We start from the raw sequence: 72,089 nt of genomic DNA, 5'->3' as shown, positions 1-72,089 counted from the left end.
AGCAAGTTATGATAATGGTTATGGTATGGGAAGTGGAGTATGTTTATGGTTTTGTAATTTTTGAATCATGCTTTAATTATGGCTATAAAATCTTTATGCCCTTGTGCCTATGGTTTGGGAGTCGACATTATGGTTATGCTTTTCAGAACTTGTCATGACTAAACTTTTGATTTTGTGATTTTGTTCTTTTTACAGTTTTGCTAATCTGTATACACTCGCTCTTTAGTGTCAACTTGTACTTGGAGTGAGGTTGCTTGTGCACTCTTTCTTTGGGTAGAGAGGGATGTTTTATGTTGCTACACTACATGCAGCATCACTTCCCAGCCCTCTTTGGCCAAATTGTTTTTTGCACGTTTGGTCGTCGGAACAGAATTTAGTACACGTGCCGTTATGGGCCTCAAAAAAAACATTGGTATAGCAAAAACATTTTCCGCGCATATAACCGCGTTTATTCCAATGTATCTTACATCGTGTATTCCGACGGAACCTACCGGTGCATATATCGACGCCAACATATCGACGTGTATTCCGATGGTTCTTCCAAGGTCTTTTACTTTTAAACGAAGCTTTGTCTCATCGATATCTGTGCGGCTAATTTTTGCGTAACATGTTGTAGTGTCTCTTCCTCACACCTCTTACAACCAGAGGCCCTGCGCTTTCGCGGCTCACCTTTCGAACACAAATTCCCCGATATTTTTGATGAACTCGACGCAAAATTGAGCTGAGGTGGCAAGAATTTGTGGAAGAAGATGTCGACACCGGAAGAGGCAACCATGTAGCAAATGATTTTGTAGTGTATATGCAACAACAACAGGCTACCCAACAATAGTATAATATGTAGGAGCAGATTTATAAAGCTTGGTAGACAGCTACAAATAAATTATAGCAATTTGAAGGCCCAGATATTATAAAATTTTGCAATATCTACAAGCAATCAATGGAAGATAATGGAATCGATGATCAGAATGCAGTGGAAGGGTTTCATTTAATTACGGTGCCAGAGCTAAGGGGACGAATTAAAGAGATTCAGGCGGCTCAAGCCCGAATTGGCATGAATTCAAGAAGGCGTTGCAGGAGGAATATTTTCTTGAGGATTCACAAAGGGTAACCAGATAGAGTTTCATGAAGTGGGTGCATAAGAAAAAAAAAATTATATGCACAAGAATTGCTACGAGAGTTTGAAAAGAAATTCAACCAATTGTCCTCGATAGAGTGACGTTTGATGAACTATCAGAAGGTTGAATTGTTTATTTAGGCTGTTGATCCACAACTTTGGAATATTTTGGTGCAATTGCTGGAGGATTCAACAGATGAATTGGGCTTAATGTCTGATTGGAAGATATCACTGAAGGGTAAAGATGATCGTGAAATGACAGATGAGAGTTGATAAGAAAATTGTTTGACGAATTAGTGAAATGTATTTAAGAGTTATATTTGAATTTTAAAGCTATAAAATTTGAAGGGTTAGCTGCAAAGGGGTCTACTTCTAAGCCTAGGCAGCAACCTCCATGCGGAGGCTGGAATCAACGCATGTGGTGCGATAGTGAAGACCATAGGTATGTTAAGGAATGTGAAGAGTTTGATGAAGCTTACAAAAGAAATGTGGTTTTTTGGAAGGACAAGAAGATTCACCTTAGGGAAACAAGTGAGATGTTGCGCTTGAACTTTGATAGGGACAGCATGAAAAAGCTATTTGAAGAAATACAACATAATGTTGCTCTTGTGGAAGCAACTACATATGGGTGGTAGGTTTGCAAAAAGGGTGATGATGATGGTGTAGGTACAGAGGGACAATTGTGGCCTTACGCTTTGAAGACAATAGAAGCAGGTAAGGTAGTTGATGGGAAGCTATGACAGGTAGGGAATTCTATTCAAGAAACCACAGGGTAGACTAATCTAGTGGATTCCCTCTTAGTATACGCATTCATTGCTAAGTCTCAAGCTAATGAGTCTATGGTGGAAGAAAAGTAGAAAAGGGATGAAGAGGTTGCAGAGACATCAAAAAGGGTAACGAGATGTGGAAACAAGAAGAAGAAGTTCCTACTCCTAATCCCTCTCCTAAAGGGGTTATGGAGGGGGAAACCAAGGATAAAAATCAAGGTAATCCCAGGGGACCCTCGTATAAGCTTAAATCTGATATTGAATTAGCTACAGATCTAAAGAAAGGTTTTAAAGAGCACATTGTGAATAGAAAAGTGAAGCTCACATTGGGTGATATTCTGGGAATTGCCAAACACGAGTTCCACGAGGAGATCATTGAATTTATTAGAAGGAAGCAGCAGATACCAAATGAGCAAGAGCCAAAATCAGTTAAGAGCCAGGCAGTTCGGCACATTGAAGCAATTTTAGATGATTATGAAGAATATTTGGCAGATCTGAAGAAGAAGAGTTGAGGTTTGTGGTGGTTTCAAACCCAATAATATCTGAGGTAAGACATGTTCAATTTAATGATGAGGAAGACAATGAAAGTATACCCAGGAGTCACTTTTCAAGGACTCAGTGGGCAAGGGCAATAATCGAAACTATTGTGAAGCTTGGCGACATTGAAGAGCCGGTCTTAGCACTAATAGATCATGGATCAGAGATAAATTTGATGGAAAAAGATTACACAAAAAGAGGAAATGGCCTAATGATGTAGACCACGGCTGGCGGATGAAGGAGTACAAGCGGAAGTGCGACGCGAGAGAGAGAGAGAGTGCGAGAAGAAGAGCACGACGATATGGTGAACTCGCTCTACTGTAATGTGTAGAGCATAGTGAGTTCTTATTAGGTTTTCACAAAAGAATATGTGTACATACCTGGCGGCCCGCCCACTTACCTGGGCGACCACATTGGGCTTTATACCCCAACAACCTCCCACTTAAAGTCCAATGTGGTACTTTAAGTGTGAGAGAAGCTACTATACGAGCTAAAACACAAGAGATGTAGAGAAGTGATGTACTACCCTACACCTAATTGCTTGAGAAAATGCTCAAAGCTCTCTGAGGGAAGTCCTTTTGTAAGTAGATCAGCAGGAATTTCTGTGGTGTGAACTTTGACAAGCTGAAGTTGCTTATCCTCGAGCATTTCTCTGATGAAATGATACTTCACATCCACATGCTTTGTCTTTGAGTGATAAACTGGATTGCAAGCCAATTGTATAGCACTTTGACTATCACAATATAACACAGGCATCTCTTCTTTGATTCCCAAATCTGTTACTAGTCGATTAAGCCAAATTGATTCTTTGCATGCCTCTGATGCTGCAACATATTCAGCCTCTGTAGTAGACTGAGTAACACAATCTTGTAATCTAGAGCGCCATGATACTGCTCCACCAGCCAATGTAAAGACATACCCTGACGTAGACCTTCGGTTGTCTAAGTCACCTGCATAATCTGAGTCTGTAAAACCCTATACACTTAGCTCCTGACTCCCATAGCATATACACATACTATTTGTAGCTTTCAGGTATCTCAATATTCCTTTCACTGCCTCCCAATGTTTCTTGCCTGGGTTTGACATGTATCGACTTACTACTCACACTGCAAATGCAATGTCTGGGCGAGTAGCAATCATTGCATACATCAAACTACCCACTGCAGACGCATATGGAATCTTATCCATTTCAGCCTGTTCTTCCTCAGACACAGGACAATCTTGTTTGCTAAGTTTCACGTATGGTGTCAATGGAACACTCACTGCCTTTCCCTTCTCCATATTGAAACGTTGCAAAACCTTGTCAATATACTTTGTTTGAGATAACCAAATCAACTTCTTTGATCTGTCTCTCTCAATTCGCATACCAAGTATATGACTTGCCTCACCCATGTCTTTCATGTCAAACGATTTTGCCATCTTTGACTTCAAAGCTGAAATTTCTTCCAAGTGCTTGCCAGCAATCAACATGTCATCCACATACAAAATAAGGATCAGCCAACTACCATCCTTAGCCTTCTCTGTATATAGACAGTGATCCAACTCACTACGCTTGTAGCCTTGAGAAAGCATAAACTTGTGGAATTTATGGTACCATGCCCTCAGTGATTGTTTTAAGCCATAAAGACTCTTTAACAACTGGCATACCCAATCTTCCTTGCCTTTCTCAACAAACCCTTCTGGCTGCTGCATGTAAATTTCCACATCTAAATCACCATGCAAGAACACTGTCTTGACATCCATTTGGTGCAACACCAAATCTAATATGGCAACCAATGCAAGAAAGCATCTCAATGTAGTCATCTTGACCACCGGAGAGAAGACTTCATCAAATTCAATGCCTTGTTCCTGCTTAAAGCCCTTGGCAACAAGCCTTGCTTTGTACTTTGGCTGACTATCATGAGCGGTGATCTTATACCTGTAAACCCATTTACAAGGTAGAGCCTTTTGGCCCTGTGGTAATTTAACCAGCTTCCATGTCTTGTTTTTATGCAGAGGTGTCATCTCTGACTGCATGGCCAATTGCCAATTCCCGGAGTCCTTCATTTGCACTGCTTCCTTGTAACATGAAGGCTCATTGCAATCAGTCAACATGACATAGTTCATAGATGGAACAAACCTATCAGGAGGTCGCGTGACACGTCCAGATCTACGCACAATAGGTGGCTCAGGCTCAGCCACACCCTGTGGTTCCACTCTATCCTGTCCTTGCTCCTCTTGAGCCCTGACATTTTGTCTTGCACGTGCAGGTCCATCTTCTTGGAAGACAACTCTTCTAATCTCCTCAACCCTCTCTGGTTAAGAATGATATTTGGATTCATTAAAGTGAACATCATTGCTGTGGACAACCTTTCTGGATTCGGGATCCCAAAGTCTGTACCCCATCTCACCAGAATTACCATAGCCTAGAAAGATGCACTTTCTACTCTTTGGCTCAAGTTTGTTCCTAAATTCCTTTGGAACGTGAGTATATGCCTCACAGCCAAAGACTTTGAGATGCTTGTATGAGGGAATTTTGCCTGACCATACCATCTGTGGCACTGAATCCTTCTGCAAAACCTTGCTAGGAGATCTATTTACAAGATGAACAACTGTTGATAAAGCTTCAGCCCAAAACCCATTTGGCAGCTGTGCATTAGACAACATACTTCTGACCTTCTCTTGTATGGTCCTATTCATCCTCTCAGAAACACCATTTTGAGGAGGATTGTAAGGAGCAGTAAGTTCACGTTTTAAAGGCCTTTTTTGAAACATACTCTCCACCATTGTCAGTGCGTAAGCATTTAAGCTTCTTGCCACTCTGATTCTCCACAAGTGTCACAAACGTTTTGAAAACACTAAACGCTTCATCCTTGTGCTTGAGAAAGTAAACCCATACTTTCCTTGAGTAATCATCTATAAATGTCATAAAGTAAGAAGCTCCCCCTAGAGATAGGTTAGGCATAGGTCCACACAAATCACTATGAACAAGTGCCAACTGTGTATCTCTTCTACTGCTTCTATGCTTATGTGGCTGCTGTGTTTGCTTACCATACAGACAATGTTCACAAAATTCAAAATCATTAAATGAAAATCCAGGCAAATAACCAGAACGAGACAAGATTTCCATTCCCTTCTTGGACATATGTCCTAACCGGCTATGCCACAAAGAAACGTTCGGCTGCTCGGTTACATTGATTACATTTTTAGAGACATTTGATACATAAATCATGTAAAGTCCTCCAGACTTTACTCCATGTGCTACTGTCATAGAACCCTTGGATATCTTCCACATGTTCTGTCCAAAAGTGGTGACGTAGCCAGCATCATAAGTAAACCTGTGCTGATCAAGCTCTTTGTAATTGTGAGAACATGTCTCACATTCTTCAGCGTGAAAGAAGAGCCATTCTGAAACTTCAATTGAACATCTCCAACACCTAAGATCTCACATGTCTGCCCATTGCCTAGCCGAACATGATCTTTAGTGGTCACATAAGAGGTAAACCACTCCTTGTTTGGAGACACATGAAGTGATGCCCCTGAGTCTATAATCCAGTCACTCAGTGCATTTCCATCAAATGATGTAAGAAGAGCTGAGTCCATTGTATTCTTCAAGAAGTAGATGTCTCCTGACACTAGACTGTCATCCTCTGCAATGGTGTTTGTCACATTTATTTCTTGAATCTTCACTGAGGACTTGTTCTTCTCACCATGGTCTTCAGCTTTCTCTTTGCCTTTTTCTGCTTTCCATTCTCTGCAATCTCTTTTCATGTGACCCTTCTTGCCACAATGGTAGCATTCTATGTCACTCTTGCCTTTAGCACTGCGGGACTTGCTACGAGACTGATTCCTCTTTCCACCTTTGTACTTCTCTTTGGTCCTTCCCCTAACAACTAAGGCTGTTCCTTTGCCTTTGTCCATTGTCTTTCTATTGGTGTCTTCAGTAAGCAGACTTCTTTCTACACCTGCTATGTTCAAACCATCTGGAGGTGCAGAATTACTCAAAGTTGTGCGAAAAGTGTCCCAACTTTCCGACAATGTGATCAACAGGAACATAGCTCTAACAGGTTCATCAAACTTGACACCTTGAGCTGACAACTGACTATAGATTGTGTTGAATTCATTCAGATGATTGGACATAGGTGTCCCTTCTTTCATCTTCAAGTCAACAAGCTTCTTAAGCCAGTATACCTGTGAAGCTGCACTCTGCTTCTCATAAAGATCACTCAGCTTTAACCATGCTTGATAAGACGACATCTCGTCTGCTACATTGAAGTAAACGCTTTCTGCCAAAGTCAGCATAATGGTAGAAAGTGTCAATTCATCCATTTCGCTCCATTCATCTTCGTCCATATCTTCTGGTTTTATCCCCTTGAGCTTTATAGGTTTTATCTGCTTCTTTTGTACCAACACGTGCCAAATCTGCTTCTTCCACAATGGGAAATTGGTTCCATCCAGCTTCTTGATATTGTAAAGAGCAGTGTCCTGTGATCCAGCCATAGCTACGCTTCATAGTAGTTTACTTTCCTGGGAAAAATTCGGCAGAGTTTCCCCTGTAAACTGACCTCTGAACCAATATCAACCTGTCAAATGAACGAAGAAAGCTTCAGATTCTGCAGAAATTTTGGCAGAGTCTCCTTTGTAAAATGGCTCTGGTGTACTAAAAACAGACCAAAAAACAGCTCAAAAAACACTGTCTCTCTTACACTGTAAGCTGCGGGTAAACCTGTCCTGCACCTGTACTGTCTCTGACTGTCCTGTCACTGTCCTGTAAGCATAGACTGCGACAATGCCTCAACGGCAGTAAAGCAAAGATGCAATCCCAAATGTCTAACTCACAGTCAATACATCCCAGCTGCCTATCTAAGGGTGCTCGAGGGATCGCTCCAAGACCTGTATCATCGAAAGGATCTCAACATTCGAGAATCCCCCAGCTCAATAAAACCTCACTCGACCCTCAACAAAGGCTACAGTAAATCTGACAGTACATAGACTTCCCACAAAGTCATACATCCACAAATTTCCCACTGTATGCTGTAACCGCTGCGGTGGTTGTTAGTCAGCAAACCCTCAAGAAACATACATCATCTCTGACAATACATCCCATGTGGAAGTACCTGCAATGTCAGGATGAAATCTAGAATATCAAGAAGCAAACACAAGCTACTTGATGAACTAGTGGATGTCGCCTATAGTCTGTGTGTAGATGCGCCCGTGTCGTATGTGACACGCCTGCAAGAACTGTGAGCCATCCTTCGATGTGTAGACAACCACAAATCAACACTCTGGGAGTGTCGATATCCTCAGAACCTGTAGCCGTAGGCCGAAAACCCCAAATTTGCAGAGTCGGATCTCCACCCGCTGAGACCACGTAGTCGAAAATGGCCTGCGCAGACCTTTGTCGAAGCCGAACGGTGGCCGAGATGACCTCAGAATGAAATTCTGACAACACCTAGCCCTATGGGCTATCCCACGAGATTTGGGGCCGTGTCTTCGCCTGTCGAATTTCACTCCAATCTGAGTTGGTGACTCTAGCCTCCTGCAGTGCTGCCCCGAGCCTCGATCTGAGCTCTGATACCAGTTGAAGGAGTACGAGAGGAAGTGCGACGCGAGAGAGAGTGCGAGAAGAAGAGCACGACGATATGGTGAACTCACTCTACTGTAATGTGTAGAGCATAGTGAGTTCTTATTAGGTTTTTACAAAAGAATATGTGTACATACCTGGCAGCCCGCCCACTTACCTGGGCGACCACATTGGGCTTTATACCCCAACAGCGGATTCGAGCTACCAACATGCTTCGAAGCGACCTCTATGGTTCATGTGCAAATGTTAAGGTAACTATAGGGGATGTCTGTGATGAACAAAAATTTCTTGATACAGGAGCATTCCTCTCATCCATTGATTTTTGGACAACCCTACATTATGGCTGTGTGGATGGAAACCAAGGTGTTGGGTGATGGCTTAGCCTATGCCAGGGTTCGGAGCCAAGATGGTAAGAAAGTAGTTCAATTCTTGATTGTACGTGTTGATCATGCCAGGAACAAAGATAGTTTACGTGATCATCCACTGCCAAAGATACACAATAAGTTTAAAGAACACATGTTTACACGGTATTTTCTTGGAGTGCCACTATAAAGTGGGACTATGGTGGTACAAGTGAGGAGAAGTTCTCACAAAGAGAACCTTTCTCTTCAAGGTTTTTGGGGTTAACATTTGAAGGTTCAGTATCTTACAAAAAATTTAATGATTTTCCAAAGTGGGAAAAACAATATGTTTCAAGTATCCAAAGTGAATTGCAGGGATGTGATGTGCTTGAATCAGATGATGTGATTTTAGGGATCTTTGAAGAGGTATCTTATGTAGCTACTATGTCAAAGCTTGAGGAGATCAGGCACATAGGTTACAAAGCGTAACTAAAGTGGTCAAGGTCCACTCAATGGCCATGTATGAAGAGTTGGGTATATATGAAGCACTTATGCATAATGAGGATGATTCAAATAAAGAAATTGAAGCACAAGTAGAGACAAAGTATAAGATTGCTTGCAAAGAAAGTGAGAGCAATGGCTACACCTCTACCAAAAGGAAGGAATGGGTGATCAAAGAAGTTTTTCAAAAGCCTATGATCAAGAATCCAAAGAACATTGGGCATAAATTTACTAAGAAGACATTGCAGCAGCTAAAGGTTGGAGAAGATGGTTTTCTCAACAAAGAAGAAATCAAGTGTTTTCAAGGTATGCTCGAAAAACACGGTAAGCTTTCTCTTTTGAGCCAAGTGAGATTGGGTGTGTGGATCCAAGTGTTGTTTTACCTATAGTTATATTAACTATTCCTCACATGCCATGGAGCTTACGTCCTATTCTAGTTCCTAAAGCTCACTTGCCAAAGCTTATTGATTTTCTTAACGAGAAGATGCAAATGGGGATTTTGGAGCCATCATGTGCATTATATTCTAATTGATGGTTTACTGTTCTAAATAAAAATAGTACTTTAAGGTTCATACTGGACATGCAATCGGTTAAGAAGGTAACAATTCGAAATTTGTGGGTAGTGGCCCAATTGTGGATGAATTTGTTGAGGCCTTTGGAGGTAGATCTATTTACTCCATGGGTGATCTTTATTCCGCATAAGATCAATTCCAGTTAGCTTTGGAGTGCAGAGATCTTACCACAATGCATACTCCTCTTGGTTTGGTAAGGATGTGCACTCTGCCACAGGGTGCTACTAATTTTGTAGCTCATATACTGAACAACATGAATAAAGTATCAAGGGACTTTATCCCGCATGTTACTATGCCTTTCATTGATGAGTGATCTATCGATTAAAGGATGTGAAGAAGGATCCAAAGATGAGGTAAAAGATCAAAGACGGTGTCGGTGGTTTGTTGCTCAACATATTACTGACTGTGATGCTATTTTATCCACGCTTGAAGAAGTTAACTTAACACTTGCAAGTCAAAAATCAACTTTTGGTGCTAAAAAGGTTCTAATTGTGGGGAATATGTGCAGTCCTGAGGGTAGAAGGCCAAGTCTAACGAAAGTTGAAGCTATCCAAAAGATGAAGGAAACATGCTCTTCGATTACTGAAGTTTGTCTATTTTTGGGTGCGTGTGTGTTCTATCTTATTTGGCTGCCACACTTTGCTCATGTTGTAGAGGTTTTGTATCAATTCATGCTAAGGAAAGGTAAAAAGTTTGTTTGGGAAGAAGTTCCCACACAAAGGCTATCAAGAAATTAAAGAAGATGCTTCTCGAGACTCCGCCCTTAACACTAGTTCTGTAAACGGACACTCAAATGTCCTGAGACACTAAAGTGTCCTGTTTTTCTAGCAACTTGTCATAATTATTTGGTGAATCTAGAAAAATAATTTGTAGGTCACATTCATATCTTAGGTTAGCTATAAGGTGAAAAACATAGCCAAATTTTACTTTTACCAAAATTAATACCAAATTAAGATAATAATGATAAGTTTTAAGATGAAAAAATCATATAAATTTTGTGCAGTTTTAACAAAAGACTCATAAATTGAATATAACTTCTTGTCAAAATATGATTTTGCATAGGTTTCAAGGTGTATGGATAGTAAAAAACTTATTATAGCAAGAAATTGAGCTTCATAACCTAGGTATAAAACTAGATTTTTGTTATAATCAAAAGACCAAAATCTTGAAAATGATGACAAAGAGGAAAATTTTGGTCTTTCAAGGCCTCTTTCATTAACATGATGAGATTATGGGACAATACCTAAGGTGTATAATGTATCTATAGGTCAATACCCATCAACTAAGCATTTTTCAAGGGTTCAAAATCATAGGTATCTCGTAATTTAAGCTCATTCAAAAAAATTTGTAGTGCGTAATTTCTTGCAAAAAACATATTGCTATAAAAAACTAATGAAAAAGTGTATATAAATCTCCCAATTGTGTCTAGATGAGGTATTTGTATACAAATAAGTGAGATGAACAAAAAAATCCAAAAATGGACTTTATTTTAAGGCTTATCTTTGATAAATAAAAAATCATAATTACAATATGCACAATTTTTTGGATATGCCATAAATCATCAAATGTGGCTTGCATAACCATTAAAAATTATCACCTTATGTAATGGAGTCATAGATCTAGTATATATGCATCATAAGACATTGTAAATTTAGATGAACTAAATGGTTTTTTTGTGAGCGTTGCATATTTGACCCACAGGACTTTCTATATTTAATTCTAGCCACAAAGGAATTTTTCTCACATGACAATTGCAAAAATATCAAACACATATATAAGTAGTTACCATGGATTATTGCATGCACCCTCCTCTTTTTTTTCTTAGGCTAGAATACAAGTTTTAATGAAACATTGAATGTTGTTTTGCATAGGTTCTTTTCATGAGTGTAGCTACTATTGAGGTTATGATCAAAAGTGAGGGATCATAATTTCTATGTGTACTTTGAATAGCATTTTATGTTGGGGTATAGGCGCCTGTGCCTTGCCCGGCCACCAAGGAGTCTGGGCGCTCACTGACTTGTATACCTTATACATAGCATAAGTGTATAGAGAGTTTCTCACTCTTCGAGTCTCCCCACCCATATCTGTGTGTCATGTGTCTCCTTCTCTCTCTCACTCTCCGTTTGTGGTGCTCCCCGATCCCCTTCAATTGGTATCAGAGCGACATGTGTGAGAGCGTAGATGGACGGCTTCGCGATGAGCTCGTCGGCTATGGCGGAGAGGTCACAGATTTGAGCAAAGAAATAGAGGAGGTTTGTGGACAGCCATATAGAGACTAGCAGGAGAGATCTCAAGAGCTTCCTAGTGCTCACAGATCAGTCCAAAGTTCCTCTACAGATTAGCCCACTGTATACATCTTTTTATCTCTTCTCGGCAAGCTTTGCAACGGCTACATTGGCAACAGATTGGAGCTTGGAGCTTCCATAGACATGGAAGCATTGTGACATTGATGCATTCAGCTCACGCATTGAGGTGGGAAGTGAGTTTGAGCCTTTCTATGAGCTCAAAGAAGCACAGAAGAAAGTCGTTTAGTTTTTGACAGTTTGACAACAATCTAATGTTTTGCTCATAACTTGAGCTACAAAGCTTCGATTCCAAAACTTTTTGGTTCAAAATGGAGCTGGCTTCAAGCTCTACGACTTTGTAGAAGGAATCATTTTCTGATTCGGAGTGCGGGTGGTTCTGAAATTAAAAACACAGAGACTGTTTTTCAAGACAATTTTGGGCTCTGTTGTTTTCTTTGCTGCAGACAACTTACCCGTGCACACTGCAAGTAGTAGGCACATATGAGGTGTTACAAGATCGGGTTTGACTCCCAGGTACAGGTTGAGTCTGGTACTCCCACATGTGTTGCCAGTTGCAGTTGAGTGGTTCTTCTGCAGTGTTGTGGCTTGCATACATGGTCTTTGAGCGGGTAATTCTCTATGTATGCTTATGTGGTGAGCAGTAGATCTTGCGAGCAAGTGCAGAGGTTGGTTGTGGATGATATGTATGTTCACGTGTGGTACTCTTTGTGAGCATTTATTGGACACAGGTTTGCAGAGCTTATGCATGTATATTGAGTGTAGTTTGATGCACATTGATTGCTCATTGTATTGAGCTTGCAGGACAATGGTTATTTTGTGTTGATAGCCATTGTGCGTCGAAACTCTGGCGAAATTTTCCCAGGAGTTTTATGCGCATCATTTATGCGACCTAGGTAGAGATTGCGGGTTGCACTCAGCATTTGCGTGCGGTGTTCTCTGTAGGTGGGAGATTTGTGCGTGTGTATGCATCGATACCGCACAGTGTGGGCTTGGTGATTAGCTCACAGTTTGACAGGCGCAGTTATCAGTTATCTTGGCACACTCGTAGGAGTGAATATTGTGATGTATGGTTGTGTTGCTACGAGCTAGGTAGCCGGATTCGAGCACTAATGGATTGAGGTTTTTCAACAGGTTTACAGGCAGGTTTGAGGGTTTATTTGGGCGCTGAATTTTTAGCCATTGTTTCCTCTTTGCAGGTGTCCATGTATGGCTCAGTTGTAGGCTGATTTGGGACACGTTTGTGGCTTGTTTATGCAGCTATTTAAGAGCTGAATTTTGGGGTTGTTTTGGGGCTGATTAGCAGCCATATTTTACAGCCATACAGGATCTTGGTTTACTCTACAGGATCCTCGTACACTTGGCATTTGGGATTTGCATCATTGCCATTTGTGGAGCACAGTGTGGTTACACTACTGCGAGAGATTTTATGCGTGGATTCACATGAACATTGTAGGTGCTGGTGAGCTCTTTTTTTTAGAGAATTTTCTCATTGCAGGTTGCTTCTTTTGGATTAGTTGAGTGCATTTTATTGCTACCGTACCTAGAGTAGAGTTATAGCTCTTGGTTATTTTTGACATTCACTTATAGTAGTCAATATGTGTGAGACTTTCGAGTCTAGGACAATGACTCATGAGAGACGGCGTTCTCGTTCGTGTTGACACTTGAGATGCTGGCATTGTGGTCACACAGGGCACATTAGATGGCGATGCTTTCATCGTATGAGACAACACAGGAGACAGGCTACTCTCAAGGATGTAGTAGATGCTATAGGCTCCGTTGACTTGACAGTTGCAGGATCAGATACAGAGTCTGAGTACTCTAGTGACAGTGAGGTCACACTTGCTTTCTGTATTACTCCTGATTTTTTGACGTCTGAGGATAGTGCACTTCTTTTGCAGTGGGTGCTAGAGAGGGACGCTACTTTTCATGTCACTCCGTATCGTGACAGGTTCAGTAGCTATTCTAGCAGAGTGCATGGTAGTGTGCGATTGGTAGATGGGTCACTGCATGAGATTGCTGGTTCAGGAGATGTGAGACTGTCATTACCGAGCGGTGCATCGTATGTGCTCAGAGATGTGCGTCATGTGCCAGATTTCACGATGACTTTGATCTCCATTGGTCATCTCAGGGATAGTGGATGTCGGGTATCGCTGCTTGAGCGATCTTTTGCGTTGCATTTGGGTTCACTAGTGATTGTGAGAGGTGCTAGAGCTGGCACATGGTACCCATTTCACGTAGTACTGGTGCGAGATGGTCGAGTCTCAATCTTGTTACAGCCATACAAAGAGAGAGAGACCCGGATAGTCTCTTTTTCTCATGGGTTGCAGGGTGCTTTGCATGGAGTGCAGAGTAGTGAGCTCGTTGTGCACACAGTTGGGGCACGACTTGAGCAGTCACACAGAGAGGTGACAGAGTCAGACATGCATGCTTTGCTAGTGACTGAGCAAAGTAGAGAGTGAGTTGTGCGAGATACTCCTATGCACGATAGACAGGTAGAGCGGTCTTGCTCTAGTGAGTCACGACAGGAGGACGTTGTGCAAGAGTCTATGCACAAGGAGTTAGAGCATAAGAGCTCTAGTGAGTCACAATAGATTGACTGGTCATGTTTGCAGTGGATGATTGCAGAGGAGGCTGAGATGTCAGCGATTATGCAGTCATTCCTTTCTATGCTCGACAGTGCGCATGGGGATATAGTTGTGCACGATATGTCTTCCAGCAGACACCTAGAGCAGCTGGTTTGCTCTGAGGTTGCACGAGAGTTTGATGCGTCTTTTGCGGACAGTCAGGAGATGCATGTGGTTGACATGCCTTGTCAGTCAGAGATGCCTATTTCCAGGGATATATATGTTGATGCATGCTCCGTAGAGCTAGCAGGGCCCGCTAGCATTGCATCGGCATTCGGTGGTCTCATGTATGAGATGTTGATCTTGAGACCGGATATCGCAGCTGCAGTGGGAGCATTTGCAGTTGGGGTTGTCAGTCGTTTGTTGACAGATGATGGCATAGTGCACGAGGGAGATATGCAGGTATTGTGTACATACTTACGTGTGCGGTACGTCTAGTGGTGTATGGAATTACCCAGGAGCAGGACAGCCGGATGCACACGATCACAGCCAGCCAGTGGGCATCGGTTGAGAGCGGTTTTCTCTCGCCTTTCCTAGTCTTTAGACTAGGTTCTCTTGCTTAAAGGTACATTCGCCTTTAAGTGGGAGGTTGTTGGGGTATAGGCGCCTGTGCCTTGCCTGGCCGCCAAGGAGTCTGGGCGCCCATTAACTTGTATACCTTATACATAGCATAAGTGTATAGAGGGCTACTCACCCTTTGAGTCTTCCCACCCATATCTGTGTGTCGTGTGTCTCCTTCTCTCTCTCACTCTCTGTCCGTGGTGCTCCCCGATCCCCTTCATTTTATAAGTATGAAAAATCATTTCTTGAGACCTATTCTAGATTTCATGTATCATTTTATTTAAATTCGTGAAAAAAGGACACTAAAGTGTCCTTTTTGGTACCAAATTAGTGTTAATGAAAGTTGACTACAAATGCAGAAGGCCAATTATTTTAATAGTTGACACTAGCCCGACAGGTATTGGATGGGCTATAGGTCAAGATGATGCATAAGAACACATGTACACAGTTCGGTTTGGAGCCAAGGTGCTCAATGCTCGTCAACAAGGCTATCCACAGGTTAAGACAGAAATTTGGGGCGTTGCTACTGCTCTAAGTTTTGATAACGAATATTTTATTGGAGCTTCAGTCGTGGTAGAGATAATTTGCTTGCCATTGATAGGGATGATTGCAAACTACTCTACTCCGGACATAGCCATGCTACTGTGGATAGCCTATATTAAGTCTCTCAACCTTGAATTTGTCATATTGCAAGTAGAGATAATCTTGTTGCAGATATGTTATCAAGATCTAGGTTTGAAGATGAAGAAGAGATGCTGACCACAAGTGATGATGTTGGCTTGAAGTTCTACATGTATTCTTATCTACATGCAAATTGTGGTAATATTGCTCATGTTTTTGAAGTATTTTTTGAGGAGTTCTATGATGGAGAGTGGCTTATGGTTGGACGCTACCTTAGCACTCTCACTAGACAACAAGGATGGAGTGACCAAGATTACAAGAGGATCAGGAACAATGTCTACAGCTATTTTCTGTAGGATGGACATTTATGGAAGCAACCAAAGCGCATAGGAGGGGTACCGCAACGGGTTGTTTGTGATAAAGCAACTCAACAGTAGATTATCAAAGAATTTCCTGAAAGTTTATGGGTTGGACGCAGAGGAATGTGGGAAACTTTTGTCAAGATTAAAAACCGATACGGAAATTTGACAGGTGGATACAAAGTTCAAAAAGTGGGTAAAATGGGCAAAAAACAGTTCAAGGTGAAAACTCTAAAACAGACCTAAGAATTGACTTTCGGTTTACCTAAAACAATCCAAAACCCACAAAAATCATAGAGCACACATCAATGGACCAAGGGAAAGCTGTGTGCCAAGTTCCAGTGCAATGTAACACATCGATACATGGATCACAATCCATGTTTTCTGTCAGAGACTGATGGGTAGAAGCATGTTAATGTGTCACTAAATATGTTGTTCCGGACAGTCTAGTTACTTATGCTTGTTAGCATATTCTGAAAACGGATGGGCAAATCCTTTGAATTTCAAATGTTCCATAAAAAGATTATTTTCCCTCCTCATGTGCTTCTGTTTTTAGTTACTGAAGACTACGTGGGGAGTCTCTCTCTTTCTCTCTCTCTCTCTCTCTCTCTTTGTCAGACTAGCAGGCGGTTTGTTGAGTCTCTCTCTCTCTCTCTTTTTGTGTGTGTGTGTGTGTGTGTATGTCAGACTAGCAGGGAGTTTGCTGAGTCTCTCTCTCTCTCTCTCTCTCTCTCTCTCTCTCTCTCTCTCTCTCTCTCTCTCTCTCTCTCTCTCTCTCTCTCTCTCTCTCTCTCTCTCTCTCGTTCATTCCTTGCACCGCGCATCCTGCCTAAGAGATGATTTGTCAAAGATGAGATCTTTCTCTTGTGCCGACACAGACCTACAAATATGGAGAAACAGCAGCCAACATTATTGCCACTAGCTCCAATGTTGGAAATGGAGCCGTATTGTAATGTGATGGTAAGCAAATCTTATGTCTATCCCACCCACTCCAAATGAAGTCATTGGTTTTTTTGGTCACATCTATAGTTTTGTGAGGACATTTGTTCATAGTATGTGTGTATTACAGCATCAAGGGTTGGAAGTTATACATTTAAGTGATTTTAAGTAAGTAACATATTATGCACGTCTACAGTTGTTTGTTAGGAAAAAGCAGAAGAGAGCCACTACAAGCAATGAATTACAACTCCCAAGATCCACCTCCTTTTGTAATCAGGGAATATGAGAGAGTAAGAAAGAGGAAACAACGGGAGCAGAAAAAAATGAAATTTGAGGGACAACATCATGCCCTCAATGATGAGGAGAAAACGAAAATCTCCTCTAAGATTGTGAGAACTTTCAAGAGTAGGACTGAAGGTTTTAGTACAAAAGCAAAGTGGGAAATCTAGAATCTTGTTGCTCACATCCAAATTTTCGAGCGATCCATGATGAGTTTTTCGAGGAGGAGGCTGCTGTACAGACCGCAATTGTCTCCAATGTCCGTAGCACACTGACTACCCTCAAGCAACTAGGTTCCAATGAGGAGTTTTTTTTAAAGAATATAGTATTGTAGATGATAAAGGAAAACATGCCTATTGCAAAAATTACCAGGGTCCTAAATGTCAATCATCGCACCTTGCACAAGGCAAGATCACAACATGCTAAGCTTGATGTTGCTGGCCGATTGTTTTGCATTGGTTGCATGTCACAAGAAACACCATTGTAGCCCTATCACAGATGAAATAAAGGAATTGGTCTACACATTTCGGAAAGTGAAGACTCGCGTTTCATTGAACAAGAAGGATGTTTGTCGAAAGAGGATGGGGAGGAAAAGCTACATAGAACACACTGTGCACCTCCTAGACGATCCTCAGGTGATCAATCAAATACTTGTACCATAACTTATGCATTTATTCATTGCATCTCCAGTGCTTAGTAACTTGTATATGATGATCAATAGCATACTGATGTGTAGACTTTTGCTAGTTAGCATATGGATTGTGGTAGTTAGCATATTGGGGTGAAAGCATGAGTGGGTGGTACACTTTTATGGGTTGATTACTAGTTTTGAATGGCTGCACTATTAGACGTGGTGTGTGGTAAATTTTTTGCAAATTAATTCTAAATTTGGCACCAAACAACTTTTTAGATTCTACTCTTCAGGTGCTATCCAATGATATATCACACACCTTGGGTTCTTCTATCTTTGTCAAACATATTACACCTATTAATTTGCCAAATAGTGATGTCCCGGACACAGCTTTGGTGTCCACCTAGTCATGCTTTCACCCATTGACTGTGCTAGTTAGCATATGGAGTATGCTAGTTAGCATGCCTTGGGTTCTCAATAGCATACCAAGCTAGTTGGTCAACACAATATGTATGCTAATTAACATACCTGGTATGCTAGTTAACATACCTAGTATGCTAGTTACATACCTAGTATGCTCAATTTCATGATAAGTACGTTGTCTAACAGAAAGTGATTATACTAGTTAGCATATGGAGTTTGCTAGGTAGCATATGGAGTATGCTAGTTAGTAGTATCTTTGTCAAACATATTACACCTATTAATTTGCCAAACAGTGATGTCCCGGACACAGCTTTGGTGTCCACCTAGTCATGCTTTCACCCATTGACTGTGCTAGTTAGCATATGGAGTATGCTAGTTAGCATGGCTTGGGTTCTCAATAGCATACCAAGCTAGTTGGTCAACACAATATGTATGCTAATTAACATACCTGGTATGCTAGTTAACATACCTAGTATGCTAGTTACATACCTAGTATGCTCAATTTCATGATAAGTACGTTGTCTAACAGAAAGTGATTATACTAGTTAGCATATGGAGTTTGCTAGGTAGCATATGGAGTATGCTAGTTAGTAGGCCTTGATTTCTAAATAGAATACAAAGTTAGTTGGTCAACACAAAAGGTATGCAAGTTAGCACCACTTATGATTGTTAACACCTAATATTCTCACTAGGATGATGGGTATGCTATTTAAGACAAAAGTTATGCTAGTTAGAACTAGTAGTTGGGCTGGGTATACTAGTTAGTAAAATCATTTATGATAGTTAGCACCTAGTATGCTCAATAGCATGATGGGTATCCTAATGCGTATATTAGTTAGCATAGTGAGTATGATAGTTAGTATATGGAGTATTCTAGTTAGCATATGAACTCTTCTAGTTAGCATATGGATTGTGCTAGTTAGCATATGGACAATGCTAGTTAGCATATGGATTGTGCTAGTTAGCATATGGAGTATGCTAGTTAGCATGCCTTGGGTTCTAAATAGCATACAGAGCTAGTTGGTTAACACAATATGTATGCTAATTAACATACCTGGCATGCTAGTTATATACCTAGTATGCTCACTTTACAAGTTCACCAACATATTCAGCAATCAATGATTGCAAGAGATGGCATTCTGGATAATATTCTCCTTGAGCACTCGGTGTACCGCATTCCAAAACTTGGATGAAGATCAAAACTCCCAAATGCACAACGACCGAGCCGACTAGATTAGTACAAAACTGGCCTCCGATGAAACTTTAACATGTGATATCTTGGCAACGAGAACTTCGATTGATGATCTGAAAAGACTGATGCGCTCTTCAAAGTAAGCACTTCAGGCCCATGAATTCATATCGCCTTTGACCCTTTCTCAACTACTACCCAATCCAATACGGATCTGCTAGTGACTCGACCTTCAAACTGACATAAGTTACTATCTGTAGCCTATTCAACTATTATAATATCTACATGCTCTTATATATTGTGATCACTTGATTTAACCAATTTCCTTGTATTTGAATGCATGCTATAATAGCGATGGGCCATGTCCACCTTCGTGGAGCTTCACCTCCTTCGCACCCTTCCCCTGCGATAGCTTTCCAAATGATCCCCAATGCTCGTGCCAACTTCCTGGACGAGTTTAAGTCATGCAAGCTCACCATAGTGCGGTCAAGCATCTTAGAAGCTTGTCTCCAACACCGGATTGAGCTATGAAGAACCCCCGATTGGAGTTTTGCTCCAGATGGTGTGCGCCTAGCGCATGGCTACGTTGTGCAAGATGACCTCATCATCCTTTGCACTGGCTTTGAGAGGGAGAAGAAACTCTAGTCCCTGTTGGGTGGCAAGGAGTTTGCAAATCTCTTCCAAGAGCATGACAACATCATCCCTCTCTATAGGTACTTGGGTTCACCTCTAAGAAATTATCCATATGCTGAGAGTTTGAAGAGTATTTGGAAAACCCTTTTTAAAACTGAAATGAAAAGGAAAAACCGTTTTGTAAAGAAAACCTACACATAAAATAAAAAACCTTCAGCCGAAATCCACCTCTAAATGAGTAAGTGTACCACATGAGCTCATTGGGAAGGTTTTTAAAAATTTCACATAGTTTATAATGGGTATCTTTACTGAGCGGCTGAAAATAAAAAATTCAAGAAAAATACAGGCTTATGAAGCAAAAGGGGTTATAATCTATGTGCTATAGGTGATTTTTGAAAGGTGGACCTCACCCTAGAAAAAGCATTCATGCAACCAACCCACATGTTCATGCCTTCTTTAAAGTTTTCCTTTGATATGTCTTCACGTGCCCACATATCCATACACTTCTCTCATATGTTTGCTGGGGCCCCATCCCACCTCATGTTCCCCACCTTGCCATCCTTGGATTCCAAGATGGATACTCTAACCTCTTCAACGCTGAGATGAGCGCAGGTGCCTAGCTCACCTCCTCTCCAACAAGATCTCCCTTCCTAGCATCCACAAGATGGATAAAGTTGCCCATTAGTGGGTTCAATATAGCCGCACATTTACCACTAATTTCAACACAAAGACATGCAACAACCCCATGTGCATTTGGCAGGCCGATCAAATGTGCCATGACCTTGGTTGGAATCCCAAGAGAAAGAAGAGCATTCTAAAAGAGCTCTTTGATCCTTATAGCAGCATGGACTACAAGGATGATGAATAGCCAAATATGCCCCTCATTATCGTTCAATATCATGACCTAGAAATACGCATTATCCTTCCTGACCTACTTCATACTTTTTATTTATCTAGGACATAAAACAAGTATGATAGGTGGCCTTGCCAATAGCAAGGGGTTTGGTTTTATATGCACACTGATTAGATCCTTGTTCTTGCAAAAGTGCACTTTCTGAATCCTTCATTTAAAAGAAATTTCTCAATTTTCAAGAGAAATTTTTTTTCTCTTATTTATTGTGTTCTTCAAAACTATCCATGCCTTGCAGCCATGGAAACCTATGACAAGGTAAGCTAATAGACAAAGAAGCATAAAAATAATAATCCATCTCACTACAAGAGGTACCTCAAACTAGTGACACTCGCAGTGTGACGCTCAAAAGTGAAAATCCATGACATCACTATGGGTGTGTCTATCTGAGTTTCAATGCTCAAGCGAAAGAGGTAAACCCGTGCTCTCCCTCTCTCTCTCTCTCTTTCTGCCCCCACCCCACACACACACACACACACACACATTGTGTCTTTGAGAGAGAGAGAGAGAGAGAGAGAGAGAGAGAGAGAGAGAGAAGAAGAAGAAGAAGAAGAAAACAAAGAGAAAGAGAAAAAGACAGAGAGAGAGAGAGAGAGAGAGAGAGAGAGAGAGAGAGAAATAGAAAGATAAAAAGGGTGTATTTTATTTGTCAAAAATTCATAGAAAGATAAAAACTATCCTTCTCCAGACATGGAAGCAGCTAAGCTTGAAGCTTATCAAAATTTGGTAAGAATCACGCAAGAGTTGCTGGAAAAAGCAAAAATACCGAGCTCAAAAATATGGCAAAACCTAAGGAGCTCGTGGTAGAAACCAATAAGGAAAAATTTGAAGTGGTGGTAGAACCCCACCTTGAAACAAAAAAGCCAGAACTTATAGTGTCGGGCAGCAAAGATGCCTTAGATGGATTTCCATTTGTACCAGAAGACTGGCCAAGACACTTATGGGGGAAAGGTAGAGAGATTAATGATGGGAGCTTAACTCTGAAGTCAGTTCCTATAGAGGAAGTTTGATTATACAACCTACCTCCTGATATGGACATGGATGTACAATCCTTGTATGGGGATTGCAAATCTGAAGCTTCAGGAATGTCTAAGCCATTGACGTTGAAAACATTACCCTCTTACTTGGGAGATAATGAAGATGAATCCATAGTGTGTAAAACCACTCAAGTAAAAAGAGCTGAACAGACCCTAGAAGTAGACAATATCCATTCAATCATGTCTACACCCATCCAATGCACTCTTACTTTAAGAGAACTATTAAAAATTAGACCATGTTTATGGAATGTTCTACAGAAAACTCTAAAGAAGGTGGAAATAATAGGGCTAATCGCAAAAAAATTGGAAAAATTGAAACACGAAATGGATAACAAAGAGATTAGATGTGTTCCAATGAACAAAGTTGGAGAATACTATGAAGGGGAAGAAGGAAACACAACCCTTCCAGTGCAATATAATAATATAGAAACCATGGCAATACTGGATAGTGGGGCAGGTATAGCCATAGCCACGAAAGCAGTATGGGAATCCTCGGGACAACCAACCATTAGACAAACTCGAATGAAATTGCAATTGTCTGATGGACATATCGAAAGACCCTTACGGCTGCTTGAAAAAGTGATAGTCGATTCCTGTGGGATTGAATATCAACACACTTTTGCCATAGTAGACTTTGGGAAGAAACTCAATTACAAAATCATCTTGGGAAGACCTTTCATGTGACAAGTACAACTCATGCAAGATTGGGGAACCAATTATTTGTACTTGAAGCAAGTAGGATCAATAACAAGGGTTAATCTAAAAGATCACACTTATAGAGATGTCATGAAAATGCCTATGTAAGAATTTGACTCAGTTTCTTCGGGTGAAACTAAGCTTCCATCTTGGTTGAACAAAGACACTCCTATTTGGATGTGTGGAGCTTCAAAAAATAGGAGCTTAAAACGAGAAGAATGTATCTTAGAAAGGGACTGCACAGATGAAGCCTATGTACTTGAACCCTTTCTCGAGTATTTTTTTGAGCCATTTGAGTGGACTCAAATCCTAGCAACAATGGATGTATGTGTAAACACACCTATGCCTACTAAATTTTGTAATGAGAACGGCCCAAATGATCTCAACCTTTCACATTGAAGAAAAAATTCCGGAATCTAAGGACTTGATGAAAGCTCAACAAGTCTTTTCACACCTCTACTATTATGCAACTGATGAGTTAGAAGAACATTTCGCTACCTCAGATGATTCAGGATCAGAAAAAGAACATGTGAGAGCTAAACTGCTCATGAAAGGAGGAGAGGAAAAGTTTTTTGACTTTCCAAACCAGAAATTGAGAAGACAGAAATGGTATAGAAGAAAAAGAGACACTAGAGACGTAAAAGCTAGACCTATGCCATCGGTCTTCAGTAGAACACACCTCCTAATGCAGATAGATGCACATGATTGTGCCAAGGACAAAATCATTGGTAGATATCCTTTAAATGAAGAACATGAAATGACAAAAACATTGAGAAAAACGAGAAAGGAAACTCAAGAAAAACCTAAAACCAGGACAAGGATTGAACCATGACACGAGTTGAACAAAAAAAGAAGTATCAAGAGTTGAAATAAGCTCTAAAGGAGATATATACGACGAAAATGGAAACCACTGAAGAGGATGGTAAAGATGTAATGAGTGTTCCACCCCATTACAAGAAGTATACTCTCCAGCACCAAAAAATCATAGTCGAACAACCTGTCAAAGAACTACGAAAACAGGGTGAGTCCTACGATGGGCCTGAAAACACAAAAAAGATAGATCTGGCTAAACCAGGAGAAGAGCCTAGACCTGCCTACATTGCAAATGACCTAATAGAAGAAGAAGAAGAAGAAATTTTTTTAAGCTTACTAAAAGAATATCGAGATATCTTTGCTTGGTCTTATAAGGATCTCAAGGGTGTTGATGTAGAGATCTGTCAACATATCATACCCATGAGATACGACGTGAAACCAAGTAATCAAAATCCATACAAATATAATGAAACGTTTTCCAAGAAGATCAAAGAAAATTTTGAAAAGCTAAAGGAGGCCGAATTCATTTATGAAATTGATCCAATTGTGGTAGTATTCAAGAAAAATGGAAAACTATGGGTGTGTATCAATCTTAAGAAAGTGAATGCAGCTACCATTAGAGACAAATTTCCTCTTCCAATCACTGAGCATGTTTTAAAATGAGTTGCAGGTAAAGAAGCTTATAGATTTTTAGATGGCTTTTTGGGATACAATCAACTTTTCGTTGACCCAAAAGATCATCATAAAATTGCCTTTGCAATGGAATGGGGTATTTTTGCCTATCACGTTATGCCTTTTGGGTTAACTAATTCTCTTGCCACCTGATGAGCGATGCTTTAAGAGAATATCTTAGGAATTTTTTAGAAGTATATATGGATGATCTATCCATACATTCATCAATCGGGGCTGATCATTTTGAACACCTCAAAAAGGTATTTGAAAAATGTAGACTTTATAGGATTTTCTTAAATCCTGAAAAGTGCACATTTATGGGTAGACAAAGAAAATTCTTGGATATACAGTGTCTAAAAGTGGCATAGCTACTAATATGGATAAAACTCATGTTATTGATGATTTGCCTAGACCAACAACAGTCAAATGGATTCAAGCCTTCATGGGACATTGTGGATATTACAGACGTTTCATTTACATGTACGCTATAATTGCAAAACCCATGTATAGCTTGATTACACACTTTGAATGGATTGATGAGTGTGAAGAATCCTTCATGAAGCTTAAGCAAGCTCTCACTTCAACTCCAATATTGAAAGCACCAGATTGTAATAAGATATTCCACATACATGTAGATGCTTCCAATTTTGCCATCGGATGTATACTAGCTCAACCAGGAGATGGGAAAATTGATTTTCCTATTTCTTATGCTAGCCGATAGTTGAACTTGGTGGAAAAGGATTACACCACCACCGAAAGGGAAGGATTAGGAATGATCTATGCCGTAAAAAAGTATAGACATTATCTATTAGCAAACAAATTTATATTCTTTGTGGATCACCAAGCCTTATCGTACTTGGTCAACAAGCCATGCAACACATGAAGAATAGTGAGATGGTTCATCATTCTTCTAAAATTTGATTTCACTGTAGTTGTCAAAGAGAAGATCATTTGTCAAGGATTGTTTCAGGGGAACCACCCAAATAAGTAGACGATGATCTACCGGATGCATATCTGTTCTCCGTTGAAATTATACTTCTATGATTGGAAAACATGGTATCATTGATGACCATAGCCCAAGTGGATTCACAAATACCACTTCCTATTACAATCGGATTATTTGAGCAATCGGCTATGTATCAGCTACTAGCTGGAATGTTATACAAAAGAAATCAAGATGGAATATTGTTGTTGTGCATTAATCCTGAGGAGAAAACCCAATACCTAAGTCAAGCACATATGACCGCAGTAGGACTTCCCTTTGCGGAAGATCAAACTATGCAAAGGATCTTGGGACTTGGAGTATTTTGGCCAACTATGAGGAGTGATGTTCATTCTTTTTTCAAATGTCACATGTTCCTAAGTGGAGTAACTATTTAGTTACTTACTTATCGAGATGAACATTTCCGGAGGATATGAGTAAGAATTGTCAAAGAGCAATTGAAACTGAAGCAAGGGACTATGCTCTTATTGGAAACCAGTTGTATCGGAGAGGTAAGGATCAACATTTGCGTCTTTGTGCAAATGAAGACAAATATATTTTCATTATAGAACAAGAACATGCTGGATTAGCTGGAGGTCAAGTGAGACCACTGCAAGAGAAATCTTAATGGCAGGCCTATGGTGGCCAACACTTTTTATAGATGCCAAGGAATATGTTCGGAGGTGTGATGCTTGTCAACAAGCAAAAATGCCAACCCGTGTAGATAGCATGCCCTTGAGACCAATGATGGGAGCTAGAGCTTTCGCAAAATGGGGTATAAACTTTGTTGGGCCAATACAACCACCTACTTATAGAACCCAAGCTCAATAAATCATTGTAGCTACATACTATTTGACCAAGTGGGCCAAGGCTAAAGCAACTCAAAATAATGATGCCAGAACCACTGCCACATTCTTATATAAGTATGTGCTCACAAGATATGGACTGCCAATAGAAATAGTCAGTGATAGGAAACTCATTTCCTCAATGTGGTAATCGAGTATCTACTTAATGAATTTATGGTCATCCATAACAAACCAGCTCCCTATCACCCACAAGCAAGCAGACAAGTTGATCATACAAATAAAATTCTTAGCTCAGTATTCACTAAAGTTGTTAGTTCAGGAAGGATAGATTGGGAAATGAATCTCCATGTAGCGCTATGGGCTTATCGAGTTTCATTCAAAATAGCTTTAAATGCTACACCCTTTAACCTTGTTTATGGTCTTGATGCCATACTACCAATAGAATGCCATACTACCAATAGAATTTCTATTGTCGACACTAAGGGTAGCTAAGGATCTTGAGTGGACTAGACATGAATTGTCAGAGAGACTTGAAGATTTAGAAAAGCTAGATGAGCAAAGGCTAACTACTGTAGCTCACATCTATGCACAAAAGAAAAAACATAAACGGTTTTTTAATTCCCATCTAATTACAAAAATCTTCAAAAAAGGGGACTTAATTTTAGTCTATTCCCTTAAGCAACACATTCCCAAGTTTAAGAAAAAGGGAAACAGACCGTTTGTCATTGAAGATGTATCTCCAAGTAATGTTGTTAAGTTTTCCACCCTAGATGGTGAACCAATGGCTAATTGGATTAGTGGATGTCGTTTAAAGAAGTACAATTTGCCACTAACCAATGAATTGCTAGAGAGGATGCACGCAGCTAAGCAACAAAAGATAAAACAACATCAGGTTATTGATGAATCCCAACAGGAAGCTCGGTTTCGAGTACTCAAAAGGAAAGATGCTCTCATGAAACAAATACATATTCCCATCAACACTCTAGAACTAGATGACCGACAATGGGAATTTCAGAACGATGCAGTGTCAACAGATGATGAATGGTTAGACGGAATGGACCTTCGCATCAAAGTACAACTAGACAATCATAGCACAAATACATTGGTCGATACAAGAGCTCGAGTAAATGCAGTCAATTATTCCACGTACAAGAAAGAAACAAGTCAGTCTTTAAGAGCAAGCATAGCAACTATTAAAGGATGCAACAAGAACCCAACACCAACATTGGGAGTAGTCAACTTAAATGTTATAGTGCATGGATGTTCGCATCAAAGTACAGCTAGACAATCATAGCACAAATGCATTGGTCGATACAAGAGCTCGAGTAAATGCAGTCAATTATTCCATGTACAAGAAAGCAACAAGTCAGTCTTTAAGAGCAAGCATAGCAACTATTAAAGGATGCAACAAGAACCCAACACCAACATTGGGAGTAGTCAACTTAAATGTGATAGTGCATGGATGTTCATGTCCTCATCAATTTGTATGCTTATCAGATGAACAAATGAATGAGACAATGATTCTTGGAATCCCATGGATGTGGACTTACAAGGCAGTACCAAATTGGAATACCAATCAGCTCAAGCTATCACCTAAAGGTGGACAACTCATCGTTCCAATTGCACCAAGCAAAGAGGAATGGAAAGGAGGTTACTAGTAGGCAAACCACAATGCAGTCAATCTTCTCCATCCTGTTGACAAGAAAATGCTACAAGTAGCATGCAAGGAGTCAGGCAAATTTGGGTACCAAAAGCACAGCTTAAGGACAATCTGATTCAAATATGGGTGCCTAAAACATCATCTACTGTATCGGAGATGGTTCCAAGGTTCAAAACACAGACAGGAGCATCTTTGAGCAAGCAACCTAACATGAAATGCATTTGGAAGAAAAAGGAGCACTTATCTTCTCCGCAACCTATAAAATCGATCAATCAATGGAGGGTTAAGTCTTAGAAGACTCAATCACACCATTATGACCAAGACAAAGCAAGATATCAATGGCGGATAAAATCTCGACAACACTCACTAGTGGTACCAACAGCTCAGGAAATCAGCATGCCAAAGCATCCTGACTATACAATCAAGCAAAGAGCACACAAGCTACAAGATTTGCTTTTTGGACGAAAGCATCAGAAAACCTTGACATCAGAAATCCTTGAGTTAATTACTCAAGACCCAATTCTTGCACAGCATAATGGTTTGAACTGCATTGATCTTCAAAGCATGGTAGAGCCAACCAAGGCTATGCATAGACACGATTGTTCAACCCATGCACACAGTCGTCCCAGAGTACGCCATCTAGGAGGGGTGGAAGGGAACTAAGTAATTAAGGGTAGTGTTTGAAGAGAGAGGAAAAAGTTTGATGTTAACGTGTGTTTTATCACAAAATTACCTAATAATGCCCTTATAAATCATCAACAGGGAAAGTTTAGCTGATAACATATTCCCAATGAGTGTAAATAGTGTATGTACTATGAGAAAATCATTAAAAATTAGCCTTTTTTTGTTAGTTTTTATCATTTTTTTTATAATGGGACTTAAAAATAGAGAAATCCAACAAAAAACAATAAACTGTGTTTTTCAATGGATTTTCTTAATTATTAGATTTTTACTTTGCTTTTTTTAACATATTTTGTTATTTTCTTTGATTTTTTCAATAAACGGGTCAAAATTACTAATAAATAGCAAATGAGTTCAGATGGAAAAACTGAAAACACGGTGATCATCAAAAGGACAAAGCGGAAAGACACAAAAAATTTCAATCAAATCGACAAATGGAAGCGAGAAGCCTAAATTAGGCGGCCAGATCTACTTTTGCAAAATTCTTGCAAAATGAGATACACGAATCCGATTGGGGAAATTTTTGACTCTAACATAGATTTCATGGCCTAGTAGGACTAACAAGGGATTTTGGGGAAAAATGGTTTGGGAAGTCCGAGTATAGATACCGAAGGTAGGCTAAAATCACCTCATTTCCACTTGTCGCCTTTGGAGAGAGATCTTTTCGGCCTTCTTCATGCACATTTTCTGGAGTCCACAGTCGCCTGTTTACAGCACCGTCTCACACGAGACATGAGGGGTAATTTCTATACTCATCAATGATCCATTCTGTACGGCTGGTAGCTAGTCTACACCCCAGGAAAAAACCCTATAATTCGAGCAATGCAAGAAGACGTACGCCCAAAAAACTTGACCATAGATGCCTGTCAACTCAACCAAATCAGACAACAATTGAATTGTAGCATGCCCCTAGATGATAGAACACTTCTATATCATCAGTTGACCATGCAGTAGGGATCGAGGGGGGTCCCAAGTAGAAAAGCTAGGTTTTTGGCAGATGCCAAAATTGGATTCTGACTCCACAGACAGCTTATAGATTGGGTCTATACACAATGTATATGGTTGGTTTCATAAAATCAATCAAGCCAAGCCCTCGAAAAGCAGAAAATAGCTCGAAGGCTATAAAGCGTCAAATTTGACATATGAGGTCAAACTGACTCCAAATGGGCCAAAATTGGATGAGTTGCTTCAGTACTATGTAGCGGACAAGTCCATAGCCTCAAAAGTGACTAACCAATTCCACAGGCTATGTAGCACAAAAACCGGTGATTTCAGAGTTGACAAAGCACGAAATGATACCGACATCACAAAACTCTACCAAATTCAATTTAGGACTTATTTTAGGTGTATAGGATATGTTTAGGTCAAAATTTTCAAGTTTTGCAAGAAAAAGTTGACTGCTGTAAATAATCACGATCATTTACTTTTGTAATATTTTGGCTTGAAAATGGTATCAACACTTCACCTATCACTTGTACACACTTATTGCCACATTTCAAGTATGAGCCAAATTGATCAATGATATCTTGGAAAATTGCCAAAAAACGCAAAGAATTCCTTTCAAACCAATTTCTCAGCAAGGGCACAAGGTAGAAGTGATAAATACAAAAGAAATAGTGGCCAAAACTCTCAAATTGCCAACATAAAGGATGAACATGAGGGCTAGAGAAAGAAAAATAGCAGGCACTTTCACCAAAGAGACTGCTATGGCAACATTTGCTAATCTCATCCAAAAGCAAGTGGAAGAACCAACATGCTATATCACCAACACTTCCACTTTCTTGCAAAGAGACCACCAAGGTACACAACACCCAATCATGTTGTTGCGACTACATTTACACCTGTTAAAGTCGACAACCAGGCAACCCATCGATCACGCACAGTATGTGCTATCCACACTAAAAGGTACCAAGAAAGAGGGCAACTAGGAGCATCTGAGGTACTCACAAGAAGAGCATAGCATGCTATCGGCATGGCAGACATTTTGCCACCTGCCCCAGATCAAAACACATGGATAATGTCAGCACATCCATCTCCAAGAACCACAAGGTCGACAAAAAGAGTTTACAAATCTGATGAGGAGTCTGAAGAAAGCTCTCATGAAGCACATAGCAGTGAAAGCTCAGACAATGAAGAGAAGAGATCCAGAAGAGAGGAGATGAAGAAGAAGACAGTGGCTGCACATCAGGAAGAACCTCAACAAAAGAAAGCAAGGTTTGAACAAAAAAAAGAGACCTATGAAAGAAGCCACCAAGCTGCAGGAGAGGACCCAGCACGGTGGGTTCCAAGTGATATGAAAGGCCCCCGGACCAAGAATCCTGTCAAGAAAGAACCAGAAGATCCCAAGGATTATCTTGAATGCATGTACAAGGAGGCAGAAGCCTTGAAGCAAAAATAAGCTCAAGAAGCAGAAAAAAAAGTAAGGGAAGATGCGGTGGAGTGGCAGAGACAAGCAGAAGAGGCAACGACACAAGGAGAGACCCATCACAAACAAAGTGATATGTCTCTCAGACCATCATCACCTGCTACAGAACAACACAACCACCCCATGCCAAGCCCTCCACCAACACCGACAAATAGACCCACAGAGGGTGAGCAAACCAAGGAAAAGGAGCTAGAACCACAAGAGGCAACAGGATATGAACAACAGGCAACAACTACTTATGAGTAAGGCAAAGCAAAAGAGCCAGAACCAAAATGAGTAGCAAGTCCTAAACCAAAAGATGCAACAAGTTTTGAGCAACGAAAGGCACAAGAAACAAAGGCCACACCGCCTACCACCACCCAATAGGAAACGACCGAAGCAATGTTACAAAAGTACTCTTCAAGCTCATCAGACCATGCAAATTCTACTTGTTGTGTCAACTTTTGCAAAGGATGAAGCAACTTTGAAGCTAAGTGAATAAAGCGTGACATATAATTCACCTTTTGAATTAATGAGATGACCTCTTTGAGATTCTTGGGTGATTGGAGCTCAATAAGATCCTTTGCCTTTGAAGGATCCACCTCAATTCCTTTATAGGAAACCTTGTGACCACACAAGATCACTTCATCCTCACCTATGTGACACTTGTCGGGGTTGAGTTGACCTCCCATGTCGTAGAGCTTATTTAAACCTTCTTCTACCCTTTGTAGATGCAATGATTTTGAGCTATAAATGCAGAAATCATCAATGAACACCCTGATTGACTTTCCAAAGAATGCTTGAAACACCATGTTCATGAAGCGTTGGAAAGTTGCAGGATCATTTGTCAGTCCAAATGGCATGACTCTAAAAGCATAACAACCCCAAGGAGTGATGAAGGTTGTTTTTGTTAGAAAATAAGACGTAGCTAAATAGATTTTTGAGTAAATTACTTAATGGAGAGAGATAGATTTCACACACAAGAGATTATAGAGTAGAGAGAGAGAGAGAGAGTACACATGATATACATGGTTCACCCAATGTGGGCTATGTCCACGGGAAAGCAGCCACTCAATGGCTTTTAGCACTTCAACAGAAGAAGTAGTTTACAAAGGGATTAAACCCTTGATAGAGCTCCCGCCTTGCTTCACTCTCACCACCTCACACTCACCTTGTTGCATCAACTTCACACTATGAAATGTGTGTATAAATTTGGCCTCCTTTTATAGGCCAAAAGGGCTGCCCTCTCTTATGAGAGACAGCCATGTGTAGACGCTCTTGTGCAAATAAGTCCAAATCGGACCCTCCAATCCACCCATGTGTGGCCGCCCTTGAGAAGACAAGTCCGCTTTTGAATTCGGCCACCATCCATCGGCCATTGACTTCCGGCCACCGGCCACCGGCCATTGACTTCCGACCACCGACCATCGGCCATTGACTACCGGCCACCGGCCAACCGACCCGTTGTTTTCCGACCACTTTCCGGCCGCCGACCGGCCATAATATTCCAGCGAAAAAAAAAGTATCGGGGGCGGAGTTGCCCCTGATTCTTTTCCGTGAAAATTTTGGCTTCCGGTGAGTGATTTTCCTTCACGCACGATGGCTTCTCCTCATAATGGGGGCCTTACAAATGTGCGCTTTTACCACAGAAAATTACAAGGGTAAATCAGGCTCCATACTTAACAATCTCCCACTTGGAGACTGATCTCCAAACCAAACCTGTGACTGCTTTCCATTCTGGCTTCTTATCCTTGAATGCCGATTGAAGATGAGCAAAACCTCAACTTCTCCTTGTTGACCACCTTTGTAAATATGTCTACAGGATTTTCACTTGTATTCACCTTTCCTAGCTTTAGCTGTCCCTCTTCCAAAAGAGTGCGTATGAAGTGATATCTCACCTCAATGTGCTTTGTCCTTGAATGAAAGGCTGAGTTCTTCGCAAGATGGATAGCGCTTTGGCTATCACTGTACAAGACACAATTGTCTTGTTTGAATCCAAGCTCTTCTAAGAATCTGTGAAGCCATAGCATTTCTTTGCTTGCCTTCGTCATTGCTACAGAGGATATTAAATATAGGAGCTTTTCATTTAGAGATTTATTTACAAATTTAGAGCTTTTTGTGGGTAGAAAAAGTAGATGAAACCTTTTGCGCATACTAAGGTATATAGCTTTTCAATTAGGATAAAGTACATTGGTAAAAAATTGTGCTCTACATCTTTGTAACACAATTAAGGGCCATAGTAACACAACATGGATTTGATAAAAAAACTAACCATATCAATATCAACATATTGATACTACAATTTCATATATATAGTATTTATAAGAAAGATCATCACAAAGTCTTTGTTTACGATCTTGCAAGAATTTTAGTACAAAGTAAATTTTTTGAATTTTTTATATGAGGTAAGTTGAAGTCTACTCTAGCAGCGAGTCTTTATCTTGTTTAAATTATAAGCCAATTAGAGATATATGAGAGAGAGAGAGAGAGAGACAAAGAGAGAGAGTGCAAAGTGAGATATATGGATTTTTTGAATGGAATAAGTTGAAGTCAACCCTGGCAAAAAGTCTTTATCTTGTTTGCTCTATAAGTAATTAGAGAGAATGTGTGTGTGTGTGTGTGTGTGTGTGAGTGAGAGAGAGAGAGAGAGAGAGAGAGAGAGAGAGAGAGAGAGAGAGTCCTTGATGTGAGTCTAGATCATTAAGATAGATTCCCTGAGAGAGAGAGAGAGAGAGAGAGAGAGAGAGAGAGAGAGAGAGAGATGCAAATCTAGAGCATTAGGAGACCCCACCCCACATACATAGAGACACACACACACACATACATGATGATTATTGAGCAAGCATTTTCTTGCATTACCCTAAATCCCAATAAGAACAACAATAACAAGATAATGACATGACAAACATAACATTTTCCCCATAATTGAACAACATATAGATTGATCCTCGATTTGAGATATGAAACACTATCCCAAATCAATGAATCATGATTGTGGGTGAAAAAACCCTTGTGGGGACAAGGGAAAAACCCACAATCTCCATTTGTGGCTTATTGTTGCATTGAAAAAATACTATCTCAAACAATACATTGAGTCAAGTCACAAAAATAATTGTCCACCTATGGAAGTAACTTATCTACTAGTTTTTCTCCTCAGGAGGAGGACCACAAACTTTCTTCTCTAAACACTCAGAGAAGACAAAGAAATCACCCTCTAGCATTAGACAATGACGGATCTCCTTTGTGCAAGCAAGCCCCAAGCCACCACACCCAGCAAAAATGTCCATAACATGGTCGTCCTCATATGTGAATGTTTCTAGCAACCAACTGCATCAAACATAATAATCAAAATTTAACGTCAAGAGCTAGCATCTAACTACCAAGATGAGTGTGCTGAGTATTCATGGCTAGAAAGTTACCTGTAAAAAGTCTCAGTACGCTCTGCTCCCCCTCGAATCAAATCTCCAGCTATCCTTGTATAATTGTTGGTTGAACGAGGTGGAGACTCTGTGAGGTAGCTTCTTGAGGCCGAAAAGCACTCAAGAGAAACATCCTCCCCAGCCTTTCTATCATAATGAGGTGTAATTCTTTGAGCATTCTTACGATAAAACAAACCAATAGTGAGATCCATCACCTATGTAAGGAAAAAATAAATCACTTAAAGAGAAGAACTCTAAATTTCATGCGCAAGCGTCACATAGAGAAGGCAACCTCACTTGCTCACCAGTCTCTGGATGCAAGTATCCCCCATCACACATCAAAGTCCACGAGCGATGGTGCTGTAAACTCACTCTATTATCCTGCATGGCAAGATCCCCCAAATGTTGTGCAAGAGACAAAGTCACCAAGAAACCCTCGTCTACCAAGTGAACATCGGCAATTTCCATGACACCACTCGCCAAGGCAGAGGAAAAGTGGTTCCACTCAGGAACAACCTTTACATTACCTACACACTCAAGTTAAAATGAAAAATTACATCATAACATATATGCATTGTATAACGAAAAAGAAGCCATAAAAAAAGCTCACCTATAGTGCTATTGTGAATACCATCAACTAGCATGGACGTAGGGAAGTTTGCAAAGATCAACCTTGCCACATATTGGGAGATTTCCCCCTTCAATGAATACTCACATCCATCATAGATTGGTGTTTTTTTGAACCACATTTCAATACTAACACAAACCAAAGGATCATGGTAAGAGTAAATTATGGTAAGTTGAGTTTTTAGAGAAATATGTAAGTCTTACCTATGACATGCTAGGTCATCAATTGCTTCCACATCCAACAACAAAGCATCCACACAAGTAATAAACTCCTCTCCTAAACATGAGAATGAAATTTTTAATTGCTTAGAATCTCAAAGAATTCTTAGAAAACCATAGGAGTGTCAATGGTTAATGCACGCAATAATTAGAGTAATAAAAAGCAAATAAACAAGCAAAGAACGTCTACCTGTGTTGCGTTTTGATGGCATCCTCTCATGTAGTGAACGACTCATAATAGTCTCAGAGAAGCAAGACTTTGATGCTAGGGTGGATCCTTTTGGTGGAAGAGGAATTGGAAAACTCTCCTCCTCACCATCAGAATTTACAGGCACACATTGGGAGGGTTTTTCTATACTTTTTTTTATCTTTCCATCCACGCGAAGATGGCTTGGTGGATGGCTCAATGTGTGTAGCTTGGGGTGGGATTACACCGTCATTAGAGATGTGACTCTCTTTCAAAAAACCTTTCCATAGAAAAGTTCACAACAAAAGATCAACAAAATTCAATTTTTAACAAATTATATTAGTTTATACAAGAGATTGTAGTTCACTTACGAGCATGAATCTCTTGCTCACTCTTTGGGATAACACCTAGGGCATACTCTAACCACCATGGACAGTGAGAGCACTCCCAAGGTGTAATACCCTTTTCCAAGAGTGTTGACAAGAACATGGTATTTTCATCCTCTTTATCTAGCCATTCTTGTACATCCTCCGGCATAGACTCTATCATCCTCAGCCGCATACAATTCAATAGCCATCTAAATGAAAAATCAATATAAAAAAGAGACGATAAAATACATTGTGAAGAAAAATTAATATTCAAACAACCCAATACCTGTACACAAGACGTTTGCTTGAATGCATCACTTCGGGTAAAGAGGCATAATCTGAAGCACTCTTCATGTTTGCTAGAACATGAGTATAAGCCAATGAAACATGTGTCTTCCTAGATGCCTTAAAAAAAACCTCAAATGTTTTTGGCAACAAAGGCCCCTCTACCTCAAACTTAGCAATAATAATTACTGCTTCGCCAAACATTCCTTGCCAATAGGTCTCTTGCCTCATGTAGGCTCTAAGTTTCTTATAGTCTGCAAAATGACCTCCCTTGGAGTCCTTAACTTTGGTCAAAATCATCATGTGAAGAATTTCTTTGCGTCTATTGAACAAATTTATAACCGTCAATCCAAAAGTAATTGTACTGATTACAATGCACACTAAAACGACAAATCAAAGTTTAAGATGAACTGAAACAAACCTCTCTATTGTGATCTTTGGGCGCACAAGCTGTATAATTTATCCCGAGTGATTCCTACCATTGTTTTGTCATGCCAATCCTTGTCAAATAGCATAGTAAAAAACTCTTCACCATGTGCAGGATTTGCAATAGAAAGGTACTTATATCCGCTATCTCTCATTTTTTCATCTTCCTTCTTTAAAGCTTCATTCATCTTCTTTTTGAAATCCTCCCCAAGAAGACCTAAAGTTCTAAGCCTTCTCTTCCTATCATCCAAAAAGGATTCCCATCTCCCCTTCATAGCAACACAATTATTTAACAATAATTCTATGAGCCATTAGTAACACAACGAAAACAAATCCATGAGTACATAGGCTTTCCACATGGGAACCAGAACTCCATCCATAACTTGGCACCTCTACAAGGCTTCCCACGTGGGAATTTAGGGCATTATACAAACCGTAACCCAATCCATCACTTGACAACTATGAATAGACTTCCCACATAAAAATTTAAGGTATATTTGAACGTAATTGTTATATTTATTATCCCAAACAAATTGAGCATGACATACCTTCCAAACAAGTTGAGCAATCAAGATGCACGGCGTTGAGTACCATGGCATAATCCCTTGGTTATGTCTAGCCTCCAATTTAAGCTCAAACTCCATCCAAGATTTTTGCTCAGGAGTTCGATATTCCATTATGCTCGATTTGTTAGCAATACCAAACTTCTAAAACATAAATACTTCATGTGCCAAGTTGGGTGGAGCTGTAGCACGTGAGATTCTAGAAGCAAATGTTGACATGTAAGCAAATGAAAAAACATATTACAACCAGAGAATTGAACAACAATTAACCAAATATGCCTTACTGGTTTGTTGTATCAAGACTCAAAATCAACTCTGCTTCCTTCTTTTTATCTATCTCAATAAATTCACAACGAACTTGCACATGGTATTTTTCATCCTCAGAGTGCTCTACAAAAGAAATTTAATCCAAATTGATTTTTCAAGTGCAACAATGTATATCTAAACTCAAACAAAATAAGAAATGAAGCTCTTGCCTTCTTCAATTCGTCGCATCCAAGTTTTCAATCTGTGGTTGCCATCCCAAACAAAAAAAAGTTTGCCTCGAAGATCTACCCAATCACCCACAAGATTCTTTTCAAATTCTGCATTAAGTCTTTGCCATATTGGATCCCACTTCTCAATCATATCTTCTGTCATATGTTTTATTTCTCCATGTCGTCCTTTAAGTGAAACAATAAAAGAACCCATTGAAGAGACATAGCCAACCCTATCGAACGTGGATGTCAACCAAGATGCATCCGAAATTGCACATCGAACAACATCTGCAGCTATTAATCTACATAAGGGAACAAAAGGAGGCTCTGAATTTCTTTTGATATGAAATTGACTTATGACTTCATTCATCAACCCAAGAGACACATTCTCCCCAAAAACCCTGTTATGCTTTGAAAAGTCGTCTTCTTCGGTTTGGTTATTGGTCTCTGTGTGGGTAGTTTGTGGGGTGGGAGCAAAAGATGGACCAATAGTATTTGGAGTGATAGCATTGCTATTAGAAGCACCATCTATAGACCTGTCCAAGGACCACGCTTCATCATCAACATACACACATTGATTTCTTCTCTTCACAAACTTCTTTGGTGGACTCATAGGTAGAATCCTTGAGGAACCATCCTCAAGTATAACTTGCCTTCCTTGAATAACCCCAGATCGTAGAGTCATCCCCCTTGAACAATTTTCTTCTCGTTTTTTCATGGAGCGTTTGGGAGCCATGAGAAAAATATTACACCTTTATTAAAAAAAACTCAATAGCATAATCAAAACTCTGTTTAGAACTATCAACTCTTTTACAAAATACTATAAGTGCAAAAATGACAAAACAGTTATAATGTATAAATGCTATGATTTGAGAGAGAGAGAGAGAGAGAGAGAGAGAGTTAACACTTAGGAGTTAGATAGCTAGATACTCTCTTAGGTTTAACACTTGACCTTCTGCTAAAAATTAAACATAGGATAAATACCATAGATTCTTGCATAAATCAAAGTGGTTTCAATGCCATAGGGTAAACATATCAAAACCTGTCAAAAAAAGTAACATGTCAAAAAACTGACTTAAAAAACTTATTTTGTATTGAAAGAACAAAATACATTGCAAGATATTATCTAACATTTATGTGTAGCACAACAAAAAAAAAAAAAAGTAAACAAGAGTTTTATTCATGAAGAAAGGCACTCAAGAGTCCATTTGATTAACTCTTCCAGAACTATGTAACATGGCTAATATTTGGAATGGACAAGCACCTCCACTTGTGGGCCCCCCGGTGAGGCGAGAAAAAAAACACCGGTGAGTCGGCAACTTACCAGGCTCATTACTTCATCAGAAGAGAATCCATCATCTCAACTCTTGTACTCCAAGGGGGAAATTGGGCTGTGGGAGGCACTCACATGAGATATGGTGGATCTTGCAATAGCTAGTATTACAAATATGCTGCCTCGCCATCAAACAAGTCCAAAGGTGTGATGAGGAGAAAATGTTCTTTGACGTTATCTACAAAGGCTACCATACATGCCGATCTGCTGAGCTCGACAAAAAGTATTGGCCCTTGGCCTTCCCTCAAGGCCTAAACAACCTATTTAACTTTTCCAACAATAGCTCCTCCTTGCTTCCGGCCAGCTTAATAAACTTCTCCCACCCCATGACCACTGTCCATGCTTCACTTATGGAGGATGGCCATGCACTGCCGTCAACTCAAGCACTACCCAAGGCAAGCTCAACAACACTCTCATTGGTCTCTAGTGGACTTCATCACCTTATGAACACAGACATTATAAGCACGTCTATTGATACCACCCTACAGAAACATGCCCAAGAGAAATGTCAAGTGCTCAATACCTTGGAGGATTGGTCCAACATCGAGCAATATTCAAGGCCGGAGATTTCGAGTAAGAGGCCATTCATGAAGGCTTCTCAATATGGTGGTGCCATAAGTGTAAATGAGACACATCCACAATATGGTAGTGCTATTGTAAATGAGACACATCCACAACTACTCTTAGCAAATGAGAGGCATCAGCAGAGCCTCGCAACTGAGAGACAGCACTCGCTTCTAGCAAATGAAGGGCAATTGATACATGCAATGAACGAGAGGCAACATATTCCTCACTTATATGGATCATTGATTGGATCCAAGCATATTGGATCAACTACATTGCATATGAATGCAATAACTAGTCATGAGCAGACAAATGCTACCATTATCAACGTGTCGTCGTCACCAAATATTAGCATTGCTCCTGCGCAAACACCTAGTCAACAAGAGCACCATCTTGGCATAGCAGGCTCCACCCTAGCATTTGACGATGATATCGATAATGACAATCTCTTCTCTGATTATTTCAAACATCTCAATCGGAATCTATGGCAATTCCTCCACTTCTGTGGCCTTGCTGGAGGAGTAAAAGGCCAAACCTCCGCAGGTTTTGAAACTCAGGTTTTGACGCCCAGCGCAAATCGTGGCCACAGTTTGGTATTGCTGAGAGTTTTGCCACTCACAGCATGGTGCAGGCCGAGTTGAGAAGGGTCTATTGATCTTTCCATTTCCAAGCTTCAAAAGCCTTGAAAATTCCCCTCCACCTACTCGCTATCCCGTCGTTGCATAGCATTGACACCTGGCCCCGTCCCTCCTTGCCAGCACAGCCAGCAACGCTTAGCAAACCCAGAAAACGAGCATGCTATCAGTCCGCATGCGTGCAGATGGACAGCGTGCTTGAAATTGGACAGCGTGCACAGAGAAAGCTCACGTCTCGGACAGCGTGCACAGCGTGTCTGTACCTCCTGCTTGTAAGTCGGACAGTGTGCAGGGCAGAAGCTCATACTCGAACACAGCAGGCAATTAAGCAAAAATAAAAAAAGAAACAGCATTCTCCTCCTCCATCTCTTCGTCCACGCCCCCCGCCCCACTCGCTGAGCACGCAATCCGTCCGCGCGCGCGCGGACGAATTGCGTGCTCAGCGAGTGGGGCAGGGGGCGTGGAGGAAGAGATGGAGGAGGAGAGGAATGAAGATGGTTCTACCTGCTAAACTCCAGCCATGACTTGGAGAGCTCCAGCCATGAGTTGCAGAACATAGAAACCTTAGGTCTTCCAAAAAACTTAGGTTTTTTGTAAATTCACTATAGGTTTATTGAAAAAACATAATCCACCTTCAAATTTAAGGGATTTTTTTAATAATACCTTCAATATTAAGCAAAAGTATATGTTAATCTGATGATCCTATGACCACCATTTTGTCTAGCCTTTAGCCATGAAAGAACTTTCTAGACTCCGCAGTCTCCAATCCCTTTTATGAGTTCAAGCTTTTAGTAATGATTGTGAGCTTCTATTTCCTCGTAAAAATAAAGACTCTATCTTACGTTATGAATGAAGATAGAATATTTAATTATTATTGTAGAGAGAATGAAAAGAGAGTATTTAATTATGATTGCTTTAATTATAGAAGAACTAGGAGAGGATATTATATTACGATTGTAGTCATCGGCATTAATTATAAGCAAAAATGAGCGGCCCTCGCATTTATGATGTGGCAATCACTTATTTGTTCTCTCTAAGTGCGAAAATTATGTTATATATTTTTTGCAATAACTTTTCATTAGGTTTAGAAAACCCACTGCTCCCATTGTCTTGGTATGGAGATGGACAGAGTAACTCTCTCTTGGACACTTGGAAAAGAGACACACAGTAGGGAATTAGAGCTTCAACACAACAAACTCTTGCTCAGTAGATATTATCTAAAGTGTCTTCTTCCTCCAAACTACAAATTTACATGTTTGAAAGCAATAGTTCACATCGGGTTGGAAAAAATGTATATTCAAACCCCTTCAGAGTGGGATATTGATGGAAATGAGCACTTTTTATTGGACTCTCCTCTCTCTTCTGAGTATTTCATTGAACATTCTAGTGATATGCTCTATATTACAGATAGTGATGATAGTGATTTTGGTGCTAAACCAGCCATAACAAGCATCAACAGTCAGTTTCCATGTGCAAAAGAAGATTGTTTTGAGATAAACAATCCATCAATGCAAGAGGAAACTGAGCCGTTTGACAAACAACAAAGATTGGGGTCCAGTGATGATGTCGTTCATGATTTTACAAAAAACTCTATCATTCCTTGGATTTTAGGTAGCAAAACATGTTTCAGACTACAACACCTGATAAACAATAGCAAGAAAATCAAACAGGTGACTGAGCTTCCACAGGTTTATGATGGTGACATTGCCTTCGAGCTACCCCCCATTGAAGAAGTTTGTAAAAGGATGGAAGGGATGGAGCAAAAATTCGATGGTCATTTTTGGACTAGGCCACATAAAACTAACATGTCCATAAATTGTACTGTTAGGCTTAGTTATTGCTTGGTATCATTAGTTTGTCACAGAGTTCTTTGTCCCTATTATTTGAACAACACCAAGTTCAATGTATCCTTCTTTCATGGTTACCTAGATAAGCAAGTCAACAAAGGGCTTCTATGTGAAGACGAAAACCTGCGTATCACTTGTCATTATTGCAAAAAAGTTGTTTTCTGTGAGTGTACTTGCTCTTGCAAAGTGTACTACATTTTTCCCTCAGATCCGAAGCTTACAAGAATGATGATTCACGTAGGTCATCACTTGCATGAAGTTCAAGCGGGTACGTCAAGAGCCACAATAGAGAGAATACGGAAGATGGTTGCAAGTGTCTTGAAGGTGGATAGAAGGAGTGGACCAAGAAGAGTTCAGATGATTGTCGCTAGAAAATTATTGGTTGATGCTATTGTTGGTTCAGATGAACTAAAAATGGGGGAGTCAGAGCTCTCAAATGTATTGGAAGAAATGATTCCACTAGTTCAAAATCAAAGGTAAAACATTTAACATTTAGATTTTTCAGTACTACAAGGTTATTTTAATTTATGACTTTTTTTGACAGATTTAAGATAATGGTAGCTAATGAGAAAAGACAACAAGACTTGATTGTTGGGGATGGGTTTGACCACATTATGCTTTTGAAGAAAAAATGTCACTTTCCTTACTTTCATGGAAGTCGTTTCACTGGGCAAGGTGGGCCAAATGATAAGTGTTACATCTTTAAGATGTCAACAAAAGGTCCAGGGTCTGGTATAGACCTTGTCAATCGCATGCGTCGAGGAGGAAATGGAGATTTGAGTGCTGCTTGGGTACATTTTGATCACACACATAGAATAGATGGATGGGCAACTATGTCATGCTCTGTTTATGATCCGAGGTAGTCTTTTGGTGTGTTGTAGCATTTTGTTATTGCACATTTGCAAACTTTTTGTAACTAAGATTTTTCTTTTTTCTTTAGTTTGAAGGGATTGATGGTTATAGAGGTTTGTGACACCAAAGAGGAGGATACAGACGCACAAGTCCTATTTTGGAGATCTCTTAATAATGTGTTGGCTCAAGAAGGTTATCCATCGGCAGACTTTGCAGGATTTATGGCTGATGAGGCTGGAGCAAATTGGGCTGCCGTGCGTACAATTTTCAATGAAGGGCCAAATAATGTCATGAATGGAAGGGAAAGGTCTTGTCTCTTCCACTGGGAGCAAAGTCTACATAAACATACTAAAAAATATATAGCCAAAGAAAAGTTTGGTATCCACAAAGAAATGTGTGAGACTTGGCGCAATTCAAGGACAATGGGTTTGGCAATGAAGCAAGCAGAAGCAATTAGAAAATGGCGGGCAGATAATGTTGCAAGTGAGAATATCAAGTCATTGGAGAAATGGTTCAAGTGGTGGGAGACAAGGATATCTCAATGGGGTAGCTTACACAATGAAGTATGATACAATCATGAGCCTCACCACAACCTTCTCTATTTTTTGATTTCACTAATTCAAAGTTTTTTTTGGTGGAATGCAGATATCTATGAGTCCTTGGGAAAAGGCTCAAGTTTCGAGTACCAATTTGTCAGAGACCATTCATGCTTCTTGGCTTGCTGGAGAAGACAGTAGCAAAAAAATTTCTTTGTATGATGCATGCGCCACTGATGTCATCAATGCATACATTCAATGCACAAAGCAACATGGCTATCTAACAGGTAGATACATAGGGCTTGGTCCAGATATCCAAACATATCTAGAGAGATCAAGAAATAAAGAAAAAACTCTTAGCCCACTTGTGTTGGCACGTGCTCTCCAAGGGGCAGTGGCAGGAAAACCATTTTATGGGCAACCTTTATTGCATGGAGACAGGGAAACAGTGCAAAGAAAGAAGGCTAGAGGATTTGCAGAAACAGCTTCTCATAAGCCTGGTTATGTGATGGAGTCTAGACAACGAAAAGAGCGCGGACGACCACGAAATATTTTGTTTGATATGGACATGAAGCAAGAGGGACAAAGATTTGATGTGAATACGGATTCCACAGATGAGGAGATTCATGCAAATAATGACATAATAGATGACACCATACCTTCTATTAGTGAATACGTTATTGGTGATTTTGAGATTGCTTTGCCAAGGGGTCATTGGGCAATGAGAAGAATGCCTCAAAATGTCTCTCGTAAGTGTTTTGGCGTGCTTGAAGGGAGAAGATGTGAGAATGTCATGCAAAGTAGGTCTCCAGGACTTTTGGCCCCATGCTTTTGGGGAGAGAGAACTTACAAAGACTAGAGGCAACACCAATGGATGTGGTTTTGTGGCCATGATGTGCATCACACTGAAGTTGTGGCCAAACAAGTATTGTCACCACCGGAAAGGCCAACAACTTGGCTAGTAGAGAGTGGAACAGGTGTATCAAAGGAGGAGTACGCTGGTTTGCTAGGGGCAGGTTTTGTGATTAGAGCTCCTTCTCCAAATGTTGTCAAGGAAAGGGAGACAGTGGGAACCTCTAGCAAGCGCAGCAAAAAATGGAGGTCCGGTATCTCTAAGGAGGCAAGTAAACTCATGGAAATGGGAGCACGTATGGAAGCTTGTTTTGTGCAAGAGATAATTTTGGTGCCTGCTCGTCATGCTGTGTTCAAGATATTAACTCAAGATGTATATGATGTGCATGTGGCTATGGAGCCCTACTGTACATGCCCTGATTTTCAAGGCCGGGAGAAAGCAACAAAATCTTACTTGGCTTGTAAGCACCTATACTTTGTCTACACACAGATTCTTGGGTTGGATGGTAAGCAGCATATGATTATACATCAACCAACACTACGTGAAAGAGATCTCACTTTCATCTTGAATCAACCCCGATAGTTTACTCCTTCAAAGAAGTAGAGAAAAAATAAATGCCTAGTAGTATGCTTTCCCTTTTTTGACATTTTGGTGGGTGATTTGTACACTTTACGAGGCTTTATTTTGGCATGTTCCTGTAAAACAATCTCTTCGATGGCATGATTTTTGCCTTGTACTATTTTGGATCATAAAGATTAATGCTTTTGAGGAATCTTTATGAATTGATGGTAGTGCTTGTACTTTTTTTTGTTGAAGCCTTGTAGGTTTCTCTACAAGAATGGCATACATAGAAGTTTGGGTTGGGTTGGGTTGGAGCTTTTATTAATACACTAATGTTGTTGTTGTGAAGGGATTGGAGTACATGCATCAAACTTGCAAAAATAGATAAAACTTAGAAACATCTAAGTGAACACAAGAGTGGTTGCATGCAACTTAGAAAGACCTAAACTATGTGAGAAAGCTCCAAAAAGCTATCAAAAAATTGACACTCATTGCTACATACTCTGCTTCCGTTGTAGAAAGTGAAACCACTTTCTGCAGCTTTGAAGCCCAGCTTACTCCTGTGCCTCCAACTGTGAACACATAGCCAGTAGTGCTCCTTCGAGTATCTTTGTCACCTGCCATATCTGCATCAGCATACCCTTCTAGAAAAATACCAGTTCCTCCAAAATACAAAGCATTTGTTGTTGTCCCTTTTAGATACCTAAGTATCCACTTCACAGCTTGCCAATGCTCTTTACCTGGGTTGTCCATGAACCTACTCACAACTCCCACTGCATGTGCAATGTCTAGCCTTGTCCAGACCATAGCATACATTAGAGAACCTACCGCTGCAGCATATGGAACTTTAGACATATAGGCTATCTCCTCTTGTGTCTTTGGACACATATCCTTCGTTAGTTTAAAATGACTAGCCAAAGGTGTAGAAACTGGTTTTGCATTTTGCATTGCAAACCTTTCTAGTACCTTCTTGATGTAATCTTCTTGAGATAGCTTTATTGTCTTCTTCATCCTGTCCCTTGATATTTTCATACCAAGTATCCTCTTTGCAGCACCTAAATCTTTCATTGAAAAAGATTTGGACAGCTCCTCTTTTAGGTTTTTGATGTCCTGCATGTTAGCACTTGCAATCAACATGTCATCAACATACAACATTAGGATGATGAATTTCCCATCTCCCAAATTCTTCGTGTAGATGCAGTGATCCGAGTTGCATCTTGTGAATCCATGATCCAACATCCATTGATCAAACTTCAAGTACCATTGTCTTGATGCTTGCTTTAAACCATACAAGCTCTTCTTTAATCTGCAAACCATTTTCTCCTTACCTTTTACTTCATACCCCTTTGGTTGAAGCATGTAGATTTCCTCCTCTAAGTCACCGTGAGGGAATGCCGTATTTACATCCATTTGCTCGTGATTTAAATCATGAGCAGCCACAAGGCTTAAGACAAGCCTAATTGAGTTCATTTTTACAACAGGAGAAAATATTTCATTGAAGTCAATACCTTTCTTTTGAGAAAACCCTTTTACCACAAGCGTAGACTTGTACCTTTTCTTCCCACATTCTTCTTCCTTCAGCTTGTACACCCATTTGTTTTGAAGTGCCCGCTTACCTTTAGGCAACTCAACCAACTCCCATGTTTGGTTGGGATGTAGTGACTCCATCTCCACTTGCATGCTCTTCGTCCATTCTTCTTTGGATTCATGTTGCATAGCTTCTTCGTATGATTCTGGCTCTCCAGAATCTGAGATCAAGAGATGGTTGAAGGAAGGAACAAACCTTTCTGGAGGTCTACTTGCTCTTGTAGATCTTCGAGGAATAGGTTGAGGCTCCTCATTTGGTTGACGTTGTTGCACATTGTCACCGTTTCCAGTCCTTGAGTCTTCACCGTCCTCAAGCTCCATGTACTCATCACATGTTTCTTTTGTTTTTTTTCTTTCCAAGTAATCTTTGTACATATTTTTTTCGTTAAAAATTACATCCCTACTCCTTAAGATTTTACCATCTTCAGGATTCCATAGGCGATACCCAAAGTCTCCTTCTCCATAGCCAATGAAGAAACACTTTTTGGACTTTGCATCTAGCTTTGATCTTAGGCTTCTATCTATGTGCATAAAAGCCTCACACCTAAACACTTTGAGAAATGCATAATTCACCGGTTTACCTGTCCATGCCTCTTCTGGAACTCCCCCATCCAATGCCGTTGAGGGTGACCGATTGATTAAGTACACAGACGTACTTACAGCTTCCGCCCAAAGCTCAAGCGGTAGGCCTACATGTAGCCACATGCTTCGTGCTTGCTCCATGATTGTCCTGTTCATCCTTTCCGAAATCCCATTTTGTTAAGGTGTCCTTGGGGTTGTCCTTTGCCTCCATTGTCGGATCCGAGGCATTTAACCTTGGTACATGTTTCATTCTCCACAAAGGCTTTCCACCTTTGAAATATGGAAAATACATCGGATTTATTCTTCATGACATAAACCCATGTTTTTCTAGTCGCATCGTCTATGAATGTTACATAGTACAATGAGCCACCAAGTGATGGTGTACTTGCAGGACTCCAAACATCAGAATGAACCAACTCAAGTTTTTTATTTTTTCTTTCATTTCCTGATTTTTGAAATTTTACCCTCTTTTGTTTACCATAAACACAATCTTCACAGAACTCTAAGTCCACTTCTTTCAAACCTAGTAGAAGCTTCTTTGTTTGAAGCATTTGCATTCCTTTGGCACTCATATGCCCAAGTCGGTAGTGCCACACCGCACTGTCAACTTTTGTAGTCGCTGCACAAGCTGAAGGTTGTGTGCTAATAGTACACAAGTAAAGCGTACAACCCTTTTCTCCCTTGGCAACCACCAAAGATCCCTTTGAGATCTTCCACCGTTTGTTTCCGAATGCAATGTTGTGACCTTCATCTTCCAATTGTCCTGTAGAGATTAAATTTTTTCGAAGAGAACGAACATGCCTAACATCTTTAAGCTTCCATTCATTTCCGTTCGCAGTTTTGACAGAAAATGTACCTTTGCCGACAATCTCACAAGATTCATCACCTCCCAAGTATACATACCCAAAATTACCTTTGGTGTAGTCTTGGAAATGTTGCTTGTGTGGTGTCGCATGGAATGAAGCCCCGGAATCTACTATCCAAGAATTAGACACATTGTCTAATGAGAGAATTAGAGCATCTTGCTCTACTTTACCTGCCACGTTGGCCTATGATGTTGGCTTGTTGTCTTGAGACTCTGACTCCTTATTCTTCTTGGACCAACAATCCTAATTGATGTGGCCCTTCTTGCCGCACTTCCAACATTCAAGAACTGACTTTGTGTGTGACTTGCTCCGTCTTGAGCGATCACGACCCTTTTGGCTTTTGAACCTCTCCTTAAGCCTTGCTCTTGTTTCCACTGACAATGCACCACTTGATGATTCTCCTGTGCTTCTCCTTCGTATTTCCTCGCTTAGGAGAACACCCACAACATCATCAAACTTAAGAGTATTTGTGCCAGAGATAGAATTACTTACAGCCATCACAAGGCTATCCCAACTATTAGGTAGAGATGATAGTATAAGGAGAGCTCGCACTTCGTCATCGAAATTGATTTTCACTAATCGAAGTTGACTTATGTTTGTGTTAAAGTCATTTAAGTGTTCTGCAACTGAACCATTCTCTGCCATATTTAGATTGAACAAGCGCTTCATAAGAAATACCTTATTGGATGCCGATGGTTTCTCGTAGAAGTCGTCAAGTGACTTCATCAAGTCCTCCGTGGTCTTCATCTGCGAAACATTGAAGGCCACCGTTGATGCCAAGCTTAACCGGCTTGTTCCCATTGCCAGTTCAACGGCAAATAGAGGTCCTTCTGGTAGAGATAGTCTTCAATCTGCATCTTCCAATGTTGGTAGTTTTTGCCGTTGATCTTCTCAATCTTGAGCTTCCCTTCCTCCGCCATAACTCCCACTCAATTCAAGGAATCCTTTCCTTGAGATAATTTAGCTACGAGCAAACCTTGCTCTGATACCAGTTAGAAAATAAGACGTAGCTAAATAGATTTTTGAGTAAATTACTTAATGGAGAGAGATAGATTTCACACACAAGAGATTATAGAGTAGAGAGAGACAGAGAGAGTACACACGATATACGTGGTTCACCCAATGTGGGCTACGTCCACGGGAAAGCAGCCACTCAATGGCTTTAGCACTTCAAAAGAAGAAGTAGTTTACAAAGGGATTAAACCCTTTATAGAGATCCCGCCTTGCTTCACTCTCACCACCTCACACTCACCTTGTTGCATCAACTTCACACTATGAAATGTGTGTAGAAATGGCCTCCTTTTATAGGCCAAAAGGGCTGCCCTCTCTTATGAGAGACAACCATGTGTAGACGCTCTTGTGCGAATAAGTCCAAATCGGACCCTCCAATCCGCCCATGTGTGGCCGCCCTTGAGAAGACAAGTCCGCTTTTAAATTCGGCCACCGGACACCGGCCATTGACTTCCGGCCACCGGCCACCGCCCATTGACTTCCGACCACCGGCCATCGGCCATTGACTACCGGCCACCGGCCAACCGACCAGTTGTTTTCCGACCACTTTTCGGCCGCCATCCGGCCATAATATTCCGGCGAAAAGGAATATTTCGGCGAAAAAAAAAGTCTCGGGGGCAGAGTTGCCCCTGATTCTTGTCCATGAAAATTTTGGCTTCCGGTGAGTGATTTTCCTTCACGCACGATGGCTTCTCCTCATAATGGGGGCCTTACAAATGTGCGCTTTTACCACAGAAAATTACAAGGGTAAATCAGGCTCCATTCTTAACAGTTTTCAACTGATCTTCCAATGCGATACCTATTTGAAAGTAACCCGAGTAACCATCACACACAGTGTACTTTTCATGACCAGCTACCGCATTTAGTATCTCATCCTGAAATGGGAGGGGAAAGTGATCTCTTTTTGTTGCCTCACTGAGTGGATGGTAATCCACACACACCCTCCACTTGCCGTTCTTCTTGGGAGTGACAACGACGGGAGAGACCCACTTTGAATTCTCCACTGGATAAATGAAACCTGCTGCTAGAAGCTTTCTTACCTCCTTGAGTAAAGCCTGCTCCTTGATGACTCCTAGCCTTTGTAGCTTCTAAGCCTTAGGTGTGGCCTCTGGCTTCAACTCAATTTTGTGTTGAACAGCATCTACTCCACGCACATCGGTGTAGTCCTTAGCAAAAAGCCTAGGAAAGACATCGGTTACTATCCTCTTGATACGGCAAGACATCTTGAAATTCGCCAAAAATAATTCTGCATCCTCTCCAGGCTCTCCAAAGAAAAGAGGATATCCAGACATCTGGCGTTGGCTCTCCATTGAATTGATTCCAAAGTGACACACGTTTTGTTTTTTTCAATAATATTTTCTAAATTGCAATCTATTCTACAACAAAATAAAAATATTCACATCAAATGACCTATGATAATCAATTAGAGGTAGGATGACAGGGTTTGGTGACGCGAGAATTTCTCCTACTCTTTGGGCACCAAACATGAACACCATACGCTGTTGAAAATGGATTTTTCTACTAATTGCAATGTTTACTCTAATGTGTGGAGTGAAATGGAAGGGGAAAACCTCTATTCCTGGGCCATTATCCATGGTCTATGCATGCCTTAATTCTTAAAATAAAACAAAAATATAGACGTCCACACTAAGGTCGTACCTAATGAGAGGCAAAATAAAAGGATTCACTGAAGCCTTTATTTCAGCCAACCTACGAGGGCCCAAAATTCTACGAATTACTCGTTGAAATTGTAACTTAGTACTAACAATTATGTGCACCTTTTGTCTTGCAATGGGAATAAAAGGATCATACAAATTCTTGTGATTCATACAAGCTACTTGATTATGCTAATGGTTGAGCCTACACAAAACGTACACAAGTCGTACTCAGTGGGGGCCCCAATTTGAGGCGGTCCGGGGCGGTCAACAAGAAGAGTGGCCTCTAAGCACTCTTCTAGGCTCCCGTGCTACTCAATTGGGTTGGGGTTAGAAAAAACAACAAACACACACACAAACCTAACCCTACACAAATTTGGGACACCAGTTAGTTTTGGATGCGAACTAGGACGCGTAGAGAGAGAGAGAGAGAGAGAGAGAGAGATAGTGCTCGGGCTGCTTTGAAATGTATCGGCAATGATCAAGCAAACACAATTATATATGTAAGAAAGAGAGAGAAAGGGGAGGCGGTGCTTGTTGTATTAATACCTTCTTACAAATCTGTCATCACAAATCAAAGTGAGATTAGTATTTGTTCAACATAGCTTGAGTAAATTACACCACAACACATCACAAGAAAAGCCACCCCAATCACTGTCTTAAGGCCAGGGGAGTTCTCTCCACCCTGTCGCCCTCTTACAGTATGTGGGATTTATGGCTAGATTGATGACAACGCCCAGAGACAAGCTATCAAGAACTTTAAAAAAACACCATTGAAGACACTTACACATCATTGTTGTCCATTACTTCACGTTGGAAGAGAGACAAAGTATCCACGCTTAGTCCAAATCCACCCTCCTTGATTCAAAAAATGTTGGGCTTACACTAGTAGGAGAAATGATAGATTTCCTACTCTCAATTGAATGATCACTCTCTCTCTTACAATGGCATAGAGCTCCCTTGCTAATCACTCCTAATACAACACATGCATATGCATAAGCCAATGAGCTTCCACTCAAGAGCTCCTTCTCAAGAGATTGAGCTTGGCTTCTCAAGCTATAGCATAGTGCTCTTGCTTATGGCTCCCCCTTTTGTGCTAGCTACACCCTCCTTTTATAGCAATTTTGAGGGCTAGGGTTACTCCTCTAACCATGGTTGGGTTAGATTTTCAGCACTTATCTAATTTCTTTTGCATTGGAATTATCAAGAAGTTGGTGGGGATAGATGAAGAAGAGAGAGAGGAGAGAAGTGGAGGTGATAGGACTTTTCATAGTAGGTTAGTGTTAGTATTTTTATTGATTTACAAATGGAATTGGATATTTACAATGGGAGTATCCAATTAGGATACAAATAAGGAAGAATAAACTCTTAATAAGTAAGAAAATATGGATTTCTTACAATGTTGATGCTCCAAGTGTCTTGAGTAGGATCAATTTTGACGCTTGTTGACGGTTCACTAGCTTTGACGGTACGTTTTTTCCACTCTTGACCTTCCTTGGGAGCCAAGGTAAGTGAACATGAGTAATCAATCACCATGATGCTGTCTTTCAAGAGAAGAGGCTGAATTTTGTGGTTTTTTTGATAGATATGGGTAATATGGATAAGGAAAAATGAGACTAGGTGGTCAATTTTGGAATGGAAGTGTGTGTAGGAGACATGAGTTCACCATGGTTTCTCTTATTCTTCAAGGTTAAGAAGAAGGTGAGTAGGGTGCAGAGAAGAGTGGTGAGAGAGGTGGAGATGATGAGTGGAGAAGTGTGTGTGAAACAGAAAAATGATAAAGTGGAAGAGGGAGTGTGGCTGCATAGCATGGGCAAGCTGGGGTCCACCAATAAAATCATAGCTCACATCTCGTAGCTCAAAAAAATATGAAAAAATTTGAGGTAAAAGTTCAGCCCACGAGCTACAACTTTTGTTTGTATCACCTTTTCAAATTCGGAGAGTAAGTGATCTTTAAAAATTCAGCAAAACGGACTATCTTTTTCCACTGCACAAAGTCCTTGTGGGGTCCTTCTTTGAATGATTCTTTTGAATGCCTCCAAGAGTGAGCCTTCCATAGTGCATGCATGCATGCCACATACCCTTGACCTTATTTGGTAGGTCTATAATTGAAGATATTGTTGAGATCATGATATAAGTGAATACTACAACTAAGAAAATCAAATATTGAGGGGTTTAAAAAGAATATGTACATGTCAAATATAAATAACATAGGTGGAAAAAAAATAAAGGGGTCAAAATAAATCTCTCTCATTATGAGTCTACCATAAAAAGATGAATATTTGTGGTGGTATAATTTATGAGAGTAATAGAGAATAAATGTAGAAAGGAAAAAATCACAATAGTGAAAAAATATACACATAAATAGAACTAGTTTTTTTGGATTTTTGTTGGCATGGAGTTACACAAAAACTAAAAGAAGCTTGCATGAGATTATTTTTATATGGAATAAAGAGTATGCAAAATGGTAAGAAAAAATATGGTAATGATGAGTCAATGTACATAGCATAAATAGCACACCCTCCGTAGAAATATTTAAATAAATACCAAATAATTATGAAAAATCCTTTTATTTAGGCCCTATATACAATGAAATATTTACACGCAAATGGGTCATAATATACTTTTTTATTTTATTTTTTTATTTTTTTGGCTCAACTAGCCCAATGACTAGCTAATTGAGGGTTTATTAAAAAGATATGGGAAAAGTCCCCTAACTCACACACACCGATATACAGTGAAAAGGTGAGGGTAACCACAGTGTTTGAGTGATTTGATAGGGTGAGGTAACTCACTATGGAAATTACAGAGAGCCAAAAAACGACTATCAACAGCAAGAGACGCAAGAGAAAGCAGGTACTTCAGAACAACCCCACATTGATATTCCCTTAGTCTCTTTGCTGAGATGGAAACACAGCCGGTAGAAGGGCTAGGCGGAGAAGATGAATTTCATGTACCAATCACAAATGATGATCAAGTGCCAATGGTCCAGCTGTCAAAAGTTGAAGAAGATGCACTTAAGGAGAAGGTTTCCCAAGAGACAGATGAACAATGGAAAGCAGCAATGGATTGGGAGTTGAGAGTTCTTCATTCTGTCAATGTTACTCAACTCACTCCCAACCAAATCAATGCACAATGGCATCAACAATCACTGCCATGTCTCTTGATCAAGGTAGAGCTGCTACAGGTTAAGGAATGACTATATAAAGACATGCAAACAGAAGGCGAAGATGAAGTCCACCCCAAGTGGAGAAAGAGCTGGCTGAACAAGAATCCTAGATACTTGATTTTGTTCACAAGAGCACATACGGTGAGAGGCCGAAGTGAAAAATAGACCCGGTGGCCTCTACACCAAGACTATGCACAATGGCCTCATCATGGGGGATACACAATAGGGGCACCACCTAGCAAGATATGCGGCTAGGACGCATACATATACACAATGAAGCATGCCATGGAAAACAATTTCAAGATCCACACCCAAATGTGGAATGGGGTGGTTGGAGAATAAGGTGAGAGGAGCGGTGAATGAGTGAGAATGGGCTTGCTACTCATGCATGTTAGTAAGGAAGATAATGAGGTAGGGGAAACTTGCGAGTATGCTCACTTATCATACAAGAGGTAGCGAATCCGCACACCTCAAGATGGAAGTAGCAAGATGATAGGAATATGAGGGAGAGAGAGAGTGTGTGTGTATGGTGGCAAATCCGCACACCTTTACATAAGCAGGAAAAAAAGGCAAGGAACAAGCATATACCATACTCACAATGAGATGTATCCAAAGCGACACAAAGTATGGCACCAAGATGGAGTGTGTTGATTGCTTGCAAAAGATGAATACAATAGGTAGTGTATGGCAGGAAAATGAGAAGGGGACAAGATCGTAGGAGGCATAATGGAGAGATGGGAGTTGATGGCGAGGAATATCATGAGTGTGTCCACCCTTCTTCTTCTTGAAATTTTCCTTCAACCCTTAATTACAAGTGGCGTGGAGGTGTGGTGCTCATTTTTTGTGCATGGTGATGGTGATGATGATGGTGTTGTGATTATGTGATTAGGGTTCATGCTACAAGCATGTAGCACAAGAGTGTGTATGGATAGGTGTGTGTGTGTGTGTGTGTGTGTGTGTCTCCCCCCAAAGTGAGCTCTCATGGCCTCCTTATATAGGGAAGGATTTAACAATATTTCTATTTGAGGTGAGTGTCCCACTTTGGTGACTAGGAAAATGGGGTGCATGTGACTGTGGCTCCCATCTTGTCTCCTCATTATTTAAAATACCAGAGTCAATAGAGAGAGAAGATGAGAGAATGTGGATAGGATGTACAGGATAGGAGATATTTACAATAGTCTAACTTTGGCTAGACATAAGCTTATTAGGGAGAGAAGAGAGAGGTAAGAAATTTACAAGAGAGATTGTCAAAGGTGGATAGTTGTTGATGAGGATGGATCCTCCAAAAATGGTGATAGAATCACTCTAGACTTGCCAAGAACTCATTAAAAGATCCTTGTCTCTTGTAATCATGCTTGAAGACTTGTAGAACCATAGCCATTCTAGAGGGAAGAAAATTGGGGATGGCCTGTGTCACCATTACATGAGAAAACTGGGGTACACTACAAAAATCATATCTCCGTGTTCATAACTCCAAAAATTCTGAAAAAAATTGAGCTAAAAGTTGAGATCACGAGCTACATCTTTCATGTTGAACGCTCCTTTAGATTCGGGGTTCTTATCTACTTAAAAAATTCATCCAAATAATGTATTATTTGTGGCTGCAAAGGTCTTTTGGTGGTCCCCTTTGAGTGGACTTCTCTCTTGCCTTCAAGTGTAAGCTCCTTCATGTGTATGAAAACATGACCTAGAGTTTTGAAAAGATTGGCAATCATCTAGATGGAGGTATTATTGAAATTTGAAACTGGGGTTGAGGTTTGAAAATGAAAACTAGTGAATAAAATATTTGGTATGGTGGAATAATATACATACATGAAAAATATATTAGAAAATACTAAAATATATAATGTAATTTAGAATATATATATTTAATAGTTAAGGTCAAAAGAGAGATCAACAAAGAAAGCTTACTTATTTATGCTACATCGTGATTGATTAGCATAAGTCTTATTTATTTAATAAAGGCTAAAACATTTGTGAAAAAGGAAGAAAAAATCAAAAGTAACTTATATAATAGGAAATATTTTGGTAAAAGGGCAAAAATATATGGGGGGTTCCCATGCATCGAAAAGATTGTCTCAACGGCACTTCAAAAAGACCCAAATTTATGTCCTGTATCAAGAGTAAGGACGTGGAAAGCACATGAGACAATGACAAAGAAGCGGTCTACGTGGCTGAATTATTCAAGATTGCCAGCTCCAGAGAAGGGAACACCGGCAGAGCAATACATGGTGAAAACCCTGACAGGCGCCATGGCATTCTTCAAAAGTCTCTCTGATCTTTCATGTGCTATGCTCTACAAATTTTGCTGGATGTTGTTCACATGCATTGAAGTTTTTCACGAGCCAGAGTAAGCAGGAACACCGTGGATTTCCTTATTTGAGGGCAATAAGGGTCTATGCTTTGACCTAAGTGACCAACCTTCCGAAGAAGTCCTCTATGGCTTCTATGCCTGCTACATGTTCTTGCTATCTCATAATATGTTGGCTTTTGAGGAAGCATTCTACACAGGGTTTTTCACTTGGCCAACGAAGATTTTTGGGCCAATGATCATTAACCTAACTTCCAAATTCATAGGCTACTCAGTCATCAAGCTAAAGGACAAAGTCCCTATGCAATTTTTACAGGTTCCGGACAAAGAAAGAAAGATCAGATATGAGAAGACACTCCATGCACTTAAAGACCGCCTCGCCAACCTTCAACCCGACAATTATTTCAGCCCATAAAGCTGTGTCAAGGGACGACACGGACGAGGAGGGGGAGAATGTTAGCAACAAGCTAACCCGGATACCATTTTTTGGAGCTCTTGTTATAAAAAAAATTATTATTTTGATGAATCGGGAATATTGTAACTCTTATTTTCTGGATAAACTTTGTAATCGATGAGCCGAGGCTACAAGCTTCCAGATTGTATTAACCTGTCTTTAGTTAGAGCTCCCAGATTATTAGTTTTGACCACCAAAAACCTTGGCTAAGGTATAAATGCCAATTTTTATAAGTTATTATTAAGTTTTGGATAATGAAATAAACAGGTGAGCTAACAGCACTCACCTCTCTCCTTCTTGCGCTTCCTTCTCCCTCCTCGGTTGTCACATTGCAGTCACGTCTGTTGCGTTGCAACCGCAGGTAAGAGCTCTATGCATTGACGTAAGCACTTCACAGTATTTCATAGCTTTTGGTGTCATCAACCCGCGACCTAATTTCATCATAAGTAGGAATTTAAGCTTATAAATCAAAAACTAAGTATAGGCGAGGTATTGGGGCATCATTGCTAAGCATTTAGATGCATTCTGGGTCGAAAATGACTAGGTCAAAAATCCACTACTGTTAATAATTGCGATTTTCGCACTTGACCTAAAGTGGGATTTGAGACCATAACCATGTGTTCTTAGGTCTTATAAACATGTCCTAGAAGTTTCATTACGTTTGGATGTCATTTGATCATGTAACGAATGTGATTTGTTTGTCAATGAGTGATTGGCTTTTCGTGATTTCAATCACTTGAGTGTAGCTTGAGTTAGATGCGAGTTGTTTGTTGTTTTCCAAGAGATTGATAGCCTCTATGCACTACTCGAGTCAGCTTCATCCCATAGATTGATAAATTATTCGTGGTTCTCGCTACATCTGCAATAAGATAGGAGTGAGGTTAGACACCCGTCTCCATAGACATCCTTCCAGTCTTCAACGCCAACATAAAGGGTAAGAGGGTTGAAAACACCTACATTGATGGTGGCGCACAAATCTGTGTAATGAGTGAAGCTATGATGCTTTGGCTAGGACTTAAGGTTGATCGGCCTTCTCCATGCAAGGCAAAGATGGCAAACCACACAAAAGTAAAATGTGCGGGTGTGGTAAGTGCCGTAAAGCTAAAAGCCTTCGACACAAAAGTAGAAGTAGAAGTAGATATTTTTGTGATGCCAACTAAGAGGAAGGGCTATCCATTAATTTTGGGAAGGCCATGGTTGATTTTCATGAAGGAAAAGCAAGACTGAGGCACTGGTCTTCTACGCATGACTGGTAAGAAGGGGGAAACAATCTACTACGACACGAGGACCGGCAAACGAAAAAAAATGGACCTAGAGACATCAGTAGATGAAACCACTAGTGAGTCTTCCACTTCTGAGGAAGAGACCATTTCCACCAATGAGAGCGATAGTTCCATCGATGTGATGGGCATTATCATGAAAGATCTACAAAGGGCAAGCACGATTGGCGACCCGTCACCAGAAGGTCAAAGCAACAGAGAGGAAAATAAATCGCCTGGCCTAGGAGAGGATAGGTTGAAAATTATGTTTTCTATGGAATTGACAAGTGAAGAGATAGACAAATTTTTGAAAATGTTGATGGGATTCCCTGACCTTTTCGTTGACAACTATGAAAGAATCATAGGTATTACAGCGGTGGAGCATCACATCAAGTTGAAGGAAGGGGCAAAGCCAGTTGTGCAGAAACTACGACGGTTGAGGATCATACAAGAAAAGGAACTCCTTGCCGAGGTAAGGAAGCTACTGGAAGCAGGATTCATTTATCATGTGGAAAACTCAGAGTGGGTGTCACCCGTAGTGGTGACGCCTAAGAAGAATGGTAAGTGGAGGGTCTCTGTCGACTACAAACCACTAAATGCAGCCACAAAGAGGGACCATTTCCCTCTCCCTTTCTTGGATGAAATTCTGAATGAAGTAGATGGTTTTGAATGCTACACAATGTGTGACGGGTATTTTGGCTTTTTTCAAATACGCATAGCCTTTGAAGATCAACTAAAAACCACTTTCATTACACCATGGGGTTGTTTTGCTTATAGAGTTATGGCATTTGGTCTCACAAATGCACTTGCCACATTCCACAGACATGTCACATATGTTTTTCAACCGTTCTTTGGAACATCCTTAAGAGTGTTCATTGATGATTTTTGTATATATAGCCCTGACATCTCACACTTAGGAAAAGTGACTGAGGGTCTAGCAAGGCTACAAAGCCTAGGAGGGCAGTTAGATGTAGACAAGTTCCACATAGGGGAAAGTAGAGTCATTCTATTAGGCCATTAAATTTCAGCTAAAGGTATCAATGCCGATCCAAGTAAGGTGTCCGCACTCATCACACTACCTTCACCAACAACCACACGTCAACTAGTCTCTTTTCTACAAAAGGTGAAGTACTTCAGTAGATTCATACATCTACTATCACAACTTGTTCTACCACTACAACAGCTCACACAACGATCGACTTTCACATAGGACGAGGAGAGCGAGCATCACTACAACAAGGTAAAGGAGGTCTTAGCCACCCTACCAACTATCTAACCACCTAAGTGGAACGAAACGTTCTATGTCACCTCAAGTGTGGGTGATGACTCCTTGGGGACAGTACTACTCCAGAAGGACGCAACGACATCTTTTATGAGGCCAGTCTACTTCGCCAGTCGCATGATGACAGCAGTAGAGAAAGGTTTCACCCATGCGAAACACCTAGTCATGGTTCTTAGATTTGCAACTACAAAGTTTTGATCATATTTGTTGCCTAGGAAATTTGTAATTGTAACCATGGATGAAATGTTCCCCTATGTGGTACAACACATGGATGCTTCCGCTAGGATTACTAAATGACTAGTTCGTTTGCAAGAATTTGACTACACGGTACAGGTGGAAAGCACAACAGGGGCAAGCTTGGGGGGACTCATGACCTACCAACACTTTGAGAAGAAAGTAAAGCAATCTAAAGGGGTGGAAACTCAACCACTTCCAGAGCCAACGGTGATAGAAAGTGTACACTCTCTCTACTTGATGGGGCCTACAAGCGAGCATCCAACAAAGAAGCTGTAGGCATAGTGGTCTTTGATGACAAAGGTGTCAAGGTATTTTCGCTTGGCCATTTGTTAGAATCACATTCTAACAATGAAAGTGAGTATGCAGCACTGACCAAAGGGTTACAATGGTGCATCTCACAAGGAGTAAAATGCCTCAATGTATTTTGGAATGCTCTACTTTTGATAAGGCAAGTAAATGGAGCATGGACATGTAAGAATTCTAGCTTGAGGACTCACTTAAGCTGTGTAAAAACTTTTTGGGTAAGTTTGAATCAGTTCAACTACACCACATCCCAGGGCTCAAAACCATGAAACCGACGCCTTAGCAAGCGAAAGACTACAGGAAATGGTAGTTGGGGCTATAAAGCTAAAGCGCCCTCTATTTCAAGGTAGTGATGCCTTACCCGACATAATGTAATTCTTGGAAATAGGGGAATGTCCACCAGATTTTATAAAAGTGCAAAAGAAATGGCTCACCACCACGACGTCCACAAGGTATAGACTTATCAATGACGATCTGTATTATAAGGGTAAGGACCAGGTACTCAGGAAGGTCCCTCTCTCTAATTACTAGGATAATTGCCAGTTGTCATGATGGTGTTTGTGGCGGGTATTTTTCCCTAGATTCTGCCCCGAAACCTGGCCCTTTATCAGAGATGATTTCTAATGGTGTGCCAAACCTGCAACAAATGTGTTCATAGACAAACTGGGTTACCTCCACAGCTGTGATCCTAGTTGTGGTTGTAGCTTCCGCCCATCTAGTCATATAGTCAACTCCCATGATGATATAGAACTCCCCTAAGTTGGCCCTAGGCAATGGTCCTATGGAATTTTTCAAATGGCCCATATGAAAGGAAGGTGTCTATGGCTCAGGCATGAGTGATCTGGTGTCGGCCTTTTGACACAACTTACATGTCTTACACCAATGGTGTACATCGCGATTGAGGCTGGGCCATACAAAACCAACCTGCAAGATTTTCCTGCTTGTTATATTGGTAGGAGAGTTAATGCAAAAACTTGGCATTACAAGGAGGCACTCCACACCATATTACCCTCAATGTAATGGCCTAGTTGAAAAAGTAAATTGAATGATTTGTAAAATAGTCACCAAGCAAGTTAACAATCATCCTGGGATTGGGATAAGTATCTACCCCTGGCTTTGTGGGCCTACTGAATTTCATTCCGAACATCTTTGGGGTTCACCCCATATCATTTGGTATTTGGTAAGGAGGCAATCTTACCTATTGAGGTGCAACTAGCAAGTCTCAGAATAATGGCAAGCCGGTGTCAGGAGTTTTTTGGAGCAAGGGATTGCGCATATGTACATATACATGCATGGTGCATCAAATAAAGGATTGCCCAATTTCTATAGCCAGGTGGTTACATGGGGCCCACATGTGTACAAGTAGGGCAGCATGTACATAGTGCATCGATTTTCACTATTACTAGTACCAATGTGTTTTTTCTATAATAATGAGAAGCTATCCGAGGGCCGACGACATGAGGTAAGCAGGTGCGTCAGATGGCATCTAGTGGCGTCAGGAGGCCGAACGGGGTCAATACTTGCACGTGGATGAGTACGGACACAGCTTGGGTGTTTTCTTGTGATAATTATGTAGAAAGGTCATCATGAGGACCACTTTTTGGGCCACTTCACGTGGTTGCGAGATGCATTATTAGAAAAAGCTGAGTGCCAGGTGTGCGAATGATGCAAAAAGGTGACAACTATGCACTGCGAGGTCACTTTTTGGCCTGTTCGGGGTCTGTTTGAGGTCATCTAAAAGACCAAGGGTGCCCAAGTAATAAAGCTAAGTGTGGGAACTGAAAAAAGAGAGAGAAGACCAGAAAAAATGTGGAGAAGAGAGGAGGAACAGCCGCAGGTGTGTTTTTGCTCATTTTGGAGCTTGTTTTGGCCGTAAACTGCTCATCCGAGGTCGGATTTGAGCACTTTGACATTGTAAACTGGGGTTCTGGGCCATTCAGGACACGATGGCGCTGTCCATTTTTCCAAATTCCTCACTCTTTTCCTGTTTTTTTTTCTGTGTAAGTTTCTCCTATGAGCGAAGTTTCTGCTCTAGTTTGTGATTGTATCTGGTATATTTTACCCATTTTGTGTGAGTTGTTTGCCCCATTGGTGTTGGCCCAAGCTCATTTGTATATAAACATCAGAAATTCTCCTCTTTTGAGCTGAATTTTTGAGTGTGTGTCTCTGTGTGGAGTGGGCAAGTGGATAGTCTCTCTCCTCTCACTCCATAGGTGTGTTTCCTGTCTCGGCCAGGTGGTTGTGTAAGCCGAGTGGTGCCCCATAGTGTGTGTGTGTGTGTGTGTGTATCATTCCAAGAGTGTGTGTCGGGTTGTTATAGAGGCGCTGTGTGTGTTTTCATCCCGCTCACATTCTTTTGGTGCCCCCACTGAGGATCTTCTTCGAGTACCTTCTGCTTCCAGCTTCAAGCTTCGAGATTCAGGATTACAGGTTGCAGACTATAGGTTACAGGTTACAGGTTACAGGGACAGGTATAGGTACAGGTGATTCACATGGGTACAGGTAGCTGGAGTACAGTGATATACTAGCAGTGGTGTCACTTGCAGTTGTTGTGGGTATGCATCATTTGGCGCCTGTTTGAGTGCATTGTCTACTGGATTGTACGTTACTTGTGGAAACTGCCATTGTACGCCTTTGTGGAGCCATATTTGGTTTTATTTGGCAGTCCCAGCCATTTCTGAGACTTGGTCTGGAAGATAGTCATTTCTGCGACTTGACTATACGCGATTTGCATTAGTCTTCGTGTGAGGGTCGATAGCGTGATGTTTTATTGAGCTGGGGGGTTCTCGAATGTGGAGATCCTTTCAGTGATACAGATAGCTGGAGCACCCTTTTCGTGACCTCGCCATAGGCTGTGTATTAGTGATTCCTATTTGATGCTCGGGTTCTATTGTTGGCAGTTTATGCATACATCTACAGTCTATATTTTGGGTTCTCACTGCTCTACTTCTGGGGAAACTCTGTCAATTCTTTTTCAAGTTATGATGGCTGGTTTTTTAGTCTTTTGAGCCATTTATGCTGTTATGCTGCTGAAATTTTGGCAAAATCAAAGGATAAGTCAGGTGTGCCTTCTTGGGAGCTGCATGGTTGGCTTTAATGGATGATTAAAATGGCCCTCAATTCACTCCTTTTCATTTAACTCAGAGAATCCAGATAAATGTTTATGTGTCCAGGAAGATTTTTTTCCAGTAGCGCATAGTCTTTATGTTCGGGCCAAGAAGATTACGAGAGATCTTGGAACGTCCTTTGCCTGTTGTAATTCCGATGATCAACTATGAAAATTCATTTGATGTGCATGTGTTTGTCCTTATCTAAAGTTGAGCTCCATTGAAGTTTTTGGGGATTGGGTAGTCAAAAGTTTTGGGTTCTTGCACGTGTGTTCAAAGGGGTTCTCAAAGCATCATAATTTGGGTAGCCATGGCTTTCTCTTATCCGGAGTTTCATGGAAGAAGTGATGAAGATGTGGAAGAATTTTTGGAAAAGATGGAGGTTTCCTGCATTAGCAACCAGATTCATGACCCTACGCAAATGTTACGCCTTCTCCAAATTTTTTTGAAGAGTGATGCACGAGTTTGGTCTAAAGAATTTGAAGAGGAGTTGCGTGTGGCTGATCCACGTGTAAGGTTGAGTTGGGACAATCTACGACATGGGTTGGAAGTGGAGTTTGTGAAGATAGAAGATCCTAATAAAGTGTGGCAAGAAGTACAGGCTTTGGTGCAAAAGGAAGGTGAGCCAGTAGATGCGTACATACGTAGGTTTTCATTGGCATGGGAGCGAATGTGCAAGGCCTTAGCACCACAGGTACCCCCGCCTAACATGATGAAGAAGGACAAGTTATTGGATGGTCTTTGGGAGGATATACGTTGGAGAGTGGAGCTAAAGAAGCCTAGGACATATGAAGATGCACTAGAGGTATCAAGGAACAAAGAGTGGAAGTTGAGGAAAATGAGCCAGTTAGGGGTGGAGTCTTTGCCCATGAGGTCTGAATTTCAGCCTATAGAGTCTTTACAAGGTCGCATGTCAAGGGCTCATCACGAACCAGTGGTTCCTGTTACTACTCAGGTTATGTTAGCAGTGGTCACTACAGCAGTGCAAGATGATGGGCTAAGGCAAGACATGAGGCAAATGGTAGATTTGATGAAGAATCTCAGCCTAAACATGCTAGGTCAAGTGGGAAATAATCGAGGTCGAGGGAGGTTTGCAAATCAGCCATGAGGTGAAGAAAGGCCTAGGAATGGTGTTGGACAAAGCAATGGTACATTTTGGAGGCAGACGCCCACATGTTATAATTGTGGAGAGTTGGGTCACATCAGCCCGCAATGTGATAAGCCACCAAGGATGGGGGGAGACATGTATCCATTGCCAAGACAGGTGCTAACTAGGTCAAATGATTATGGCATCAAAATTAAGGGAGACGAAGGAACCAGTGGACTAACCTAGGAGGAAAAGGGAAAGACAAAAGTGATAAGTGTAGTCACCTTGGAGAAGGCATCAAAGCTAGAGGATACATTAGTGATGCCTATTGGGAAGAGGACCACAGAGGATAAGGAAGGAAGAAGTGCCCCAGGTCCTAGTAAGAAGAAAGGAAAGAGCCATGAAGGCGAGGATGTCAAGGCCAAGAGGAAAAGGAGAGCTCGTCAAAAGCTTCATGTTTTAGATTTTCCACTAGGGGATGGGCAATTAAGCTATGACTTGAAGGAGGATCTGACGAGCAAGAAGGCAGATATTACTTTTGGGCAGCTTATAGAGATGGTGCCTAAGCTAAAGTGACAGTGGAAGAGGATGGTTAACCCAATGGAGAAAGAGACAGAGAGAGGTTCAGTAAAGGTGTTGGCAATGGATGAGCTACCAGACATTTGTCCAATAGTAGATGTGTGGCATAAAAGGAAAAATTTGGGACAAGGTTATGTGGATGGCGGAGCCCAAATATGTGTCATAACACACTCATGCGTTGAGAAGATGGGTCTCACAGTGGCTGGGGTGTCAGGTTTTCGGATCAGATTGGCAAACCATCAAAAAGTAAAATGCTTGGGTGTTGTAAAGAGATTAGAAGTGGAGGCATATGATGCAAAGGCAGTGGTTGATTTTCATGTGATGCCAACAGGTTTGGGAGCATATCCTATTATACTGGGCAGACCATGGTTACGTGCAGTGGGAGCTGTTCAAGATTGGCGACATGGTACGATTAGCCTCTATGGAAAGACAGGTACCAAGAAGATTTATAATATGGACACAAGGAAACGATTAGAGGAGCTTTATGAAGATGAGGATGAGTCTAGTGATGAAGACTCTTCCACGGTGACAGATGAGGACAGTGATAGCACTACCAGCAGTGATGAGAATGCTGATGTTGCATTTCTTTTGATGGATAAAGAAATCCAGGAGTGTGGTTTAGTCGCATTTGCGAATGAAGTTGAAGATGAAAGTGAAGGGCCTTATGAAGTGATTGAAGGGCTGATGCAAACCAAGGGTGAGTTGTCAAAGAAGCAGGAATTGATGACACAAATGATCAGTGGAGACCTCTCAGCTATGGAGAAGGATATATATTTGCACATGCTGGCTAGTTTTCCTGATTTGTTCATTACTTCATATGAAGAGATTAGAGGGTTCAAGGGCAAAGAGATGCATATAGAGCTGAAAGAAGGTGCTAAGCCAGTGCGGCAAAGGCTAAGAAGGATGGGTCAAGAGCAAATGGAAGCCTTGCGGGTAGAGGTGGACAAGTTATTGAAGGTAGGGTTCATAGTTCCAGTGGAGACCACAGAATGGGTGAGTCCAGTTGTAGTCAGTCCAAAGAAGGATGGGAAGTGGAGAATTTGTGTGGATTTTAAACCCTTAAACGCAGCCACTAAGAAGAACCCATATCCTCTTCCATTCATCGATCAGATCTTGGATTCAGTGGCAGGTTATGAGAGGTACAATGTGTGTGATGGTTTTTCAGGCTATTTTCAATTGAAGATTGCTCTTAAAGACCGCACAAAGACCACTTTTATTACGCCATGGGGATGCTATTTCTACACAGTATTTCCATTTGGGTTGTCAAATGGACCTTCCTTCTATCAAGAGAGAGCAAATTGGGTGTTGGAACCATTCATTGGTAGTTGTGTTAAAGCTTTTATGGATGACTTCTGTGTTTATAGCAGTAGGGCTGAACACCATGAGAAGCTGCAGATGGTATTGGCTCGATATGATGAATGTGGAGGACAACTAAATCCAAAGAAATGTCATCTAGCACAGCCAAGGGTGAAGTTATTGGGCCACATGGTGTTAGAAAATGGCATTGAGGCTGATCCAGACAAGGTTAATTCTATTATTCTTCTTCCATCACCTACGAGTACGAAGCAATTGGCAACTTTTATACACAAAGTGAAGTACATGGCAAGGTTTATTCCATTGTCTTCTCAGATTCTTTATCCATTACAACAAGTGGCAAAGCATGATCCATTGCAATGGGATGACAAGTGTGAAGAAGTGTTTCAAGAGGTGAAAGAGGTGTTAGGGGGGTTGTCAGCCATGCAGGCTCCTGATTGGGAGAAAGTGTTTTATGTAAATCCATCAGTAGGGGATGATGCCATTGGATCCATGCTATTGCAAAAGGGGAAGGGCAGCCATTATATGAGGCCAGTGTATTGTGCAAGCCGAGTGAAGTTGGTAGCGGAGAGAAAGTTCTCGGAAGTAGAGCTAGTGATGGCCTGTGTAATATTTGCTTGTCGACGATTTCGTCATTACTTGCTACCATGGTCTTTTGTTTTCTTGACGAGTTATGCCTTTTTGCCACAGTTAATTAATGGTACTAACATGTCAAATGTGGTAAAGAAATGGGTAATTGAGCTGCAAGAGTTTGAGTTCTCTTTTCTAGTGGAAGATAGTACTAGGGCTACCCTAGCTGATTTGTTGACCTACAAGGAGAATCCCCTTATTGTTAAGGAAGAGGTGGTGAGAAAGGTAGTTGAAGAAGTGCCACAGATCAGCAATGCACATGTGTTGTTCTTTGATGGTTCGTACAGAAAGAGCCATGATGCAGCTTCAGGGGGTATAGCACTTTATGATCCAGAGGGGAAGCTAGTATGCAAGAGAGGGTTCAAATTGGATGCTCATAGTAACAATGAGGCTGAATATGCTACTCTGGAAGCAGGATTACACATTTGTTTGAAGCATGGGGTTCGAAGGTTGAGCATAAAAGGTGATGCCTTGTTAGTGGTGAAGCAAGTGTTGGGTGTGTGGAAGAGCAAGAACACCTCATTGAAGGAAATGTGCTTCAGAATTAAAGGCCTGTTAAAAAATTTCTAAGCAAGGAGCATCAGACACATTGAATGTGCTCTAAATGGAGAGGCACATGAAGCAGCTCAAGGCATGATTCGGGAGCTATTTGTGTTGAGGACTACTGTAACTCTTTATCATGGCCGGGAAAGTTTGGCTCAAGAAGAGGAGTTTTTGCTAACAGGAATCATTCCAAAGGAGATTCAGAAGTCTAAGAAGTATGGCTTTGTGCGTAGAGCATACAAGTACAAATTGATTGGTGATGTCTTATACATGAAAGGGACTGATCTCGTGTTGAGACGTGTACCTTGGCGGGAGGAGCTTTACAGAGTGTTGGAAGAGAATCATGAAGGCGCATGTGGTGGCCATTTTGCTCTAAAGATCACCTTGCATAAGATTTTGCAAGAGGGGTATGTATGGCCTAGTTTGCACAAGGATGTTCACCATTGGTGTAGGTCTTGCAATAGGTGTCAAGCATTTGGGAAGAGAGTGTTGAAGCCAGAACTACGAAAAACCATTATGGAATTTGATGTGTTTGAAAAGTGGGGGATTGATGCAATAGGCCCGTTACCTATCACAAGCAGGGGCAAAAGCTATATCTTGACGGCAGTGGACTATCTCTCTAGATGGGCAGAGGCTATAGCAGTAAAACAGATCACTGCAAAGGATGTGGAAAAATTTGTGTATGATGAAATATGTTGCAAGTTTGGGGTGCCATTAGAGCTACTTTCAGATAAGGGGCCAGGATTTAGAGCTAAACTGCTACACTTCTTATGCACAAAGATGAAGATTAGGCACCAGCATACCACTCCTTATTACCCGCAGTGTAATGTCTTAAATGAAAGATTCAATGGTGAGTTGGTACAAATTCTTTCTAAAGTGACAGAGCACCAAGGAAAGAATTGGGATTTGGAATTTCCTAGTGCATTATGGGCTTACCGTACTTCGGTGAAGACAGGTACAGGGTTTACTCCATTTCATTTGGTGTATGGAAAGGAAGCACTATTGCCTGTGGAGGTAGAGTTTCTTGCGGTCAAAATGTTAGAGAAGTTGCTTGGGCCGCCTAGTGATGCATTCAAAGAGAGGCTCTTGCAGTTACAAGAGGTCTAGTTGGATAGGATGAGCGCATTGGAGCATTATGGGCAGATGCAGGATAAGGCTTTGGCAAAGATAAATGAAAAGGTCAAAAGTAAGGGTATCAAGAAACATGACTTGGTTTTGCGCTACAACAGTAAGCTGGACAACACCTTCCAAAAGAAGTTTTAAATTAAGTGGGAAGGCCCTTTCAAGGTAGTGGAGTGTTTTCCAAATGGCACATATCAGCTGGCTAACCTGGATGGTGTTCTACATAAGTCAAGGGTAAATGGATTGCGTCTTAAATTGTATCATGCTAGATTGATGATGGTGGAGCAAGATGAGTTGTCTGTGGATCAAGCAGTGTTGGTGAGGGATGAGGAGACCTGTGATGCGGCGAGTCTCATATCTCTCTTTGCTGCTGCTGATCATGAATGATCTTGCAGGCTAGGGGATGGGCAAATTATGTCAGGAGTTTTTTGGAGCAAGGGATTGCGCATATGTACATATACATGCATGGTGCATCAAATAAAGGATTGCCCAATTTCCATAGCCAGGTGGTTATGTGGGGCCCACATGTGTACAGGTAGGACAGCATGTACATAGTACATCGATTTTCACTATTACCAGTACCAATGTGTTTTTTCTATAATAATGAGGAGTTTGTAGTGCGTAAAACTTCTCGAGGAAGCTATCCGCAGGCCGACGACATGAGGTAAGCAGGTGCGTCAGATGGCATCTAGTGGCGTCAGGAGGCCGAACGGGGTCAATACTTGCACGTGGATGAGTACGGACACAGCTTGGGTTTTTCCTTGTGATAATTATGCAGAAAGGTCATCATGAGGACCAATTTTTGGGGCCACTTCACGTGGTTGGGAGATGCATTATTAGAAAAAGCTGAGTGCCAGGTGTGTGAATGATTCAAAAAGGTGACAACTATGCACTGCGAAGTCAGTTTTTGGCCTGTTCGGGGTCTGTTTGAGGTCATCTAAAAGACCAAGGGTGCTCAAGTAATAAAGCTAAGTGTGGGAACTGAAAAAAGAGAGAGAAGACCAGAAAAAACGTGGAGAAGAGAGGAGGAACAGCCGCAGGTGTGTTTTTGCTCATTTTGGAGGTTGTTTTGGCCATAAACTGCTCATCCGAGGTCGGATTTGAGCACTTTGACATTGTAGACTGGGGTTTTGGGCCGTTCCGGACGTGATGGCGCTGTCCATTTTGCCAAATTACTCACTCTTTTCCTGCTTTTTTTGTGTAAGTTTCTCCTATGAGCGAAGTTTCTGCTCTAGTTTGTGATTGTATCTGGTATATTTTACCCATTTTGTGTGAGCTGTTTGCTCCATTGGTGTTGGCCCAAGCTCATTTGTATATAAACATCATAAATTCTCCTCTTTTGAGCTGAATTTTTGGGTGTGTGTGTGTGTGTATGTGTGTGTCTCTGTGTGGAGTGGGCAAGTGGATAGTCTCTCTCCTCTCACTCCATAGGTGTGTTTCCTGTCTCAGCCAGGTGGTTGTGTAAGCCGAGTGGTGCCCCATAGTGTGTGTGTGTGTGTGTGTGTGTGTGTGTGTGTGTGTGTGTGTGTATCATTCCAAGAGTGTGTGTCGGGTCGTTATAGAGGCGCTGTGTGTGTTTTCATCCCGCTCACACCGGTTTCAATGACCCAACATGCATTTGAAAGGTCACATCCTTGACTTAGAACGACTACAGCTGGACAGAGAAGAAGCAATCAATCATTATACGGCACAGGTAGAACACAGACGGCTTAGTTTTAATCATCATCTTCGGCACAAAGATTTCAAGAAGGGCATGTTGGTGCTCCGCTATGAAAATCACTTTGACACACGCAAGGATAAGAAGTTCCTACTCTGATGGGAAGGCCCTTTCATCATTAGGAAGAAATATGACAATGGGAGTTACCAGCTCATGGAAGCTGATGGTAAGTTTCATAAGACCAAATTCAATGGATGGCGGCTTAAACCTTATTTTCTACGATTTGATCAAACTCCACCTGTCGATAGTCCTGATGAGGATACACCATCAACCTCCACCTTTGATGACCTACGACCAAATAAATGAGTTAGAGGCATAAATGCCTCTAACCTTTAGAGGAGGGCTAATGACGGCGGGTTTTCGGACCCGAGCCGAGGGAACCAACCCCAAAGGGGGAGCTTCATAATGCAAGGAAAACAATTTTAAAAAGTTTTTTTTTTCTCTTTTTTGTCTGCAGACAACCGCCACCCTCTCCCCCCCTTTGCTCATGCGCGTGTAGTGGGCCGCCCCCTTCTCCTTGGCACCCCCCTTCCTCCCCTCCCCTCATCTCCCTTTGTCTTCCCTCATGCCTGGCGCCACCGTTTCTCTCTCTCCTCCATTATCACTACAAGCCAAAGTTCTCTCTCTCCCCCCTCGTTCAACTCGTGTAGGGCGCAACAAAAGTCGCTCTCTGTCTCTCTCATTCACACCCACACACACCCCTGGCCCGCACACTCTCACCCTCTCTCTCTCACCCCCATTTTCTCCCTCGCTCTCTCTCCCCGTCCCTGAGTCAGCAACCAAGCACAGAATATCGCACTCTCTCTCTCTCTCTCTCTCTCTCTCTCTCTCTCTCTCTCTTGTTTCCCCACCCATACACACACACTCACCTACACACCCACACACACACACACACACACACACACACACTCACCCTCATCCTCTCTCTCCCCATCACCCATTCACTCACACTCCCTCTTTTCATCTCTCACTCACGCTCTCTCTCTCTCTCTCTCTCTCTCTCTCTCTCTCTCTCTCTCTCTCTTATCCTGTATCGACACCAGCATGTGAAAATCTCTCCTTCTCTCTCGTTCCTCTACACACACTTGCCGACACCCATACACAATACATACACACACTCACTTACACACACATACATAGACTGCACGCATACATGCACGCACATATTCACACAAGTACACGCACGCCATACGCACGCACAAGAAGAAGGAAACCCAAAAGGAAACAACAAAGACGGATGACAAGCTTCAACAAAACACACCAAAATCCCACGAAGGCAACAACGAATCAAGAAATAACACCGAAGGCATGCCCTGGCCAACCCCAAAAGTGACGAACGCGTAGCATCTTGACATCAGCAAAACCCCAGTTCTAATAGCATTAGCCTCACACCATACACCCAAACCATCAACAAAACCCATTGTAAATTCCCCAATCTCCACTCTTCTCTAATAAACTAGCCAACGGCTAGTGAATTGTAAAAAAACTCCCCACCCCACTCTTACCTCCCTTCTCTCTATCTCTACCTTCTCTCCCACTCTAGCTCTCTCACTAGAGAGGCATCTAGACTCTTTGCAGTGACCAGTGGGTATTTTCAAGGACCATTGGTAAGGACCACCTCTCAAACCTATATAAAGAAGCCTCCACTAAGCACAAGGGAGACGGGGAGAAAAGAACACACTAGAGGCACCACCCAAGCTCCATGCATTCTACATTCCATACACCATTAAGCACATAATGCACCTCACAAGCTAGGGAGCTCATGGTGTCATGTGTGTTGCAAGCATGGGCGTTCTAGCATTGGCAACATCACCACCACCACCACCAATCTCCACCCACACCATGGTTGATTTACTAGTTATGGCCACCCCATGCACATAAGACACTCATTATCACCCCGCAAGGCACCATGACCACACTAGAATTGAGTGCACCAACACCAGGCTACTTCGGGACACTCTCGATGCTACTGATTGACGTAGTTGGCGGCTGCATTGTCTTGGTGTTTTCCTCAACTAGCCTCCCGCTAACGCGCTAACATCGCTAAATCAAAAGTTCGCCTTGCACCATATGGCGCTCGCATTCCATCATGCATCCCCACTGTCAAGAGCAAGGTTGGTATCAACCAAAATCATCGTTTGTAAGTATCATCATCATCAATAAAGTGTGCAATTCTTTCATGATCTTTGAGTCCATTCTCTCTTCTCCTTAGCTTTATTCTCCCCATATCCATGGGATGATTCTCCCCGTGTATATCACGTTGTTTGTATTTCATCAAGTATGCCATCACCAGTCAATCAAGCTCCATTCCAACCTTTGTCACATACTTCTCTCGTGCACACACTCCTGATTGTTGACTAGGAATTCTCTCTATCCGAACATGGCTATCTCATTGTTTTATGTTGTCTATCTAGATGGCATCTCACTCCTACCACTCTGGATCATCTATGTCTGCATCCTAGCCATTTACACGCTAGGTGGTGCCCTTTAGAGTCATAGGATAGCATACCTTAGGTGCTACCCCCCCTCCCTAAAATGATGCTTGGGGATTTCAAGCTATGTGTGGTGTAGAGGCCACCCCACCTGGCACGTCATTTTCGACTACCAACAAGATTGAACCAAGCTCCGGTTTTGTTACCTTTGAACTGGGACAGAAACTTCCATGTCTTTGTAGATGTTTTAGATGTGGAAATTGGGAGTGTTTTGATGTAAGAGACAATGACTGGATGGTTTTGACCAACGTATTATGCTAGCAAAAGACTTTCAGCATCTGAGAATAATTACTAGGTGATAGAGAGGAAATGCTTAGGAATGGTGTCGGGGGATATGGGTACGCGAGGTGAGCCGGGTCAGCACGGGGCTGCTTGCTGTGGGAAATAAGAGAGACAAGACGCACAGCACA

The 72,089-nt window shown here is 41.1% G+C and overlaps 2 protein-coding genes across 2 annotated transcripts; one reads left to right on the top strand and one right to left on the bottom strand.

Moving 5' to 3' along the window:
• Positions 1 to 33,761: 33,761 nt before the first annotated feature.
• LOC147452460 (uncharacterized) lies at positions 33,762 to 37,927 on the bottom strand. Its single transcript, XM_086519260.1, has 6 exons — positions 37,678 to 37,927; positions 34,872 to 34,944; positions 34,651 to 34,796; positions 34,338 to 34,567; positions 34,041 to 34,219; positions 33,762 to 33,948 (listed from the first exon to the last, which is right to left on the bottom strand). The coding sequence occupies exons 1-6, from the start codon at positions 37,925 to 37,927 to the stop codon at positions 33,762 to 33,764; spliced, it is 1,065 nt and encodes a 354-aa protein (XP_086375386.1).
• A 500-nt stretch (positions 37,928 to 38,427) lies between these two features.
• LOC147452459 (uncharacterized) lies at positions 38,428 to 39,729 on the top strand. The gene is made up of 2 exons (XM_086519259.1): positions 38,428 to 38,475; positions 38,626 to 39,729. The coding sequence occupies exons 1-2, from the start codon at positions 38,428 to 38,430 to the stop codon at positions 39,727 to 39,729; spliced, it is 1,152 nt and encodes a 383-aa protein (XP_086375385.1).
• Positions 39,730 to 72,089: the final 32,360 nt, after the last annotated feature.

The sequence above is a fragment of the Adiantum capillus-veneris genome, chromosome 8, assembly GCF_014529385.1.
Source record: "Adiantum capillus-veneris isolate H3 chromosome 8, ASM1452938v2, whole genome shotgun sequence".
Lineage (NCBI taxonomy): Eukaryota > Viridiplantae > Streptophyta > Polypodiopsida > Polypodiales > Pteridaceae > Adiantum > Adiantum capillus-veneris.
This window is presented reverse-complemented; position numbering and strand designations above follow the sequence as displayed.

What these genes read in the sequence shown, in the direction of transcription:
- LOC147452460 (XM_086519260.1), bottom strand. Translation starts at nt 37,927, where the DNA reads ATGGCTCCCAAACGCTCCATGAAAAAACGAGAAGAAAATTGTTCAAGG. An exon ending in TATCACTCCAAATACTATTG is followed by an intron (nt 34,945 to 37,677) that starts GTCCATCTTTTG and finishes TCTCATGTTTAG; the next exon opens with GAGAGGAGTTTATTACTTGT. An exon ending in TATTCACAATAGCACTATAG is followed by an intron (nt 34,568 to 34,650) that starts GTGAGCTTTTTT and finishes TTGAGTGTGTAG; the next exon opens with GTAATGTAAAGGTTGTTCCT.
- LOC147452459 (XM_086519259.1), top strand. Translation starts at nt 38,428, where the DNA reads ATGGCTAATATTTGGAATGGACAAGCACCTCCACTTGTGGGCCCCCCG. An exon ending in CTCCACTTGTGGGCCCCCCG is followed by an intron (nt 38,476 to 38,625) that starts GTGAGGCGAGAA and finishes ATCTTGCAATAG; the next exon opens with CTAGTATTACAAATATGCTG.